Consider the following 72,089-nt stretch of genomic DNA (forward strand, 5'->3'; position numbering starts at 1 on the left):
CCCAGTTAAGTGATATTCAAAAAATGTTGCATAAGATGGCACGCTAAATTTTATGAAACTCCGATACACTTTTAAGCATAGGAACAATAGTATCTGAAATTGTAATACAAGATTTAAGTATTTGTTATTGCTTCCATGGAATAATTCCCAAAAATGGCACACAGAGGATTTTGAAACTCCAATACGCTTTTAAGGAAAATGGCATGCTGCAATTTCTGAAATTCTGGAACTATAATTATTGATATCCAAAATGATAATGGGACCTAACTGAACTCCCAAAATAGCACGCTCATTTTTCTGAAACTCTGATACGCTTTTAAGCACTTGAACTATTTGGCACAAGATTTAAGCCTATGTTTATGTTTCCTAATTGAAATGTGGAGATGGAGCAAAATGGCACGCTAAATCTTCTCAAACTCCGATACACTTTAGTTGTTAGATTTGTCGGTACTCTTTATCGTCAGTTTGGTGCCCGTTGATAATGAAAGTTATGTACCTACTTTCGATTATCAACCATTTGGAGTACAACCTTCGATTTTAAACAAATTTCCAAATAGAATTACCAAATTGGAGGAACATAAATTCAATTGGCACACTGATTTTCTGAAAGTGTGATAGATATTTAAGCATGTCCTGCTTATGTTTCTGTTTATGGCCTCATAACCATATTACAACTGTGCCGGCACAGTTTATGAAACTCTTTCAGAACCTATAATAAGTCATCATGATAGACATTTTAGCAATGAGCACGACAAAAAGCAGAAAAGGAAGCCAATCATCTGAACATAATCAACATAATCATATTATCTATTATTTTATTACACAAAAAATAAAAATGCACATATTTACGTTCATCTTTTACAACACATTAGTCTAAGATCTATTTCTACTTGACATCAGTCCAAACATTGATCAAAACTTATCAAATACAAATGCACTCATCTTATATTTATGTGCTGTATGCATATGTTCTTGTTTCCCTCGCTATTGTACCCTTCTGAAAATTGCATAAGATTTAAAACAAATGTTTCAAGACTGTTATTTTACTCCAGAACACAATTATATTAACCGTGCACACAGTAAATTCTACTCTGCACACAATTTAATTGTTTTGGCATACAGATAAATTGTCTGCACATACAGTTAAATTAACACGGTACACAATAAGGTGTTATGTCGACATTGATGTACAAGGTTTGAGGTGAGGTACTAAAACGTCGTACACACTAAATTCCTAATATGGAGCAAAAACGGAGCAAAAAAGGTTTGAGATAAGGTACTAACTGTGATACAAGATTTAAGTATATGTTATTGTTTTCTAACTGAATTTCCAAGATGGAGAAAAATAGCACGCAGAGATAGTTTTACTGTGTGCACTATGTTCAAGCTTACTAACTTAATTGCAATAGTGAGTTAACTTTATTTTTCTTTATTTTTTTATTTTTTTATTTTATTTTTTTATTTTTCTTTTCTTTTCTTCTATTTGTTTCCTTTTCTTTTTTTTTCTTTTTTCTTCTCTTCTTCCCAAAGCTTCTTCTTCTTTCTTCCTTCTCCTCCTGCGAGGCCGGCAGCGCCAAAAGAATGTCGGATCATTATTTATTTATTTTGTTATTTATTATTTATTATTTTATTTTATTGAAATATATTTATTTATTATTTTATTTATTTATTCGTTCATATACACACACACACTTATTTATGCATTTATTTATTTATTTTTCTTTCCTTTTCTTTTCTTTTCTTTTCTTTTCTTTTCTTTTTCTTTTCTTTTTTCTTCTCTTCTTCCCGATGCCCCTTCTTCTTTCTTCTTTCTTCTCCTCCCTCCTTCTCCTCCCGCGAGGCTGGCGGCGCCGGAAGAGTGCCGAGGCCGGCGGTGGCTCGGCGACATGGCCGGTGGAGCGGGGCCGAGACCCTTTCTTCTCCGGATCCTCTCGCGGGCGGCGACGGTGGGGAAGAAGCACAGGTGGAGGTCGAGGGCAAGGGAGGCGACGGCGGAGACAGCGACGGAGAGGGAGTCTCACTTGGCCTGGAGGCCGGAGCCGATAATGCGGAAGCGGAACGAGCACTTGCAGACCTTGTGGGATGGCTTGGAAGTTGGAAGGAATAAGATTCAGAACAGGGGAAATAAAAAAGAGAAAATGAAGATGAAGGGGGTGAAGGGCATTATGGTCTTTTCATGAAAATTTATTATGCACTGGAAATGGGTATGGACCGGTTGTTAAAGTTATGTTCAACAGGGATTAAACATTACAGTCCGGTCAAAAAATGGACCGGACATTAGTTTCCCCTAAATTTTATATAGATGAACTAACTCTATAACCCAACCAAAGAATGGTTAGAATGATGGAGTGAATTATGTAACATGTCCAGAAGGGACGCATGTAGGTTTCAAAAATTTTAGACAGGCATAAATGCGTCTTTCATATTTTAACGACAAATATGCAAGAAATTTTGGAGATATATATACACACACGTATGTATGTATGTATGTATGTATGTATGTATGTATGTATGTATGTATGTATGTATGTATGTATGTGTATGTATGTGCGCGCATGCAACATATCTAAAATAAAACTGAAGCTAAAATTTACAACAGGATGGTGGTGTTAAAAGTTATTAACAGTGAATGCATACCGGAGGAGAGTCATAAGAGGGAGAACACTCCTCTGGAAAAGATCAATGGATGGGTACCGTATCAAGCACTGGCAACAAATAGAGTGGAAACCTAATAAAAAGATGGATAATCGCATTCTCTAGAGCATTTTTTTTTCTTTTCTTGTTGGTAATCTATAGTATGGAATTACTAATTAGTAAGTATAATAGATGGAGGGTTGGGCCTGCTGGAAGAAACGTACTTGTATGTTATCGTATAACCTTACTAAAATACATACACTTCATTTTGGATCACTGTCAATTGCTACATAAAAAATTTGATACAAAATACCCGTCATCTTTGTCTTCTCGGCATGGCCCTGCTTGATCAGCACGCACCAGTTACAAGTTCAGAAAGTATTCTACAACTTTGAACTAAAGAGATCTTGAAAATTTCTGCAATCGATCAACTGACAGTGATCACCCATATTTTTGGCTCTGAGAGCTTCGATTTCAATTAGTTTTAGCATTTGACAACACAAAGCACCTCTAATGAATAATGCTCCTACAAACAACAGATGGAAATGAGATCCTCCGGGCTTCTAAGTTCTAGCAAAATCGCAACCATGGACGCTGGGAGCATCCTTCACATGAAAGAAGGATTGGGAGAAATAACTAGTTATGCTCGAAACTCTTCCCTTCAGGTTGGAACCTTGCCACATGACCACAACCTCATTTACCCATGTCAAGAGTTCAACCATCTCTAATTTGTTTCAGATCCTGTATTCTTCTTCAGAAAAAGAGCATGGATGCCTGGAAGCATAATATAGTGCACTCAGCTGTAAATGTATATGTTTCCAAGACCCCCAAAAGTTCAGCATGGTTGACCTTGGTTGCTCCTCTGGGCCTAATGCTTTGTGTATGGCTAGAGATATCATTGAGGCCATTGATGAGAAGTGCAGCAAATTGTCACAGCAGACACCAGAAATCTCAGTGTTCCTTAATGATCTTCCGATGAATGACTTCAATGCAATATTTGCCAACTTTCCAGAATTCTTTAATAAGCTTAAGACACATGACAACAGGGAAAGAGGTAGCCACCGATTCGTGTTCTTGGCTGGAGTTCCTGGGTCTTTCTACGGGAGGCTTTTCCCGAAAAATAGCCTACATTTACTCCTGCTTTACCTTGCACTGGCTCTCTCAGGTCAGATTTATTCTTTTTTCGCAGAAACAGATTATTATACCGCTGCACTAGCGAGTTGATGCTGCTTCTCCAATTACTCTTAGGTCATGTTTGATGATGGAAGATCTTGAGCATATCTTTAGAAAATTCATGGAAATCGCATTGGTCGAAAGAGATCGGGGTAGCCAGAGGGGACAACTAATACCTAGTTTTCAAGAATCATTAGTTCCTTTTCCAAGATTATTTGTCCCATCAAAATTAGGGATTGGTTGTTCCTACAGCTACATGATCTCTTTCGACCTCACCGATGCCCCAACGAAAATCTTATTAGATCTTGCACCATCCAAACAGGCCATTACATATGCATCAACCTGAACTGTTTGCATCCATTACGTGGATAGATTGTGTAAATTTATGCATGGGCACCCATATTTAGATTCTAAACAGAAATAATAACTCTGGTGGATGGAAAGATACACATGGGCACCCATATTTAGATTCTAATTTTTTTTTTTTCTGCAAGACAGAATTACTCCTAAAATACCCTTATGTAATTTCTATACTCTTATCGTTGCCAAAACTATTTTAATTTACTGACTTAACAAAACAAAACACGAAAACCTGGAAGTGTGACTTAGAAAAACTAAAACACAAGGGTTTGGGAATTTATTTGGCCAAGGATTTTTGGCATTCCCACTGTATTTCACAGGCGGAAGAAGGGTTGGGTTTTGGCTTTACCAGGGTCTTAGGATAAATGAAGTGGGACAGTCGGTATGGAAGGCTGGGTTTCATGGAACAAGAAACTGAACCATTATGATGCGGCGAAGGATAGGAAGCTGATAAAGTTTTGGATAATAGCTCTAGAACAGGATAAGTTAAATACTGTCTTGGGATAGATGCAGGAGAATGCTTCAGTCTAAGTTAGAAACTAATAGCCTGGTTTCTTAATCTTGGCCTGGGGGCTTGGAACTTGCCTCACGAATTCATAGAAAGTTCTATTTGGAAATTGATACTCATGATCAAGAGTCCACTAGTTAAGTTGTCACATCCCCACAGTATCATGAACTCTAATAAATCTATCAGGTTAGTGCCAAAGTGGAGAAATACATGAACAGAGAAGATTCTGCTAACCCTTTAAGGCATATGTGTGGACAGAAGAGTCAGTCGCTGTGAGAATTCTGTATGCTGATATATGTAGAAATTTTTAAAGGACTCCAAACTAATCTTTTCTTTGGTACACAGATATAATACTGTCAAACTTGCAGATATAATACCTTTTATCCTTTGAAGGCTTGCTAGTTCTACATATGCGTGGATACGAAATCATCTTCACTCTCTGTGGATAGATTTAGAACCTCAAATTTTGTGTATCTCACCAAACAAACTGGCATTTGTTGTAGCCTCTGCATGCAAATCTAGCATCCTTTAACTATCAATTTTGATAGATTCAGCTAGCCCATCTACTAGTTAATCTTTAATCGCAACAATATAGTCACAATATTCTATCTTTGCATCTTTTCCCATTCTCAGAAGACAATCTACGTTGAAATATATTATCATCTAATGAAAAGTTAACAAATATTAAATATGTTCTAAGGGACAATATGACCAATACTGTACCATTCCAACGTGAAAGTGCCACCATTACGTACAGATAGCGGTACCATATTTCTGATGGAAAAATTGTACGGGCATCTATACTGGTATTTAAAACCTTGGTTGTCATGATTTAATTTTCATAACTTATATTGATACCTACATCAATCCACAAGTAATGAATTGCTTTTCACCTGTGTAAAAATAAAACTTGCCCTATTACTTTATAGATCACCAAGTTGCACGAAATAGACACGCAGTTTCATCCAATGATGCTTAAGATTCTCTCAACTTTTTCAATCAAGATATGTTGTTTCGACACCAGGCCCCGTACCGATGCTGCCCTCTCACTATGTTGATATGCTCGGTACGAGCTAGTTCGACATATCAAATGTTGGTACACCCTCGTACCGTGTACCGGTACCGAACCGGTATTACACGGTACACACCGTATCATCTGGTTCGGTACAGTATGGCGTACCATGGTTTCAATCAATGTCTGCAAAACAATTACTAGTAACTGCACCAATATGTTATCGGTTTAATACCATATGATATGCACCACATATCAAGATAGGCCCTCAACATGTTTTTCTATCTCAGGATGGTACCACCCAAACCAAACAGCATGGTTGGTATTGAGCGATTATGGGGATTATTCTATTTAGTCTGGATTAGTATAAACCAATTTGGCTCATATACCGAATCGAACCTTGGTACTATACTAATGCCTTACTAGTACGATACAATCAGTATGGGTCAATATGATGGACCTTGGTTTTAATTGCTATTTCTTTCGACTATAATACCTTCTCAAATAGGTAGGAAAATGAAAAAAAGAAATTTCGCCTTCCTCTTCTGATTCCCATCTCTGAAGGTCAGTTGGAAAATTCCCATTCTCGTGGAAAGAAAAAAGTAGGCTATTCATTCGCATTCAAATTTGGTATTTCGATGATTGACGAGCTTGCATGAATTTAATTACCAAATCTTTTGCCTGATAGTTATTTTGTTAAAAGATGATATTTTCTAGGGCTCTACTAGAACCCATGCAAGCCAAAAAGTACGACTGCTAGAAATCCCTATACATCTATTATGCTCTTGTTGACCCCCAAAGTCAAGCGCTTATGTTATGTTAAAATATTGAAAAAGTGTACATCCAATGAACATTATTTGGAATTTAATTTCTTCGTTATTATCCAAAAGTGGACCTTAGCATAGAACAAGCAATTAAACTTGCCCACAAATACAACAAATTACAAACTCATTAGTTATCAGAACCTTAACAGAAAACAACCCATACAAGAACACTTGTTACATTCACATATGAACATATATAACAAAATCATACGAAGAAACTAACACCAGGGTCCTTTTTTGGAAAAAAAAATAAACTATATATTCAAGAATTAAGGCATGGATTTCTTATTCAGAACATACCACTGATTTTCTGTCTTCCTCGTGTAATTTCAATCTATTATCAATGCAAACCCAGGGTAAGAACGATTTCATGGAGGCAATCATAGCTGCAGTTATACAATGTATACTTCAAATTTTATCACTAAAATGAATTAAAAAGAAATATCTCAATGTTATTATTTTGTTTCCTTTTGATCCAGTATTAGTTTTATCAAAAATCTTAGTAAAACAAAGATAATTTGAATTACATGCAATAATCATATTGCTCCAAAACTAGTGCAAAAGTTTCAAAAACAGTTTTTGCTATATATGTGTGTGCATGTGTTAAGTAACTGACCTACCCCATTTAAAAGATAACCAATAGGGAATTTCAGTACTATAACCACTAGAATGTCAGCATTCATATATTTTTACTTGGATGTGCTAAAGTATATGTTAATAGTTGTATGAATGTGTCTGCATATGTTGGCTTCTAAATATGTATCCATCCAAGTTCTTATATATCTATTAAAATCCACAATTTTAATAATAGATTTTCTTGTAAACTTTTTTAACTGTGTAAAATCTTGATATCATGAGGCCTGCCTACTGTTTGAACTTTTGACAGCTCTTAACAAAGAATAATTATCATGTCATTATTATTTTTCAGCAATACATTTTCTCTAGTAAATGATTAATTAGGATATCCTGTAAGTATGATAAACATACTTACCTCGTAACACAACTAATGTGTAAAGCAACATAAACAATATCTGTTCTTATATAAAGAGGGCTTTAAAAGGAGTTTTAATATATAACCTTTCGTATTGTTTAGTGTGATAATTTTTGAGGATTATATCCTAACATTTTCAGTATGTCCATGTCTCTAAAATATTTTATGTGTTCCCCCAGGACTTTTCAACAATGAGAGAAAGCCAATTAATAAAGGGAAAATGTACATATCTCATACAAGTCCACCTGCAGTTGCAATAGCCTACTTCAATCAATTTCAGAAAGATTTTACCCTCTTCCTTAAGTCAAGATCAGCTTAGTTAGTTTGTGGAGGACAAATGGTTCTAGCCATGCTAGGAAGGAAATCTCAGGATCACAATGATAAAAGCACAATTTTCCTGTGGGAAGTTTTAGCCCAATCTTTTGCTCTTATGGTGTCACAGGTGAGTGTAACAACTACTTAACTTTATTTTTGAGCAACATATAGACACAGAAATTAAATTCCTTTCCTTGTCTTTACAATAATCACATTATATTGTATTATTTTTATATGGAAGAGACAAACCCAAGTCTGTCCAATACCAGACATGACAATTTACAAAATTGGAGTAATACTGAGTAAAATTAGACAAGCGAACAGTTTTATCTCTTTTTTTTCTTAAAAAAAGCATAGAGATGCATTTGGAACAAGTAATATGTGCATGCCTACAATACCCCAATTAATATACCTATAATGAATGAGATATTTGTATCTCAGAATGATACTAATAAATATAAATATTCAACAGATCTAATTTGATCACAAATGGCTCGAATTATAATTATTCTATATGGTAATATTGGTCAACTAATAATGATTATACTTGTGATGTCATACAGCTATACATATCCTTACTGTTAATAATCTCTTGATGCAAATATTGATATTTAAGGGCCTGTTTAGACACTGGATCTGATACCTGTGCATAACATCCCTGTGTAAAGAAGTTAGTGAACGGAGGAGAGGAATTTAGCCATTGTGGGTGGCCATAAACACTAGAAAACCTGAAAAATCAGGATAGCACATTCAAGCAGAAAGGTGATTGCACATCCCCTAAGTATAAGGAAGAGATTTCAGACCTTCTTCAATCCCCCATTATTTTCATCTTCTTACCTTTTTTTCCCTTTTTCCTTTCATCTTCCCCACCTTGAGCAAAAGCTGCTACAGAGATATCTCCTTTCAATGCCAAAGAAGCCCTAAATGTAATTCAGAGGTTCGGAATGAAATGTACTAAAATGTCAAAAAACTAAGGGCCCATCTAACAAGGTCACCAATATTCCAGGATAAGAAAGTCAGAAAGAAGCCAATTATCTTTGTTTTGCTTCCTAACTTCAGAGAGCAAGAAAAATGTTATGTATCTACAACTGTTTCATATTTTCAGAAATAGGAAACCGAAAAAATATTCTGTAATTATGGCAGAAGGTGTGGAGGTAGTGGCGGAGGCAACAACATCGGTGATCGTGACAGCAGCGGCAATGATGGTGGCAACAGCATTGTTAACACAAAATGGAAAACAGAAACTTCGAAGCAGACTAGTTTGCTACCATTATCTTTAAAAATTAGAAATTATTTTTAATAAAAGAAAATAAAAATGGTTAACTATATGTTTTCAGGCCCCCAGTTACCTTTCTTTTTGCTCTGATATCAGAAAAGCGAACAACAGAATGACCAAACCTTAAGTTTAACATTTAAGTGAACTTAAGGATGGTAACAATGTCTTCTTACTAATATACTAAAGAATCTATCTTCAATTGTAATGAAAATATTAAATCACAGCCAAAATTATATTTCACTTTCTATAAACCGTATTTCTCTCATGAGTCCCCCTATTTCACCTCTCAACAATGCTCCCTTATTGTTTATGCATAGAAAATAGTGAAAGAAGAGAAGGTGGATACATATAATGTTCCATTTTATGCTCCATCCATGAAGAAAATTGAAGACGAAGTACACAAGGAAGGATCTTTTATAATTGATCGTATACAAACTTATGAATTTAACACAACCAGCGGAGATGCCACAAAGGATGGACAGATCACGTCATTGGCCATTAGAGCTATTCAAGAAGCAATGATTTGCTACCATTTCGGAGGAGAGATTATCGATACCTTATTCAAAACTTATGGTAGATTGCTCAGTGAATCAATGGAAAAAGAAGAAATAAAAGGTGTTCACTTAGTAGTGGTTCTAAGAAAGTCTGGTTGATTATACCCAAAAAAAGAAAGTAATCAAACACTGTCATATAAGTATTTTGCATATTAGATACCCTGCTTGTGAGAATTCATCCAAAGTGCACATCACCATACGTACAATAACATGATAATATTTTAAGTCATTTGAGCTACCGTAAGGAGCACTATATTGTCTAAGAGAATTTCATGTCCACCATATATATCTGCAAAACATAAGAAAATTGATTTCACATCAATTAGGAATTAGGATCTTCATATGGTAACTCAATATTGAGGTAACCATGTTGGAAAACTATGCTTGAAACTGAAACTCAATATGTAGCTCTAGACTTTAGTATTCAATTTTAATTACCACTAATATGTAAATCATGTTGTTCGATCAATACGTCAAAGCCAACACTAAGAGCGTTAGAAAGAAAAGTAGACAACGGACCACCATTAAGGTTAGCCGAACTGGTGCCGATCAGTGCTGGTTCGGTACGGAGGAGCCAGATGGTTCACCCCAGTTCAATAAACCATAATTCAAGTTTTTGAGATATTGAAAGAGGAGTAGCCGAACCCGTTTGCACCGGTTCACGCTATTTTTTGAAAAATGGCGCCGAACCATGCCGGTTCCTCGCCGGTTTGGTTTGGTACAGGGTGAACCAGGTAGTTTAGTCCGCCTCGGCAAACGATGACCACCGATTCTCAAGCTAGCATGTACAACCTATCTCTGCAATACTAAGTTCTCACAAGAATTATATATTTAATGAGAAAACATATGCTTAGTGCATGTATGATCATGGATAATAACATGTGGGATCAATGGATTAAGCATGCAGAGACTGTTTATATTAATTTCATGATATACAAGTTGCTAGATAGCCAACCTCAAAAATAGTTCAAACAAGGGTGGATGGTTGTGGTTATGGTACATGAGTTGTTGAACATGGCCAAGCTTATTATCCCTTCTATGGTTACCAAACTATTCCATCTAATGGATGATGCACAAAGTTAAGATAGGAATGAGAGATTAAGTTAAACTATGCATTTGTTATCCATTTTTAAACTCCCAAGGATGCGAATTCATAGCAATTAAAAATTTGACAACCAAAATAAAGGAGTATACGATGGTGATAGAAGAATGTAGGAGAATGCAAGATAAGCAAAAAGAATGGAAAAGCTGTCTCCATACCCAAAGGTTGTTAACTATTTCTAAAAATTTTAGGAGATAATAAGATAGGTTCCTTTATCTATGACAAGTGCAAAGCCTCCAACAGCCAATTATTAAGTGAAAAAAATGTAGGACAAAGCAAGGTTGTTTTCTATGGAGCTCAATACATGAAAAAGCACTTGAACAGCAATATTCAGAAAATTTTGGCAAAGATCACATCACTTTCAGTGCTATGATCTATGATATATGGGCAGATATGAGTCCAAGTGTCTTCCAGAACAGAGCCCTTCAGCAACAAAAGTTCCAAAATTAATCTCAAGGGAAAAGAATCTGGGCCAGCTTTCAGAACAATATGTATATCAACCTCCTAGAGTTCAACGACATATCATATAGACTAATATAGATGCAAACCTTCACTTCTAGTGAATCAATCCTTTATGTGACTCAGGCATGAGTTTAGTATCAAACAGGTTACTGAAAAATTAAGTCAAAGTAGAACCTTCAAATTTCTAACAATTTGAAAAGTTATAACCGCTTGCACATACAGAGGAAAAGGGAACCAAGTAACTGAATTTTGCCTCAACTTCTAGATATAGCCCTATTAAATTGGAGCTACTCTAAAATTTTCAGTACAATGTTCTTTCAGCCAAACCATGTATAATGCTGTAGATGTTTAAGGACGACTTAATATAGATTAGAAAACTATGTCATTTGGATAAAGGAACAATTAAAAGTTAAAACCTTCGGAAGCCTATTGCCCACCTTTATGTACATGCAGTGATGATTCCCATCTAGGAGATTTCAACCACTACTCTTCCAGACCCTTAAGTTTTCTATGATTTCTTTATTTTGTTATGATGTTAGCAGAACTCTGGAAGATACATGGAGGCAGGAATTTATTAGGATGATACGACCTTCCAAGCCTACATTACTCTGTTAAACTACTACCAATGAGATAAATTTCCTAATTGAAAATTAAGAAAAACTTGGTCTGAGATCTATTATTTCTCTCACCTGTACAAAAAGGAAAAAAATAATCTTTTCCTACTGAAGCAGAAGTTCGGAGAAAGAAATGAATCTAAAACTGATATACAAACTCAAAAGTTCGTTGGGAATAAGACATAAGATCAGGAATAGATGTGGTTCAATTCTATTCTAGAAGTAATTTTCCCAATCTCAAGAAATATCTAAATACATCCTCTTTGACAATGGACTGGCATCTGAAATGAAAAGCAACTGTAAGCAAATCAGTTATAGGAAATTTTCCAGGGGAACCACCATAGCAACAGTTCGTAATAAAATTGTCACGTCCTGTGACTTCTGATGTGATATCATATGCTGGCATCATCCAGCTAGAACTCTCAAAGCAAAGGGAGAAAACTCCAAGACACCAGCAGTATCTATATCAGCAGATAAGCTACTTCAAATTCTTCCCTATAGAGTTCCTTGCAGATCAAAGGAGATAGCAATGGGCAAGAGCATGAATTATTTAGGACTCTTTATTTTCTCTTTTGGAGTGCAAAGGAGGGCCTAAGCCCTAGAGCTCCCTATTTTCAATTAAAAGGACACATTCGAGAAAGTTCTCCTAACCGATACATTCAGAAGACTGAAAGCAATGCTCAGCATGACAAACTTCAAGTTTGACAGAGCATGCCAGGATTAATAGCGTCAAACCTACAATTGTACAGAAACTTCATTGCAGTTGGCTTCAAGTTGAAACAGGTACAGAGTTGAAGATGGTAACCTAAAATAAGTTTTAGTTCTGACTAGTTGGAGTTGAACATTACTATGGAGTTGAAGAAATGAGGGAAAAACTTTCTTCGAGTCTAAACAAAAAGCAAAAACAGGCATAAACCTAAAATATTTCATACTCTCAGGGTTTCAAGTTTATAATGAAAGTTGTAACAGCCCCCTATAGAGCTCATGACAGTCCATTTCCGCGGTCCGAAAAAAAAGGAGAGGCTGCCAAACTATGCGACAGGCAGTAAAATGTCACAGTGCAAGAAGAAAAATAGAGTTTGAAGGGTGATAAATAACCATGTACTACGATAACCACTACAAATCGAAGAGAAATCCTCTAGCGTCGACACCAGAGAAAATCGCCTAAAAACTTCTTCTTCTTTTTGGCACGTACCTTCTGACACCTAAATGCAAAGACAGAAGGCAAAGGACTCCTAGTATACGTCCCATTACTTCCAGCAGACAAAATCAAAGTCCGCTTCCTGTGCTACCACAACCACCATTACAAGGACAAGTCTACAACAAGAACAAAATCACCGAGCATTTTATGTCATATCTCTTACCCATAGTGTCTGCTTTTGTACCAAAAAAACATAGAATCTGTTTCAAGTTTTCAACAAATAAACCAAGCCACAGCTATTATAACAGGTAGCATGTTCACTATTACCATTGAAACAACTTATATTCACAAGTCTATCTCAGAAGTGCAGCCTATTAGAACATATCATTTATTTCAGATCTAAAAGCGCACACAGATTACAAGAACATATTCACAACTGACCTCAAGCAACCGAGGACATCAGACTCAGAACAGTACAAGAACACAACTTCCAACAGCAAGACAACAACCACCATATAGCAATAAGTAGCCCAAACACTGAAGCATCTGGATCAATTGCCCCTCCCCATGTCCTTGTTGATGGCATCAGCAGCAGCAGCCAGGTCCTCATCCAGGAAGATGTCCCACTTCCCATCCCACCTGATGAAGAACTCGGTGTCCTCCAAGTACTTGACCCTGTGCACATCCCCGGCCGGGGTGAACAGAAAATCCCCATCCTCGAGCCCGTAGCTCTCTTTCTTGGTCAGATTCCAGACCTTCTTCTTTCCCTTGATGACGACCAGGTCGTGGCCGAAGGTGTGGTGGTGGGCCGGCTCCACGCTCCCGGCCTTGAACCGGACGTAGGCCGAGGTGGGGCTCTCCCTCACGATCCTCATCTCCCCTCCTGGCATGATCCCCACCGGCTCGAACTCCATGCCCTTCCTCAGGACGCAGATCGGGCAGCCCTCATCGGGGGCGGGGATGGCGGCCATCTCGGTTACGGACTGGTCGAAAAAGGACTGGATGTCCTCCGGCCAGGGGGCGTCGCCGGAGGCCGGGCAGGGGGACTTGAAGGGGGTGCGAAGCCAGGCGTCGAGGATCTTGACGGCGTCGGTGGGGGCGGTGAACATGCCGGAGACGGAGAGGACGTTGCAGGCGTTGATGGAGCGGGTGTTGACGGCGTCGCCGACGGAGGAGCAGGTGCTGGCGTACACGCGGGGGAACTTGTTGGCGAAGATGGACACGCCCACGCCGGTGCCGCAGGCCAGGAGGCCGCGGGTCTCCGGCTGGTCGCCGCCAGCGGCGGCAGCTGAGCTGACTTGGCGGCCGATGCGCTCGGCGATGGAGTAGTACTTGTCGGTGCCGAGGTCGATGAGGTCGATGCCGGGTAAGGAGCGGAGGTGGGCCACAAGGGCGTCCTTGAGCGCGCACCCAAAGGAGTCGGCGCCGGCGTAGATCCTCAGAGAGGGGGCCGGCGAGGCGGTGCCGTTCTCCGCCGCCGCTGTCAGATTATCGCCCGACGACATCGCTGATGTCTGATCTCCTGGCTGGAGTTCGTCTCGGCTGCTCTAGGGCTTCCTCCGCCCACCAATTGGCTTTAAATTGACGCGCAGAAGATAAGAAAAAAGAAACAAAAATAACGCAGATTGCCATCACTCGCCCCCCGTTGGATCCTGTCCGTATGCAGATTTTTCGTGGAGATGTGCACGTGGCAACTGCCTTTCCACAGGTGGCACCTAGCACCGGCCACTAGTATTTTAAATTTTTCCCTCAATTCCAGAGAAAACGTCCAGATTCATTTTGAGTAATATTTTAAACTTTATTTTTGTCGCAACATTTATTAAATTATATTCTCCTACTGAAAATATTTTTTTTTAACCTAATACATCATATACCTCCAAAAAAAAAAAAAAAAAAAAAAAAAAGGAAAAGAAATGGTGGTGGAGGGGAAGTTTAAGTTATATAGCCATTACATCTCCGGGCACCAAAGTATTGTACAACAAACGATGCAACAACTCCGTTCACCTCGCAATATATATGGATGACTTGAGTAGCCACACATTCCCTCAACAAATTGTGGATATCTTGCAATAATGGGTGCTCATTGCCAGACCTAGCATGGCTCTGAATCTACCTAATCATCATCGCCGAGTCTCCTTCCAAGTGAACCTAGTTTGCCCTCAGAGTGAGCCATGCATAGGTAATGCTTCCCAAGCGGCTCAAAGCTTAGCTCCAAGAATGGAGGTGTCATAGAGCCGACAGCCTCCAGCAGCAAGTAATCTGCAGTCAACATCCGTGATCACAAAACCAACCCCTCCTCCCCTGCCATCATCAAACACGTTGCCATCAAAAATTACCTTGAGAAAGCTTGGGGGTGGAGCCTCTCAGGCGACGAATATCATCCGAGGCGCTCCAAGAGCTACATGGGAAGCCCAGATATCCCTCACAGTCTCAGGTCCTCCAAAAAACCATCCAACTAAGAACTCATCAATATAGAGGAGTGCCCTGTCGGCCACCGCCCTACTATCCTAATGCTGCCCCTCAAAAATTTTGGCATTTCCGTCAGCCATATATGATAAGCAGTATAAACAGACTTGACACCCCTGCTATCAGTGGAGGTTCTCATCAATGAACCTTTTAGATACTCCAGAAATGCTGCCACCGAGCTCAATGACTACCGGAAGTACCAGTCAAAACCAGCCTGCTGCCACACCTGAACTGCTTTCGGGCATTAGAAAAAGATATGCTTTATAGAGACCATCCTATCCGAACATACATCACAATAGGGGTGGAGTCTCACTTCCAATCTACTCAAGCCCCCCTGGTTGGGAGGTAGCCCTACGCCACCTTCCACATGAACAAAGCAACTCAAGAGTGAACATAAAGCTTCCACAGCCGACCGCTATCCATCGATCGGGAAGCCTTAGCTCTATAGAGCTCACCTAATCAGCAGCCCACACCTTGGCTCTGCAAGTCGTACTTTAGGTTCTTCTGTCAAGTCCTCTTTCCTGGGAACTGACACAGTTAAAATTCTCTCCACCAACTGAGGCCCAAAAAGCTGCATGATCTTTGTAGTATCCCATCTTCATTTTTCAGAAATGAAAAGATTGTACACCATAAGGCCGAAGGTCTCCAAACTAACCATAGTGGGCCACAATCGAAGAGGGAGATCTGACACCCAAGCGTCCTCTAGAACATTAATCAACTAGCCATCTCCAACTATCCACCTAATCCGAGAGATCACCTCCAAAGCCCGATTGCACATCTCACGCCAGATAAACGAACTGTGTCGACCAACCTAAAAGTTTGATACCGAGGTTTGGTTGCCATACTTAGCCCTTATCAAGGTGCTCCATAAGCAATCCAGTTCAAGTAGGAACTAGGCTACATGCTTGGCTGTCATAGTCTCCCTTCTTATCAGTAGGGAACAGATACCTAGATCCTCTCTACCCCTCAGTTGGCAAACCGCCTCCCAGGCCACAAAATGAAGATCGCGCCTGCCATCCTGCATCCCCAGATGAAATTCCTGAACAACTACTCCACCTTTATCAGTGGACCCTTCGATAGAACGGTGTGGGATAGTAGATAGGCCGAGGCAGAACTAAGAACCGATCTCACCAAAGTAACTCTCTCCACCATAGAAAGAGCTTTTGCCTGCCAGCTCTCTAGCTTTCATCTGATACCCTGCTCAATCTCACTGCAATCTACTACCCGCAGCCCCCAGGTGCCTCCAACTACCAATCTGTTTACCGATCTTCAGGATCTTTCAGATATCAATTCTGAGTGCCGGCTTGATCTTCGGACCGAAGAAGACAATTGATTTGGCCAGAATTGGCACACTAACCGGAAGCAGAACAATAGTCCTCTACGATTCTCCTAATCTCCCATGCACTCCTGATAGCCTGGGTAGGGAGAATTGAATCCTGATATATTGATGCTTTCCATTTTTTAAAGAATTTTAATGGAAGGTTGTAGTGACTATTTTTTAATACTCACTTTCAAGATAATTTCCTAAATTTGTATGTAGTTCTCAATAAATATGTGCTAAATCAAAACAATTCTTTCGAACCTTGTACTGCCAATTCCGTTCCAACTTTTTATGATTACTTTCCAAAGTTTATAATATTCTACTTAAATTCGAAGGGAGAGCAAAGTGGTTTCCTACCATTATCAACAACTACATGTTAATACGCAAACGACAGAAGAAAAAAAAAAGATGGATAACCATAAGTATGTGGATCCAAGGCACTTTCAATTTTAAAAAACCGATAATTTATATTTTTTTATTTGTTTTGTTTTACTAAAGATTTATCCTTCTTATAATTTTCGTATAAGTTAAATTCTAAATTGAACAATTTTCTAATGGCCAAAACCCTTCTCTCCTTGGGAAAGCTTACGTGCGTGTGCTTTATTTGTGCATGCTCATGATAACCCGACGCGCACAGGTTAAAATTACCGGACAAATTGTAAATTTTCTCAAACTCGAAACTATTTTTAACCTATGAAATTAAGTCAAAAATGAAAAGAGTTTTTTTTTTATATATACAATTTTGGATTCGCTAACGTCAGCCTTACAGTAGGCAATTGAAGCGGCCATTCTCCTGTCCTACCAGCAATTGCCAAAATAGATCCGGATTCTAATATTTTATAAACCACAGACTGGACCTGGATCTAATTGTTAACAGCTGGTTTCATGGCCTGTAATAGATGATTGCCCAATAGAGGTGAGAAAGAATCTACCGGATGACAAACTCCAGTGAATTTGGGCAGCTTCCACCTTTTGCATGGTATCAGATGCTAGACAACCAGTAAAATATTTAGAGATGGCAATTTTATGACCTAACCCATCAATTCAATCCGTAATAAGCCGATTTTAAATAGATTTTGGCTTGGTATAAATAAATTTTAATCATAAACGGATTAATTCACCTAAATCTATTTATTAAATAGATTGAGTTTAGATTTTGACCTTTGACTTGTTTAACTCATTTTACCATATTTAATAGTTCATTTAATTATTAGATCAGGTCATGACCCTGTGTGTTTAACCTGTTCAAACCTACTTAGCCCATTTCAAACCTATTTAACTCTCACTTAACTCGCTTAACATGTTCAAACTCATTTACCTTATTAAAAATCCACTTAACCTTTTTAACATGCTTTGACCTATTTAGTAAATGGGTTATGCAGGTCAAGTTACCTGCTTAATAAAAAAATCAAGTTCAGACCTGAATTTTGACTTGCTTAATTAACAAGTGAAATTCAGGCTATTAACATTTTAAACCTAATTCTAACTGTATCTGACCCAACTGCCCCCCACCCCTCCCTCTCTCTCTCTCTGTTAGATTCATGTACTAGCATGGGTGTATAGGTTCTAAAGCCAACAAAGAGTGCACAAAATACTGTGATCATATTTGATTCCACTAGATTATTCACATCTGAATACAACACAAAGGCGCACAATCTTTTTATACATGCATTATATCGTAGCTATCAAAGTCAATAGATACACACATTGCAAACCTCTTTCATTATAAAGAGCATGAATAGCAGAGTGGTAATGGCCAAACCAATTCATGATGGTACCAAGCTTTAGAAGCAGAATTTTTTCTTCTGCAGCCAGATACAAAAAAACGTGTCTTTAGAAAATTATATCTATTTTATGCTAAGACATGAATTATGAAGTGCCTACTTTCCTACCCCACCTTGACATAAGTCGAAGGCGGTACCCCTTATTGAAGAAACTTACCCGGAACTTGGTCTCCTTTTGCTGGTCAATGTATGCAAGCAGTTCGTCTTGCCTCATTAGAGCTCCATGTAAAGCCTAAAAAGCAAGACCGTAAAATGATGAGTTCTAAAAAGGCATTCTCATACTCTGCATAATCACAGAAAGAGGCGAGGAGATTTGTATAAAAATATAATACGAAAAAAGGGCATGATCCCATAGCTAAAGGATGTTTATATTTAAGAGGGTTTGGTGTATGAACCAGAAAATGGGACCAACTTGGAAAGACCATGTGGTCCATGTCAATGTGCACTTGTGCACCCCTTCAGCTTAGACCGTAAGACACCTTGAAGTAGTGGTGGAGCCAGGATTTTGTACAAGCAGGAGCAGACAATGTCCAATGAAGAAAAGCATATTTTCAAATTGCAAACAAAATGACAATACTTGGAAAAATCAATCATTTATATCTGGTGTTGAGGAAAATTAATCCATTATTTTACACATTATATAACTATTCTTTTTTTTTTTTTACTTAACAAGCATTATAAGTAGTGTCATTAGTTAAATGTTTTCTGAAATACAGGATTTTGCAAATAATTCCTTCAAAAAATGCACAGAAAAACAGGAAAACTAAGAGACTACATTTTGGAAGGATTAAAGAAAAATTAAAAAAAAAAGGTGTAGGATTTGCATAAACAATAAGAGGTTACTTACCTCCGCGATGACAAAATCAAATGTTAAACAATTTTAATGTGTTTACAGATGTTCTCTTTGTGCTTCAGGTTTCTTTTCAGTGTAACTTCCAACCTCATCTTCCTTTTTATTATTCCCTTTCTCTTCCACTGCCTTCTTTTCTTTTTCTTCTTCTTGAAATTCCAAGCCCCAAGTGAATAGAAAAATAATCCTCTTCTCATAAGTAGTCCCTATCTGATTAGAATGGTGACAGGCAACCCAAGACATGATCCCTATGTGAACACAGGAAGCAGAAGGAACCCAAAAAATGCTTCCCACATCTAATTAGATTGGAGGGTCATTACAATTTGCGGAGAGCAATACATTGAGTTCAATTAGATTGCAGAGAATTACTAATTTCGATAGAGAGAGGAGTTCCAAATACTAAGATAGAAGACCTAAATTAGTTGGAAACACAAACCTTCCTTCCTAATCTAAACAGTAAACAGATAATCATAAAGAGTTTTGTATGGTGGCACAGCTAATGGGTTGCCTAAGAGGTAAGGTCCTGCAAAAATAACTAAACATTCATTGGCCAGATAAAAAGGTCACACATGTAAAATGGGATTTTAGAAGATTAGGGTGGGCAATTAAGATTGTACAGAGATATTGGTATGGGATCTTAGAAAGTCTGCACACGGGGTGTTAATTATGCACTATGACTCCGCCTGTTCCTTAAAGGTATTCACATGAATTTTGCTTCATGACCTTTGTGAATTGATCCCACTCATTCCTATACTACATCAGTTGAAAACTCTCTATAATTTATGAAGAACAATCATATGTTTGCTTACGCCTTGAATAGATACAGTTACATGGACAGCGTATTTAACGTACATGCTGTTGCAAGCTAATACATCAGAGTGGAACTATAAATGCATTTGAAAGAAAAAAATATTTAATACATAACTCAGATCCCATTGGCACACTTCGCATCCAATTAAATCTAGATAACAGCAACAAAATCAAATATTATTATGTTCAAAATTACTGTGTACACCCATCATAATGGCATTGAAAATGTCAAGTTGAGATTAGAGGCAAGGGAGTTGAGTACCTTGAACTCTACAAAGAACATTTAAAAATGTTAATACATTATTGAAAATTTTAAAAAGTGTATATGATTAGTTCAAGATGATATCATATCTAATGAATATGAAAGGATTTTTACAAATCAAACAATTTGTAACCTTTCCAAATCAAGGTTCGCAGTACTAGTGCATGCTGCCCCATACCGAGCATACCATACCATATCGGTACTAAACCGATACTCAATATCCGGGGCGTACCGAATATCGATACGCCAATCTGACTCCCATACCGGTTGTACCAACATGCCACCTATACAAGGTCCAGTACCGAGATTATAAAACTAGCATCAAATAATAGGCCTATTAAGGGAAAAAGGAAGCTTGTGATGTGCATGTATTTGCCCAAAGTGGATAAAAAATGCAACCAGCTTCTCAAAAAATTTAAACATTTATACTTAGCTTATTATCTTGCATGCCTAATGGAGTTATACATTTATTAAAGTCAAATGTTACTTAGGACAACTAAATGATAAATCTAGCATTTGAAGGTGTTTCATCACCTTGATTCTGAATTTCACTGAAATAGACTACAAAAGAACACAAGGAACACAGGGAAGCAAAAGCATGGAACTAGGCAAAGAACTCATAAATCAGCAAAACAATAAGATCCAAGGAGATCAAAGTATAAAATGGAACAAAAAAGTTGTAGTTACACATCCACATAGGCTATATTAAGGTCCTGGAATCAATGATTGTACATCAATTTCAAGCATAATCCAGAATGCAACACTCTCATGTTTTTAATCAGAGGAACAGAGGCATGCAAAATCATCATGAATCCATTTTTCCATGCATATATTTCAGAACATATAGGAACACCAATAATGAGACATATGAAATCCCTGAACCATCAATTTAGTTTCATTTATATTAAAATTAAGAACTACTCCATGAATTAAAGAGAGTCCAGAAGCATACCTTCTTAGTAGCGATAAGCTCAGCTTCTAATGCATCCACACGGTGAACAGCAGCATTAAGCAACTCTTCCTTCTCATAAGGCAATTCAGATGGTTTTGCTTGAAGAATGTCAACTTTTCCCTCCAGCTCTCCCAGCCTTTTTAGAACAGATGAAAGGAGATCTACCTCTGTGTAACCAGGAGAAGGCGATGGAGGTCGAAATTCCTCTTTAGGACTAGAGTCTGATGCATATTCAGGGTAGCCGTTGTCAAGATCAAAAGTCTTTCTTTCTGGGAATTTCTTGGTCACATGGCTGGTGATTGAACGAAGCAGTGTGAAAAGGGTCATGATGATAGCTGTCAGCCATGTGACAATTTGAGCTCGAACTTCTTGATGATGCTTACACACATCAATCAAAGAAAATAAACCTGGAAAGAGAACACATATCAATCAAAGAAAATGAACTTGGAAATAGGACTCTAGTGTTTTAGCCACTTTCGTCAATTTTGGAAGAAGAGGATAGAAAGCAAGCAAGAAAAATGACAAAATAATTGCACAAAAGAAAAAACAGAAAAAGGGCAGGCCTTGGTGCAACAATTAGGTTGCTCCATTATAACCTAGATGTCACACGCCCAAAACATAGAAATAGCCTCTCCGCATGCAAGGGTAAGGCTGCGTAGATCTGACCATCTCTAGAACCTGCAGTGCGGGAGCCTCATGCATTTGATGCCCTTTTTTTGAACATAAAAAAAATAAGAAAACACCTACATCATTGCAACCCACACTAGGAAGCAGGTGAAAAGAACTACATGTGCCACAGAGCCGCCCCTAATGTGATCACATAAAGAGAAACATGTGGGGCCTGCAAAGTAGTGGGGAAGTTGGATATGACAACTGTCCATGTATTTTCCAACATGCAAATTTAAGTACCATATAAAAAAAAAGAACTTGCATGCTTCTGAAAACACCAAAAATTATTTATCCAAGAAAACGTTACCCATGTTGTTTTGAGATTGAACACAACCTCACTTTAGTAATATGCGGTTTATGGTAAGGAAAGAGCCTGATTTAACTTTAGTGATAGATCAAGTTGTTGAAGAGTGGCAATCAAAGATTTCATTGCATCTGTTACCTAACCATGCAAATGGGAAGAAAAAAAAAAGAGAAAAGATGTATATATTAAAAATTCTGATATTAGGGTCAGAGAAGTTAAATTTGATAAATCTGACCATAAAAGGCAGATTGCTAAAGGCTTAATGGCTTACCCACATTAATCGGGCTAATACACCACTTTATCATTGTGTAGTTAGAGCAACAAGTCGTAGCCTCTTATTAATATAAGTAGATTGATACAATTGGAACAATCAAAGACAGAAAGATGTATAGAATATATTCAGAACATTTCCCTTTGATTACTTAAAGGGCCAGTGCCCCTGCAGAAGCCCACTTCACCAGTTCCTTGTCCAATACTCTGTTGTCAATAGGATTTTCAGTGGGAACTCTAGTGGAGTAGTTTGGCTCCATTTTAGACAATTTGATGCAGATAAAGATGGTTTGAAGTGGCTCAAGCCTGGCTTCAGGTTTTGAATGTGGTTCTGGCAGAGGCAACTTGAAATAGTCGATCCTGCTAGAGCCCCTGTTATGAGTGGTTTAGAAAGACACACAGCCTAATTTTGTCACCTACTGGCCTAGAGGCTGGTGTATCAAAAGTTAAAAAAAGAAAAAAGGAAAAACAAATATCATTTCCTTTTATTACTACAGTGACTCTTCAAAACTAGTTTTAAATGCTGAAAGCAGAAAATTGTTCCGTCCAAAGAATACATAGAAGAGATCATCTAGCACAAGAATATGTTTTTGTGGTAGGGTGATGATAAGAAAAAATGATTTATGCATGAAAAATCAAATAGATACATTTGTAACACAGACAACCTAAATCAGCATACCTTTTGGGGCAAAATGAAATTGACTAGAAGCTTCTCTATTCCAACTTGAATCTATAGCCTTGTCGACCATGGGAACGCATTCCTGGAACTCAGGGGATCCAACAGAAAGGCTAGCATTCCCAACCATTTTTCCCTGCATGGTTTATTAAAGTGATGTGTAGAACACCTATAACCATTAGAGGTATCCAATAGTACGACCAATGATCACAAATATAATGTAAAAATTAATTTTATGATCTGCCAAAAGGAAAATTTAAATCAAGTATGAAGTAAATATGCAGCATGTTAGTTTTTAAGTTAAGATACGATGAATTCATCAATTATACTTCACTTGAATTTAACTATTGCGCCTGAAGGAGTTTAGATGTTAAGTTGATGCTGCAACAAATTGTTATAATAAGGCTCTTTTCCATTCTTGAATATTAGAGTCCTGATTGGACTAAGATTTTCATCTTGCCCAATATCTCAGCCAAGGTATCGATTTGTTGGTATCAGTCACCCACCATATAATACAGCATATATCTGTCCCTATTTATTAGGGGTGTGCAAAAAACCAGCCAAACCACGAACCCAACCCAAACCGATCTCTTCGGTTCAGTTTATATCGGTTTTTTTTTTTTTTAATTCGGTTTGGTTTCGATTGGGGAAAGTCTTGAACTGAAAAAATTTGGTTCGGTTGTTGTTTCAGTTACTAGAAAACCAATTCAAATCAACCCGACCAGACCCAACCTGACCCATGTGTATATATATAAATATATATATTCAAATCGACCCAACCAGACCCAACTTCCCTTATCCCATATATTAAATTTTAATTTTAAAATTTATTTCTTATATTTTTTTATATATATAAAATTAAATTTTTATGTTTAGACTTAGCCCAACCCATTTAGTTTAGTCCATTGGATATTAACCCTATATAAAATAAAAATTTTTATGTGTAGAATTAGCTTAGCCCATTTAGCCTACCCAATTGAATATCAACCCGATGAACTGAACCAAATCAGATTTTTTGGATTGGTTTCAAGCAGTTTTTGTAGATGATCGGTTCAGTTTCGATTTTGGTTTTGGTTTTAGAAACCGATCTAAATCGATTCAATTTCAGGTTTAGTTCCAAACCGACCCAACCCGACCTGTGCACATCCCTACTATTTATCTTGGCCAAGGTAACCCGATACTTCCTAAGTTCTCATCCAATAAGTTATTGAGATATTGCCCAAGCCTTCCTAAACAAGCTCACACAAAATCAAAATATTTTTTAAAGATATTAAATGTTTAAAATAATGTCATAAATGGGGATTAATCTCCAGTTTACCATATTTGCTGAGGTTTCCACATCATGGTTTTGCCTAAGATTTAAAATTCTTGAATTGGATCCAATTTGAAAAGGTTAGAATGGCTGGGTCATTAAATTAGGGGCTGTGTTAAAGCTTGATATGGATGTTTTCCCCATTCATCCGCTATTTCTTTCCTCTTTCTTCTCCTCTCTCTGTATATGAATCTCCTAAACTAGGTTAATCAGGTTAGAGTCAGGTCAGATTTAGGTCAGGTCAAAAAACTCTCAACCCAAAACCAACCCATTTCTAATTAAATTAAAAAAATAAACCCATAATTGAACCACATATTTTTGGACCCATACCAAACCATCCAACCTAAAAGAATATTGCTTTTCATTAAAATATCCCAACAGGTGAAAATGAAATAGGGTCCACTATAGTACAAGAGAGACGAGAAGATTAAAGTGGAGCAGAGAATGTAACAAATCCTAATCACACCTATGCCTTCTCTTTAGCATATTTTGTTCTTTTCTTAACCATGAATAACATGGCCTCCCTAAGAACCAGAATTAAACCCTTGTATAGACATGATCCACTGCACCGTTACTACTTTCCTGGGAACCAACAGCTAGGTTTTAAGAGGCTGTCCAACCCATGGTGACTCAGAGTGTTTGGGTTTGGACCCATTTATAATTATATAAATCATCAACTAAACCAGATAATTTTACAGGGTCAGCAGGCAGAATCAAAAGTTGCAACTCCCACTGCTTATTTTGTTACCTTCAACTACGTTTCACATTAATTGCTGGAACTACCGCACTGTATGCGGATTGGAAAAGAAATTGGAACTAATGAGAAAAAGAAAAAAACACACCAGCATTGAATCAACAGGAACTATAGAAGTCCCTCTTATGTATATGAGAAACAATGTTGTTTCCATCTAAACCCTAAATGCTTACTAAAATTATTAAAATTCTGCAGCTTTAAATATCCGAGCACAAAAACCTGAAACCTTGATCACAGTCCCATCTTAAGATTTTTACCATAGATCTCTGTAACAATTTAGTCTTAGAACATATCCTCTATCTCTATGCTCATACTATCACCCTTATAAGTTTTGGAGAGCTATAATCCAGGGCAAAGATGAGCATCAAAGAAAATTCGCTTCTGTGTTTTCCTTCATACTCCATAAAAAATGGATTGTTTAAATGTTTTAAACATGTTAGACTCAAGGACTAACTATCTATTTAGCGCGCTCACACATACTTGTAACTACTAAAGGTGTCAAGACCTAAATTCATGCATTCTAATCTAAAGATCATCAATACACCAACCATTTTCTTCTATTACCTATATTCAATTCTTGCTACCAACCATTTATGACTTTACTTGTATCTAATTATATGCTCTCTGTTTCTGCCTTTTGCCTTTTTCTTCTTTTTTTCCACCAATTCCTTGCTTCTTTTTTTTTTTTTTTTGAAGCTCTTGTTCATGATGTCTATTAGGTTGTTAAGCTATGTGGATGAGCAAAATATAAAATTCATTTATGTTGTTTGATTTATTTCGAGACAATTGGTTGAGGCTTCATCATAGGAGGCTCCCCTGTTTTAGCATGTAGTTAATACAGCACTGAGGTTTGCGCAAGCCAAAGACCTAATACCAAAAGCAGTTTTTTCTACAGTGAATTTGACAGAACAAAATACCAAGTCAGTCAGTTCCTTTGACTCCTCATTTCTACTTGTTACTCCTCAATATCATGTGAAGCGGCGATTTGGGATTATACAAGATACTTCATGGCAAATCACTATCTTACTCATAGTAATCTTGACTGGAGAGTTGCATCAAGCCTGGAGATCAACGTCTGTAAGGATTTAAACATGGATCATATTTTAATTGACAAAAAAAACCTCATCTGACTGGGATAAGACTAGTTGCTTAAGATTAAGTTATGCACGTGCAAGCTATATGCCAGCGCCATGGTCTATTGTAAGTTTGTAACTGTAGTTGCTTTAATCATGCTGAACTTCCAACATGTTCCCTGTCCTGACATCTAATAGCACAACAAGAATTGAAGAAAAAAAAGGAAAAGAAAATTAAAATAATAGCCATATGGAACCTACTTTAGGTTCTAACTATGGCTAACTTAATTCAAAACAGCACTTTTTTCGTGCATACAGAATCATCATCACAGAGACTACAAGACATCAAAACCTTATTAGATTCTTTAGAAGTAAAGGATACTCTTCAACACTCTATAAGATCCTTCAAGGAAATTTAAATGTACCTCTTCAAGAACAGGGGTCAACTGGGGATTAGAGCTATAGTTCCCTGGTGCCTTTGGAGAAGCAATGTCTTCGGCTTCTGACCCAGACTCTGCAGTAGATGTGTCCCCTCCTTTTATCTGGTCCAGTAAGACGGCAGAAAAGGGTTTTAATATAAAACAGAACACATCTTGTTAAAAATGAAACATAAAAAGTATAAGATCTTACAGTTGGGTATTGTGGCTTAGCAAAAGAAATGACCTTCCCTTCACTGTTTGAAACAGTAACAATTTGCCTAGCACATTGTGCTTCCCCACTAAGGACCATCTGAGCACCAGTACAACCCATCAAAAAGGTATCAACTAGGTGTGTGTGCGTGTGTGTGTACGAGAGAGAGAGAGAGAGAGGCAGAGAAGGGGAAGGGGGGAGAGAGAGACCGTCGATATGTTAGGGTCCTTCCATGGGCCTCGATCAGATTTAAGACATCCTCCATGCTCGGCACAGGTGCAAGTACCACCAAGAAATTCTGGCAGCTCACTAAAGAATGCAAGGCAGAAAGTTGGAGATAAGTGGGAGACTTAGAGGATGAGAATGCTTCCATAATAAGTACATGCAAACTGAAGTGGAAAGACAAAAAAAAAATAACCTGGCATCAATTACTTCAAGCAGCTTATTTTGGTACTTGGTTCCTAAAACCTGATAAAATTTGATCAAATTCATAGTGCAGTTACCTAATATCTAGGTGAAAGGGTCACCATTCATCAATAAGGATTACTAAGGACCAGAATCATTGCTTACATGAATCTTGGAAGTAGTTCTAGGGTCAAGAAAAGATTTCACAGTGTTCCATAGCAGCCGAAAACCTGGGCCAGCATTAATAATAAACATTTGGCATAATGTCTGCACAAATATTTAGAAATTATAAGAGATCCTTATCAAGTGAATTGCAGATTCCAATGTGGAGCCATCAATAATTAAAAATAGTTCTGTTAGGATTATAATATATCAGCAAAGAAGCTTCAAGATGGTAAACCAAACAGTGAATACAAATTATATACCTCTGGGTAGTTGTCATTGTCAATTTTCTGCAACCGCACAATAAGTTCTCGTGCGGACTTGGTGAAGTTTTTTAAACCCTTCCAAAAGGAGAGGAGTCATCAAACAAGGCATATTTTCTACAAGCATTTGACAATTAAATAATTAGACAAGTTTGCAAAGTAATACATACCACACCTTGAACATCTAGAATTGTTGTACTTGAGTCAATATGCTTCTTTGCAGCTATCGAGCAAGCTGGAAACTTAATTGCAAAGCACCTCTCAAACTCCTTCACATGGTATTTAAGATATCGATCTATAGTTGTCACTTGCATTAGCTTGTTGGGATCTATTTTTCCAAGCCTTTCAATGTAAACAGGTCTTCCCTCCTTATCCACGCCATGATAACCATGTGGGTAGTACTGTAGAACTTCATTTAACTCTGTATACTCAAAATCCTGATGATAACATCAATGTTAGTTCATTGACAACAGCTTCAATGTAAATGAATCACAAAATCAATGTTTCATTTCTGAGCCACAAGCTAAGAGTAGAGTGATTCATATCTCTATGAAGGATATGCATTCAATCTATTGTCTGGACCTTAATTTCTATCTCTTGTTACAGTGTAAATTGATTACTGCTTGTAACTATCACATCCAATCTATAATTCATACCTTCAATTTTAAAGAAGGAAAAAGAAGTAATGAGCACGAGTTACAAACTATCTCAAATTGAAATAAGGTTGTTTTGGAAGGTCAATTACACATTTAAAACTGGAAAGCCTATTCAACTATATATCGGATTGCACCGAGGCATATGCTTATGCATCATTACAGGCCGATGCACAGCAATGTGAGCCAGCACGGAATGCATGAATGTACAGTATCCTTGGAGTAATTATAGTAAATATGGTACAGTATACATTGGAGATCTTGTCCTTCATCTTGGATGGATGCAAAATATAAGATGACAAATTGTGGACAACGAAGGATATCTGCTAAGTGGCACTACAACTTAAGTAAAAGCTTAAGCGACAAGAGAGTATTTGCAAAGAACCTCTTGAAGCTTTTTGATTCACCACATGAACACCTCAAGGACTTCCAAACAGGTAAGTGCCTAAGAAACCACCAAATGAGAGAAAAGACAGCCCCACAAATAAGGTGTCTAGGATGCGGTGAATGAGGAAATATACCCAATTGTTGTCCTGCTCCATGTTTGACTGCAATTGTGGGAGTAGGGAGAAATATGAAGAAAAAGAGAAACATACAGAAGAGAAGGTGAATAAACACACTCACCTGGATAGAGATGTGATTAGGAAGACACTTTTTCTGTTCAGTCCCATCCCATAATACAGCACAGATAATAAGGACTGTAACGTAGTTTTGGTCTCCACTCGATGCAATTTATTAGAAGTTAGAACCATCATTCAATTTTGCAATGAAAAGATTTATATGAACCTTGCCTCCATTTTTGTTTTTCAAAAGATGGGTTCTAAGAACTTCTTATCTTATGGAGAGCATCTTTGATACAATGAAGAGAAAGTTAGCATTCAATAGAACTTCTCACCAATTTATTGAAGTCAAATTCTTCCTAGCCAAGATGAGTGGACAAATTTAACTAGAAGATCACACTAATTTTGCTAGAGGAAGAGGATACGGTTGCAGGAGGATCATTATTTAAGAATAGTTGCTAGAACTATTAATGCTCAATTGGGATCAAATATGTAATGGTGAGGAACTTGTGTTAAATTTGGTGTCTTTTAAACAAGAGTTTGAAATTAAAGCTATTATCATAGTCAAGCATTTTAAGTTATTCTGATCCATGGTTCACCATACCGGCCTGAACTAGGCGGTAAGGGGCATACTGTACCGTATTGTTTCGATACTAGTACCTAGTACGGGGTAACCTGGTATGGGGCATACTGTGCCGAAACGATTCCGTACTGTACTATACCGACAAAATGCTAATGTGGCATTGGTACAGAGTGACTTTGTTCAGATCCTTATCAGAAATATTAATATACATTATGTTTTAAGTAATGAAGACCGCATGCACATTAGAGGACTCACACGAGTCATATGAGTGGCTAGCCACATAAGAACCTCACTCACTAGAGAAAGAAGAAAAGGGATATAAAGGTTTATTAAATTGTGTGAACAAGTGCAACTAGAAAAAGATTGGTTTTTGTTGCTTTCACACAGCAGGGAGCTGGTGGACCACAGAAAATTGTCGAGTCTTCAATTTCTCTCTTCCATTCCAACCACTGATCCACAAGCTTTTTTTGTCTGTCTCTTTTTATAAAAATTTTGGATAAGAAGACCTCTCCTAATAGGAAGCTTGGATGTGGAGATAGTGCATCATTTATATGGATTTTATATACCTAATGTATATTTAATGTATGAAGAGCAGCTTTTTATGTAACAATGATTTGTATTTCTTTTCTTTTCCTGCCTCAGTATTCTCTTAACCAAATTCCAATACTTCAGTGTAATGAATTGTAGGGCTGAAGAAAAGTCTCTTCCTTAAGTACTCAGGTGATCAAAACTGAAATTTCGCAAAATGAAATTTATCTTCAATTTTCTGTTCTTTTGAGCCAGAAATCTGCATTGAAATTAGAATTTGATCCAACGAAACTCAGATTTGCATGCACAGCAACTGGAGTAAGACCGTCAAAAGCACTTGTATGTCTGTGTCATTTAAATCCTAGAGGAGATTATAATGAGGATTCTGGATGAAACATGAGTTTTGGAAACTTTTAGCTCCCAACCAGCAACTTCACCTAGACAACTCAGTTTTCAGTAGTTTTTTAAGTGCAATCACCATCGAACACTTATACGCAACACAATGCAGTATCAATCCTTTTGCACTTTAAAGTTGAATCATGTTGCATTATCTCGATCCAAACTGTTCTCACTTAGCAATGTTTTTGAGACTGGTTACCTTAGAGACACTAGAACTCAGCCATTCAAAGTTCCAAAATATATTAACTGAATTATTTAAGTGTGACACCTTTTCTCATGTTTCTCTATTGAATCTGTGGCCATACTCTGCAAAAACACGTAATTGGTGTTTTCATTTTCAACTGATTAGTTATTTTGATTATTTCCAACAAAATGTGCCGCAAGGATGTAGAAATTAGAAGGTAAATGCTTAACCCTTGTTAGTTTTAGAAATGTTCTGTAGCTTGTGTGCAATCTTTTTAAATTCACTTTCACTTTTCTTTTATTTATTTTCTCTCCTAGACCATTCTCCATTGTGTCCTGTCTTCCATAGGGTAATCTACTGTCTCATCCATCCCATACTAGATGATGGGGTGGTACAAAGAACACAAGCATGCATTTTCCTCTTAAAGGTTAAGCACCATGGAAGAAAGGGAAAAGCTATATGCTAAATAATTATACTGGAACACAAGATAAATTAAGGTTATATTGTTTTTTCATCTAATGGTAAACCAAAAAAAAAAGTAATAGTCACCATAAAAATTATTCAGGACTGACTTTCTATGTCACAGCAGTATTGACAGCTTGGCAGATGTGTGACATCTAGCTGAAAGCCTGAAACTGAGTTTTATCTAATGTTAGAACATAAAGCTTGTGGTTTTGTAGATCTCCACATTCTAATCTTTTACAAAATAAAAAGCTAAAAATTAAAAATAGAGGGTTTTCCATCTTCTGCTTGTTTAACTGCTCATGTTAATAGCCAAATTCATTATAAGCATCCAATGGGTCCTCCAGGACGTAAGCTTGTTCATTACCTCTATAATAGAGTCAACACCAAACTCCTTCCTCCATTGAAGCATTTCTGACCACATTTGCTTTGCTTTCTCAACATCAAATTTTCGTGCTTTCAGAAATCTAAGGTAAACAAGATATTAGTATGGTAATTACAAAAAGGCCAACAGTATTCCTTTAAAAAAAACAGTACAATAACTAAACAGTAAGAGATCTACTTAACACAACAAGAAAAAGCAGATTGAGTTAAAAATAGAAAGTTTACTGAAGATAGTTTTATGACAAATACATAGCAAACTATAATGTAGTTTAAAGGAACAAAAGTAATCCAGCATACCCTATAGTGAACTGCAGACATTGTACAACAAATAGAATTTTATACAAAACCATTTATTGGGCCTTAGACAACCATTGAGAAATCAAAAAGTGTGCTAATAAGTACCTTCATATTAAATGACTAGGACAATTACATAGAAGTGATTACCTTTCAATCGTTAATGTGGATAATCAAGCTATTACTAATTTCATGTGTATCATTAATTCATGAATCTTAGTAAATACAATCATTATATGAATTATTAATATGCATCTTGCAAATGCATGTAGCCTATTGTGTTGATATCAAATTAACTGAGGAACATATATGATCATTTAGCTACACACACACAAACAAAAGTAAAATTTATGTTAAAATATTGATATACATGAACTAGAAGACTTGGATAGTACTTCAAGATACACATACAAATAAAAATTTTGCTCTTTTCTTGCTAAGGGACTGAATGAAGAAGTATGACTTAATGAACAAATTTGAAACAACGTGAACTCATTTTTCTTTCTAAGGATAGAAAAGTTAACTTCCACACTTCGATATGTCATAAAATGAGGAATTTGTATCACTAGCATGCCTTATCCAATGATTCTGCCTTCAATCCGCAGGAGGGGAATGTTTGCACTGTAAAAGAGGACAAAACTAGCACGAATAACTAAAATATCTGAAAAAGGGGGAACTTTTATGGTGCTTTCAGACCATGTTAGTTGGCATTGAATTGGCAAAAACCACAGACCAATATGCATGGAATGGAGGCATATATCACTGTAACATGCTGTACACAGTCGTCACTCTACCTATCTTATCGTAATAGTGCATAGTGGCACTTTATATGTTGATAAGAACATTTAGGTGGCAGATTACAAACCTACATCAATTAATCTATAGATTGCAAGGGAAATGCTTGTTTTCAATAGGTGGCAACTCATCTCCTAAGTTAACCCAAGATATTTGAAATTATAATCTCACTATGTTTAAGCGACTAAATATCCCTAAATTAATGAAATATACTATTTTGATAAGTAAATGAAAAGAATGTTTAGCAAAATGGCGGGAGAGACCACCACATGTTTCAACATGCAAGGAATGTGATACGAGGGTTTTAACATGGATTAGCATTGTCCCTTGACCAGTTGAAGGGAAGAAAAGGAAATTGAGACTGTTGTTCAAGAACTGCCTAGGATAGCCTACAAGCCTTGAAAAAGGAATCTCAAGTTACCAAAAGAAAGATAATAAGTTACCTCAGCATCATATGGTAATCATCAAGTTTTGAAGGTAGCAACTCATCCATGATTAATGACTGACGAAATTCATCAACAGCTTGTAGCTCTCCAATATCCCTGACATCCTTAATCGAAAGAACTCGATTCTCACTCTTCCTTCTACTCTTTTTCCTCAAAGAACGCCTGAATTTAGTTGATGCATTTATAGCCTTTTTCTTCAAAGATCCAATCCTCGTCCTCCTTTCATCTTCTGAATTCTCAAAATCTGATCTCCGCTCTTTTCTTTCATCATGACTAGACATCCCCTCAAAACCTGCAACACTTTGCACAGTCAGTCATGGTTCACTAACTAAGGGGAAAATTCAAAATAACACTTGAACAAAGAACTTCCTGAGAGAAACAAAATTTGGCACAATATTTTTAAAAAATGAAGAATAACATAATTTATACATGCAAAATTGTTTAAGTAGAAATGTTAGATTATTTTCCCAAAGTACAGACAAACATATAGTATGGGTTTTAGCACAAGAGTAGCAAATAATTCAAAAGTGATAATTTTTCCAAGGATAGAAATCAGATGTAGGCAATACAGAGCTTGACAAATTGCACCTAACCTTAAGATGAAGATAGGTCGACCCACTATTACCCAGTTACAGCAATTATTGGCTACACCAAATCAAACTGAGCACAATTTTCCAAGCAGATGCCAAATAACTACGATGCTAAACAAGAATATGAACAATAATTGTATGCCATCAATCAAAAGATCAATATAGAGATAAATTTGGAGTCATAAGTGCAATTTTTACGATCAGGGTTTGGTTCGGCAAAAAAAAGCAAATAAAATCACTATTTATACTTGCTAAATTCCGAATATATATTCCACATATTTGCGTACATGTAAACTGCATCTCAAGGTGGATAATCATTTACAGAAATGCACAAAGCAGATATCTCACACATGAATGCAGTGAAACCTCATGTAAGGTATAGTTAGTTCAGGACCCCCAATATCACAGTACTGTGTTCTAAGTTTTTCTTGTACTAGAAAGAATCTCATATAGTTGGGGGAATGAGGCAGGTTGGTCTGATAGCTTATTACCCAGTCTCTAGGTTATCTTACGACAAAAATCATTTCTTGATTAGAAAGAGATAAATAAAGGGAGAATAACAAAGTGCTGGCCTGGAAAAAATGTAAAAGGAGTACTGGACTTTTTTGGGGGGAATCATACTAATGTCATAAATAGTTTCCAATTCAATCTAATCGGATATATATTGACAAAAATAGTATTCAGGAAGCAGATATCACAATCCATAAAGGCTAATCATCCAATGAGCTTCAATTGAGTCAAGATGGCATGTATAGGGTAAGAGAAAGCTATACTTCAAACACATAACTCAGGCAACATATAAACCTTGCTACTAATGTTTTGCTAGTGCATTTACTATAAAACCATCAAATCAGTTTGAATGATGCAGACTTTTCATTATTTCTCTAAGAGAAATTTAAGAAAGTGGGTAATTTTGATTAAGGGTATAAAATCTCTCCACAAACCATAGATTCACTTCTTGGTTTTCCAAGAAATATATATAAACCTTGATGGATTCTAGGTATTAGACATCAATCCATGATGGTAGCCTCCAACTGAATCTTTACGAGTTTAAGGCACATGCCACTTCAAGATAATTCAGTACTTGTAGGATTTGAATCATATTGAACGCCAAAGAGATGAAGCCCTACAACTAAACCATATATTTGCTGCATCATGTTTATCTACGCAGACCAGATCTTTTTTCCCTTTTATTTCATCATCCAGCACGAAAGCCAAATTATCAACTTTGATATAGTTAACAAATATAAACTAGCAAAATTTATTACATGTACCGCGGAAAAAGAAAACGGAAAAGAAAGAAAAGTCAGACACTTAAAATTGCACAAAAATACTAGGGCAATTCAACTAGCAAAGGATTCTGAAACCCAAGACTGAAATATAATCCCCGAGATGGATTTTTATACTAATTACATAATTAAAATTTCAGACTAATATCTGACACACAATTAAGGAAAAGAAAGAAAAGCCAAACACTTGAAATTGCACGAAAATACTCGGCCAGTTTCAATTAGCAAAGGATTCCGAAACCCTACACAGAAATATAATCCCCCAGATGGATTCTTATACTAATTACATAATCAAAATTTTATGCTAATATCTGGCCCACAATTACGCGGGGATTTTAAAAAAAAATTTCTCGTCAACTCAAGCAATTACAGATTCTCCAGAGTTTGTAGAAAATAAGAAATTGAAGGACAACTCACAGGGCCTGGCAAATCGGTCAAGCGGTCCAGACATATCCGAGAGCTATTTGATAGCTATAATCACGGACTTGAGCGTTCAATCTATAATAAAATCATATATACTAAGGTCAAAAACCCCTGGGGGAAGGAAAAAGAAGCTGAATTCCCATTGGAAACGCCAGGAGTAAATCAAGAAAACCCAAAAAAACCCTTGGGAAGGGGAAGAGGCATCTCAAAGCCCTACCAGAGACGTGAATGACCGCTGTAAAGGAGGGGAGGGAGGCGATGGGGCGGGAAGGGATTCTCGTGTGATCGGACGGTCCGTGTGGCTTCGGACGGTGGATAGGAGGGGGGGCTCAGCTGGCGGAGAAGGCGCGAGCGAGGAAAGAAAGCTGAGGGAGACGGTTGGGCAGCGTGCTGCGGGGGAGAGAGAACGAAACGCAGCTTTGTGGGACCCACCAATAGCATCCTGCCACGTGGAATAGCGCACGTCCTTCCTAGCCGCTATTCTCACGCGTTTGGAGATCGCTTTTCGCCAATGAGATGGTAGCTCCATGAGCTTTGATTCTATTAAAATAGCCTAGGTTCGAAATGGACGGGTTAAATATGAGAACCAGATGCCCTCCATTCAGCTCATTTGATGGAGTCACTATATAGTGTGCCAGTATTGAGATGGCGTTATAGTGACGTACTCATACATGAGTATTGATTTCAGTGGAAGAAGCCCATAGATGGGTCGGAGAGTATACGCAAAAACTTGCGACCTGCATTGAATATTTTTTTTGAGCCAAAAAAAAATCGATTTTTTCCAACGCAATGGTAATGTATACACCAATTAGTAGAAAGGATGGTTTATCAAGAAACTGGCAAATTGAACCCTGACATTGAATATTTTTGTGGGTGGGTGGTAAACGTAAAAGATAGTGTCATAATTGTTGACCTAATAAACTTCTTGGTCTCTTGGAGTTGTGCAAAATATGATAAGCATAAAGATGCTGCTTTCATATATGGTGGTTAAGCTCTCACCATCTAAATTATTTACCTGCTTGAAAACCATTTATTTATATCCAACTTTGTCGAATACTCTAATGTGATTTGGTGTTAGGAGGATTAGATTACAGTAATTAACATCCCCATGGTTCCATCAGCCAACATTAAACTATTTAATTAGTATAGAGATCTAATCATTTCCATGAAGGAATAAATGAAGCTAAGAACGAACAATTAAATCCTTATCAGTCTAGCCCGTGTTGCCCAAACATCCACAAGCTCGCATTCACCCCAAAGCACAGTTAAGTTACTTTCTAAGAGTCCTATTGAAGATAAGCTCCTAATTAGTCAAGCCAGGGTTTCAGTAGCATTGCTATCATGCTATATTGGGCTAGACAATCATTAGTTTTATTTCTCATTATAGAAATAGATTTGCCCACTTGCAGCCTTTGACTTGATTGCTTTTATTTTTGATATTGTTGAACTCGATTTCTTTACATAAAAAGGGGCATTAGGCTGGCTACTCTTAGCAATTATGATAGAAAATAAATATACAAATAATAATGCCAAGCAGAATTATATCCTTGTTTGGCACCTCTCTTTGGCGTATGCTTTGGAAAGAGAGCTTTTAGATTCAAATCTAAAAGTTGGTATTAATACCAATTTATTGATCATCGATAATGATATATTCCACCAGATAATGCAAGCATCTTTTTAAACTGCACATGCTACATGTATCCATGCCAGTCCCGAAACACTTTTTCTTTTTTTTTCTTTTTTTTTTTTTTGGTAAAAGCGGTTACTCATTTCATATAGCTCTAACGTGAGTACAACCTGCTAAATCGCGGAAAAGTAAAAGATGCAAATAAGGGTGAACGTCAGAAGCAGACGTCCAAGTAAAATCCCCAGAATGCCGAGCAATATAAGAGGCGACCCAGTCTGCAGCCCTGTTCGCCTCCCTGAACACATGTCATATCTGAACATCACCCAACAGCCGCGCCACCCTACGGATCTCCCGAAACACTTTCTATGGTCACGGCAAAGTGACTAAAAAGGAGCCCTACTCCTTTCTTCTTCTTTTTTTCTTTTTCTTTTTCTTTTTTTTTTGCTAAATGGAAGGAGAAGGGGAGAGGAAGGGCCGAGCCCACCCCCGCGTAGCAGCCCCCACTGAGCCCCCACCCCGCTAGGAGAATATTCGATACGGACAGAAATGACCGTATGTTGGGCACTCCGGCCTCCCTATCCGTGGGCCTGGCTCAAATACTCCTCTGGGCTCCGGCATGAACCATCCGCATGAGTACGTCACGCCTAGCACCACCGAGGCTATTAACGGACCAGTAGCCCTTCCAAACCCCGTGTCCGAGCAGGGAGCATCCGGTTTCCACAATTTAATCGACGTCCGTATGTTTCGAACTCGGAACCACTTGGTTGGAAGTAAAGCTCCGTTCCACTAAGCTACCACCTCAGTGTTACCCTACTTATTTTTTCTCTGTCATAGGAAAGAAAATACTCATTTTCATTGAAATTGATTGTCGAATTGTCTATAATACCTTATCATGACATTTTGCCGAAATAGATTATGCAAAATATGATGAAAGAACGGTGCAATTTGATTGTCATGAATGCCACATTTGGGCCTTGTGGTTAAGAACTTTAATATATATCAGCCCGAGTAATCACATGCTAAGTGACTTGTATGTTTTAACTTGCCATCTTCCACGCAATCGGCAGGAGAGAGGTGCAAAATGTTGTTCAGCACATTTGTCCTCCTCTTAAGTAGGTTGGAATGACAAAAACATGGCAAGCTGACAAATATCACGAGTAGGTTGAGTCTTTAAAAAAATGAAGAAATTCGTAGAAAGAGACAGATGATCGGCAAGTTGGAGAAAAAATTGTTATTGTCATGATTGATGGGTCTTTTCAATTGAATAATTGTGCCCAGCATGAATTTTTTATCAAATTTTTAGCCTAACCTAACATTCACGTACACCGACATGTACATAGATAGGCTAATGAATGAGGTGGAGATCGACACGAGCTTGAACCAGATTTGGTTCTTGAACCTAAAGACAATCCATTAACAAGTCCGGCACGCCCATGGAGAAGTTTCTAAGCATAATGTGCCATTCCACTTAGGTTTAGTTCCTGTATACATCCAGGCTAATGTCAGCGTTATGCATAAAACTAAATTTTTTTTTACATTTATATTCTTCTAAATATTAAAATTTACATAAATATTGTTCTAAAATTGATATTTGCATGTATATCCTTATAAAATACTTATTTTGCATGTATATCCATTTTTTTTCTTGCATATATGCCCATCCTATCTAATGATGTTAAAAAATTAGTGGCTTAAAATTAAAAATAACTAAAATACCCTTAATAGGTAGATATGCAAATTTATGTCAAAAGTATTCATACAAAAATAGTGTTTTGTGCGTGCATGCAAGTAAATATCAATTTGGAGGACATTCGTGCAAATTTTAATATTTAAAAGAATATTTATGCAAAAATCTTTTTTTTTTTTTTTGCATGTATACCATCCTAAATATATGAAAGTGCATGAATATCCTTTAAAATTGCTATTTTCATGTATACCTTTATAATAATTTCTTTTTGTATGTTTACCCATTAATGATAATTTAGTTATTTTAATTTTAAATGGCTAACTTCTTAACAGCGTTAGATGACATAGGTATACATACAAAACAAATATTTGATAAATGTATACATGCAAATATCAATTTTGAAAGATTATTTATGCAAATTCTAATATATAAAAAAACTCTAAAAACTAATTTTGGATTTATTTCCCGCGTTCCAAAATCGAAATTTGTATTCACAAAGTAGGATGCAAAAAAAAATCCAACCCGAATCTAACCCAATTTAAGCAACAAATTAATAAGTACAATATGGTCGGACCTACTAAACTTCTTATAACACTTGCTAGGCATTCAAGACTAGACAGGAACCCAGCTTAGAATTGTTTCAGCCTGACTGCACGACCCAAATCCTGGTTAGAATTGTTTCGCACCCAAATTAGACAACCTGCAGGCCAAGTCAGGTTAAAAATTATAAAACCCAAACCCGAACCAGAGTCCATACCCCAGAGATCTCCTGAAACAGGTGAACTATCTCACGTCATGGATTTAAAACACCCAACACTTAACTTGGATTGAACTATAATATATAGGGTGCAAAGAGAACTTTACGCCCCAGTATAAAATTGAACGGTTCTGAGTTGCAAAAAAAAATAAAAAAAAATATCCAAAGATTTTGAACATTGCTTACCTATACATCAAGTCCTCCCAGATATTTATCCAATAGCGTACTAAATATGGACTGACTTGATGCATAGGTCTCCGAAGCATACAGGCTCGAGATAGTGTATTCTGACCATTTGAAGCCTCAAACCACACCAGCTAGCAGCACTTGAAAACCAGCAAAAGCAAATTAAAAGAACGGGGAGATAAACAAGTATATAATCTGAGGATTAGTTCTATACTCCAATACTTACATAACGCCACATGCCATTTTATATGCCACCATGGCATAAGCAACTATACATGTATACACAATCGTGGTGGCTAAGTACTAGATACATTATATACCATGGATGTCAGGCTTGCACTTGCTTCCAAACGCTGGCTTCATGTACGGCCGTAGACACTGCAGCAAAGGAAGCAGTCTGTTGTGAGAAGCCTCTGAGATTTCTAGTTTCAGACAGTGCCATAAAACAGATAGGGCGCAGGGAATGGATCAGAAACCTGTCAAGTCCAGTTCTTTCTCTTGGACCGCAGCTGAAAAAGCTTGTCCCTCCATTGAGCTGACACAAAATAATAAGAATTGTAATAGTATCAAATTGAAACATTGCGAGAGTGCAAATCAATCGGATCCATATTTCCAAAGAAGTCCATTGATTTGTTGTTTTGTTTAGCTTTGGGGGAACGATCTCATTAGAACGGAAAAGAGAATGCACCCCCCATTAGCATGATCCAAAAACATACAGAAACTATCTTGTTTATGCTTTAAAAGATAGAGATGGAGAGAGAGAGAGAGAGCGATTCAGAGTCTTCAGAGCAAAACTATTGCAGGCAGCAGGTAAGAGCGTGATATCTTACCAGCATCTTTGTATCTTTCCTCAACGGCAGCAATCAGCATGTTACGGATCAAATCAAACTCCTTGCTTTCCAAGCAAGGCTGACCATCAGGCCTGTTAACATTACTTCAGTCAGAGTAACATTAAAGCACTACAAATTTGCACCATACTTCTGACCAACTAAATATAAAGTACTTTAGTCTTTTATAAATAATAAAGTCCATGTAACGCACAAGAAACCACAACTGTTATGACAGGAGAAGATACTGAGTAAACCTCAAACAGATGACAACGACCGCTTCTCCAAAAAATCTCCCAAAACTGATAAGTAGATAGATAGAGATAGAGATAGAGATAGAAAGAGAAGGGGGGGGGGGGTGTGGTTTGTAAAACTCCATTGTCGGTTATCAGTTGATAAATGTTAAACTTTGTGCAATCTTTATTAAACCTGATGTTGATCATCACCTGCATTTCATCCAAACAATTCTTTCCCTGAACAGAAAATAAATTGGGACGACTCATCTAATAAACTCACACGAGATGAAAAAGTTGAAAATCTCTTGAATGTTTCTTCATTTGAACTTTGAAGCACCTGTTTCAACATAAAAATAGTAAACAAAATGTGTTGAAAACATTCATAAGGTTACCTGTCAAGTTCTGTGAATAACATTCCATCTGTGTGAGAAGCCTGCACTGCCAACTTAGTGGGTTCAATCACTCGCATCCCATCACTGTGTGCAAGATGTCTATTGACTTGTATAGGCACCTTTGTGGATCAAAAACATAAAACAGAGGCAAAAATAAGTAGTAGTCAACACCAATTAGGGCTACAAACAGATGCCAACTTTTACTTGAATTAGAACAAAAGAGCCGTATTAAAATCTTCAATATGCATAGTGAAACTTGATCATCTCTTGCAAAGATCTGCTGCTCTCAAAGATATAATACAATCTGATTTAGGAAGAGATCTGGAATTTGAAGTATTACCTCTATGACTTTTTCTAAGAGCATTTTCCAACCTACATGGTTCTTGAATCTCATCCAAAGAGGAAATCAGAAAAGGGATTGAAACAGATAAAGGAGAAGAAAGAACCTATGACGTTTGAAGTTTCTTGAATTAAAGCAGAAGCAACCTCCCTATAAACCCTAACAAGTAACAATAAAAAAGGACTAACAAATGTGTTTATGGATGTCAAACCGCTGGAGTGGTCCCTCGCCATACATACTTTTGATAACATTCCAAGCCATCCTCTTTTCCTCAAAACAGCCATCCATATCCCCAGATTATCATTTTTAAGATTTTCAAATGCCTCTTTCATCCCTTCCATAAATCCGATGGACAAAAACTTCTAAAACCAGTTCAACTGACAAAGTATGAGGCTTGGTTCATTATTATCGAGAAATAATAGCTCCAGCAGATAACTAACAAAGAAATCAAACCTCCCCTCCCTCAAATCAAAATAAACATTTCCTATAAACTGGCAGTGTTAAACCCAAAACTTCCTAAATAACTATCACTACAGCAACCCTCATAAGTAGTTCTTGCACTAGACTGCACTGCTATTTACACTTACACCTCATTCTTTTACTTTTATGTGGATCATCCTTTTATAAGATGCAGGAAATAATGACACGTTCATTTAAAACCATAAGACAAGAAAATTACCAGCCAATAAACAACCTCTAGGTAGTCCTTAGCATAGCCAACTTTTGTGATAGCTTGCTGAACATCTAGTGACTATTAGAATCATAAAACAAGTTGCGATTTTTAAGGTCTGAGAAGTAAGATGATGAGATCCCAAGTTGGAATCAATCAAAAGAGTCTTTAAATATGACAAGGAATGAAACAGACGAAATAAATTCTGAAAGAAATAAAGTTCTCACTCCTCTTTGATCAAGATATTTGTGGACAGAAGGCAGTATAACATTATTAGTAAACATGAATACAATAGGCCCAAAAAAACTAAGTAAACATTTTCAATTTTCTTTTCAATTCCATGTGCTTTCTCCCAAAGTATGATCATAGACTATCTATGACAATAAAAGAACAAATTATCAAAGGGAGCTCCAACACATGAAAAAACATCTTCTACCGTTATCATTTATTACGTGTCCTGAAGCCATATCCTATATTTTCATTATCTACACTAGAGTTTCCAACTAAATAAACTCTTCATATTACCTTCTATAGCTTCATTCCCCAACTTCTCTCACACTGATATTAGAAGATGATATAATAGTTACACAGCAAGGTGATGTGGTTTGATAAAGATGGTATTATTTCACAAGGATAACTTCAATGATATTCCGCGCATGAATATTGGAAAATGAAAACTTGCTGAACTTTCTGAAAAATTATTAAGAAAATAGCAAGAGCAGGGATAATGCAAAAGGTGATTCTACAATGACCTATAATGTTATAAAAGCTTAACTACAATGAGAAAACTGCAACTTTAGGCTCATAACTTCAGAAATAAATTGTCTATAAAATGAAATGGGCTACTGGGAGGCCCATGCTTAAATGAATAAAAAATGACGTCCAATATTAAAGAAGCAAAACTACAATAAGAAAGAAGAAAAAATTGTGAGGCCCTCATAGTAAAGTAGACGGATGTGCTAAAAAAATGTCAAAATTAATTACAATTATAATTTAGTTGAGCTTGTAACTGTAATAACATAGTTGTTTATGCAAGCATTAAATGCTATCTAGCTTTTTGTTTCCCTAAACTTGTTCTGAAGAACATGAACTGTGGTTCTGAGATATAACTACCCCCAAGTTCCCACAAGTTTTGCAAACCATGGTTGGAAGAAATAATCATTATGTAAAGCTTCGTTCCTGAAAAAGAAAATTAAGTAAAATTAAACAAAACCAAGATTGTAACATGAAGCGATCTAATTTGTAGGAGACGCCTGTATAGTGATTCCAATAATGAAGTGTTGCTTCTGTTAAAATTAATGTCTGTCCCATTAAGGAGATTGCAAAAAAGACATTTAAAACCAACTACCAAGTTACACTTAGCATGGCCGAAAATATATAATTACTAATCAAAATGGTTTCTACATAATCATGTTAGTGCAATACACTGGAACTACATTGGCCAGCGGCTAGTGTTAATTTGAATAATAGAGCATACCTTGCACCGCACAGCCATATTAATGGCATCTGAAGGTCGAAGATCAAAGCTGATGCTCTCTTTTTCATTCCCCACCTGCATGAACACATGACATAGTTCAGGATTTACATTCACAAGGATACAGCTAACATTAACAAAAAGCAATTTGAAAAGATTGGGATTTGCCTTTGCAAGGTACAACTGAGCAAAGTAGGCCTCATTCACTCTTTTGGTGACTCGAACAAGTTGTACCTGAAAAATGAGATTATTGTTTGATAACCGGAAATGGTTCTAAAACAAAAAAAAACAGCCTTGATCAAATTTCAATAGAAAAGACTTAACAGTCCATCAACATCACCTTAACGACTCAGTAGGCCACTCACATATGTTATAGTCAAAGTAAGATGCATATATACCAAATGTTACTAACAAACCCAGTGAGCATTAGGACAATTGACTGATGAACTTACACAAATCCAACACAGAGAAATAGAGTTATTCAACCAAATGGGGGCATGCAAAAGGACAAAAAAGAGTGTTTTGCATGCAGGACTAATCTATTAAACTTACCACATATCCCATCTTTTCAATCATCTCTTTCACTACTTGATATATAGTTGGCCTAGCCTGAGAAATGCATATTGGTTACTCTTCTTTTAGAAGAAAATAAAATATTAGTAATTATCCACTTAAAAAAAATAGCTTGATACTTCACATTTGAGAATAAAGGAGCCTTACAATATGAACATTCCGAACCGCAGCCATTAACAACACACTTGGCATCTCCACTGTAAAGGAAAAGGAGGGTTGAAGATCATTTGTTGGAATAAAAAACTTCCCCTCAATAAAATATCCTAACCCTAGGCAAAAGTATACATACAGACAATAATAGGAAGAAGAAGACCACTTCCATCTTCCATCTTTAGTACGATGGCTGGATGAGGAGCATAGTCCGGAAGGCTTCCTCCTTGAGGGTTATTGTGAACGCATCTCAAATGTGTACCATCACGCATCTTTATCATGAAACCATCTGATCCACTCCTGACCTCAACTGCATGAAAGAACAAATTACTGCAACTAGGACTTGAAATCCATAAGCAACAGAAGCAGCTCAATTCTCCATTTTTTAAAAAAATGAAACAACTTGTACATATTGCTAGAAGCAAAAAAAGTTTTGCACTCTAAGGATTAAACTGCACATGACCAGACATTTATATATATTAGACACTTTGATTGTGACCAATTATGTAAACCTGGTGATACCAAACCTACTAGGAGACAGTCTTGGCCTGTAACTCAGACAGTTAAAAAATGGCAAATATTAGAAACAATGATGTTGTAATTTTAAATTCCAATCTAATTTCCACAAAATATGGGAAGCAATGTCGGCGGAACCATCCCAGGGCGGTTCCAGTCGTACCGAGCCATGTCGGCGGTTGACCGACACGGAAACGAAATCCATTGCCAGAGGGAAACAAAGAGAAGGAAAGAGAGAAAAAGAAAGAACAAGGGAGGGAGGGAGGGAGGGAGAGGGAAAGAAGAAGGTGGAGGCTGCCCGACAGAGGGCCTGCGGAGGCCGGCCAGCTGTGCAGAGGACACGCTCCTCCGGCTTCGTGGCTCCACGGCTGGAAAATAGGGTGGATCTCCTGTTTTGAACAAAGCGGGAGACCCGCCCCGCTTTCCGGCCACGGAGGTTTCCTTTGCCTCCTGCTCGAGTCGCCGGCCTTCGACGGCCCTCCGCGGGCCTCCGGCGGCCCTCGTTCCCTCTATCTCCCTTCTCTCTCTCCTCCGCCTCCTCTATTGTGTCGTTACGGGCCCGGCATGGCATGGCACGGCACAACGCAGGTCCATACCGACTTGTCTCGCCAAGCAATCGGTACGGTGTTCGGTATCGATTCCACCGACATTGATAGAAAGAAAACAACCAAAGGGATAGCCCTGCAGATTAACTCAGAACCGCTATATTACCAACCGATTGTTTGCTGAGAAAAGATGGTCTGCAACATGGTTTTATTGCACGTATCAAGCTAGGAATAAAAACACTGCCACTATGACAGTCCCATCATGAAGCATGTTGATCAATCAAAAAAGTGAACTTCAACTCAATGTGTTGGTTCTGCAACAACTTTTGCTTGCTCAATCTCACTGATGACAACCCAGTAATGCTTTAGACCGCAAGCCAATTTCTGCTCTTAAAAGCAGGAGCATCCAAAGCAACACCAGAAACATGTCCTGAAGTTCATATCAGAGAAGACTCTAGCCCTCCTACCGCCGGATTTCTAAGTGACTAGAGTAGAAACTTCTACATAATAGACAAAATTTAGAATTGAAAGTTCCAGTCTGCATGCAATATTCTCAGACATAAAGAAAAGAGAAGGGAAAATCAAAGGACCTGAAAATAAAGCACTCAAATAGAATAAGATGGTACCCCCTTCCACTCAAAAAAAAAAAGAAAAGAAAAGAAAAGAAAAGAAAAGAAAGAAAAGAGATGATTCAAAATTTCAAATAGAATACCTGCTTCAGTCACACTGGAATTCACATATTCTTCATCATTTTCACTGAAGTTCCCAGCCATGCTGCCATTACCATCAGAAGACGAACTGAAACTACAATGAACAGGCCAGCCTTTCCTTTCACAAGGTTGAATAGAAAGAGTACCAACTCTAGTTATACTTCTGCATCTAGCTTGAGACCCCCAAAATCCACTTCTAAGATGCCTAGTCTTTATTAATGAACTGTTAATTATAGGAGCAGAAACTCTTGCTTGCTTAACATGTTGGACAGCAGGACGACAAATAACTGGTCCCTCTATAATTGCCATCTTACTTCCTCTTGTACAGAACAATGGAGAAACGTAAGTACGTTTCAAGAAACCACAAGATAAAAAAAGGAAGGGAATCTGATGATTGTAGAATAATGATTAGAGATAAATAAGAATAATACTCAATTATTTTAATTTTAATAGAGGAAAGAAAGACTGCATGAGAATAATAACATCTGATAATTTTTCCTTAAGTTTAGCTCTAGCATAAAATAAATATCACCATGGATAAACAGAAAGTCCACAGAACAGTTGAGAATGAAACATGTAGTGTTTGTAGCATTGTGATACAATGAAATAGCTATCTGTTCCCATCATCCTGCCACACATTATTTAATATATATGCCAAAATATATTCCTGAGGATACAAATATATAGCTGGTATTGATAATATAGTTGCAGAACTGAAGTGAGATCTCCAAGAAACAATTGTTAAATTACATTCAGCAACACTATATACGACTATACAACTTCTAGTCCAATGTATGTATGCAATATACAATAACATCTACATGATTCAACTTGTGTAACATGGAAATTACTATTCCTTTTTTTTTTTCTGAAAACCATGTATAGCTAGAATAGATAATTATTTGGTTTTATATTTACCTATTCGAGACAGAACCTTATGACAAGGAAGGCAACATGCTAAATTGCCTCGTGATGGAACAGGTCACAGTTTCTCATAGGCTGAACTGAATGCCATGTCTCATGTGGGCCATGGTGATACATGGCTCTTTGCATAGGAGCCCCCTGTTTATCTTGTACAAAATCAAACGCATCAGCGCAAGGGAAACCGTGTGTCATTTCCAACACAAAGCAACCTAACATGTGCTGGATGAAGAAACATTAAAAGTGAGTCAGATATCATAGCTGGAAATAGGAAGTTAAACGTTTGTCTAGCACTAGATTTTAGTTGCCAATCAGAGTGGGCATGGGAGCAGGTGTAGGTGTGGGCAAGAGAAAGTGAACACTTTAAGATCTCCTGAAGGAAGCAGGTGCAGCTCTGAGATTCCATAGAATTTCAGGAGTGGATTCATTACCTCTGGTAGAAGGTTCTTACAAATAAGAAATAGAGACTAAAAATTTTCTACTACTTGAAGGCAATCAATGCGCTGAGAGCTGAAGGTTTGGCATTTAATGGCTCCACAAAAGGATAAAAATTTCAAACTATAATCTGGACTTAAATTGATTTTAGATGATTTATGATCATGAAATTCATCTTAAATTGATTTTCAAACAATTTCATTCATCTTATCATCTTGGGAGCATTCTAAGGAAATAGCTCCTTGAAGCTACTGTCTTCCCTTAATATTGCAATAATTTAAAATTATGCCCGAAAAAAGAAAAACAAAAAGCAGGCGCTCTTAGTTGTTCTGATCGGAACATCGTATAGTATATAAGTTTGGGAACAAATCAAAATATTATAACTGCTTCAGATCCAAAGTTGCACTCTTTACCTCTCTCAGATTTCCTAAAATAACAAAAAATGCATAATATCAGACGTACACCATCTATATTTGTAAAATCTGTAAATATTATATCACAAAATTAGCATCTTGATCGTAACTCCAATCGGAGACATCGCAATCCAACAAGCAACAGCAGATACCAAAGAGATTCTCGAATTTCACAGAGATCTGAATCCCCCCCCCCTCCCTTCAGTACAATACATTAGATCAACTCAAAACCCATTATTTATACACAACAATGATCGAATGCACTAAAAATACAAGGAATCCGCTTACCTGCAGGCCTGTACAAGATTTTTCCACTCGAACAATCAGATAAGGGAATACCCTGAACAACGATCAACACCACCAATATCAATCCTCCAAAATTATCATTCAACAAAAAAAAAAAAAAAGAAACCCTAAGCTCCTCGCTTCCCACGAACAAATCTTACCACGGCCTCAATGATCTGCTCCAATAAACATAAAGAAAGAAGTAACAGCGACAAAAGGAGGGGGGTGGAGAGGGAGGAAGGGAGAGGGAGGAAAGCTTGGAGCCCAAGGGAGAGAGGTGGTGTTTGAACACTTGAACAGGGAGAGAGTCTTATAGGACGATAACGAAGCGGTGAGGTGGATGAGGATTGAGGTGGTCCCCTTAAAATTACCTTTATACCCCTGAATGCCAACTGACGAAACTACCCCTGAGCGCGCGAGTCTTTCACACGTATGTAGTCTCGTGTGGTGAAACGGCGCGAGGAAAGGATTGGGTCTGAACGAGGAGGACATTTTAATTAACGTTTCCTTGGATAAAATATATCTGATGATGAAAATATTGATTTCACAAATTGTATCATCTTAATAATCAACTATGGTCTTGTCTTCTTTTTTTCTTTTTTTTTTTGATACAACGGCAGCTCATATATTACAAATATAAATGCATGAAACAGTGGGAAAAAAAAACACTGACATAAGACCCGAATAAAGCCCCAAGAACTATGGCCGTGTTTGACAATAACTTTCACAATTTAAACCACCAATTTTTTTTAGCATGGCTCAGCAAAAAGCTTCATGTACATGGAGTTTTGTTTTAAAATACTCTATCGTAAACTATGTTAACACAACTAATTTATAAAATAATTAATTTATCTTTGAAAGCCAAGGCTTAGATGTGTCGTCTGGAACTGATTTTTTTGAGGAAAAAAAAAAAACGCTTTTACTTCCGCCTTAAGTATCTTGCGAGGGTAGGGAGGGTATTTCGGTCAGGAGGAGAGATTTTTCGCCCTGGGAACCGGCGGCAATGGCCGGCCGTTTTTAGCAAAGGCCGCGGGCGCAACCGAAGAAGTCGCCGGTTAACAAATCGGAATTAGAATTAATATCTGGGACTATAGAGGTAGTGACACGTGTATCCTGGGAAAGGCCGGATAAGGCTATGTTTAATCCTTTTCTTATTTCAACAGTTCCATTTGTTTCTATCCACTTGAAAAATATCTTATTGGGTCGTCCCATGGCTCTACTGTGGGCGGCAGAGTACGACCATTGCGACGAACAAACATCAAATGGGTTGGACGATAGGTGGGGAATTACCGAGCGGGTTTTTTTTATTTTTTTACCATATTTTTTAATGTAGAAATTTAAAAATCAGAGATATTTCTACTAAAAAAAATTTGTTAATTTCATACTTAAAAAATTAGAGAACAAAATAATATCACACACGTCATTCTTTTTTATTATTATTATTTTCAAAATATGGTATACACTACATGATCAGATAATATATACTAATCAAATTAGCTATATAGCAAGCTAATACATACCCCTAAATACATAGTTTTCAAAGATATGATGTTCAGTTGTACACAGTTTTTGATCGAATGATACACATTTAGTAAATTAGTCAATCTATCAACCTCATACATACCTTCAAACAAATTAATATGCACTTTTCAGAATATCATATCCAGCAGTACGCCCTATATAGCCAACGTGATATACATTCATTGACTTCTATATATACCGCAAACTTCTTTAACACACGTCCGATAGTTATCCAATGTGTTCCTCCAGGTAAATCAATATATAGTTTTCAAATATATTTATTTACAAATACACACTACATGGTTAGATGATATGTACCAAATAAATTAGTCATTTAGCCAGCTAAAATACATTTTTAGATAAATCGATTCATAGTTTCTAAAATATGGTGATCATCAACATCAGTATATAGTACACATTTTTTTAGCTTTGTCTGTTATAAAAAATCATATACATACCATTTTTTAGATTTTATGGACTCTTAGATGCAAAGATCCAAAAAAAAAAAAGAGAGAGATTTAGAGGAGATGAAAAGAACTGGAAAAAAAGAAACAAGTCCTCATGGATAAGAGAGACGGCTTGACGTGAAAAATGATGGATGGAGAAGCTTGATGAGGAAGAAAAAGGATGTTGCACGTAATTTTCTTTCCTCCTTTGAATTTTTATTTTAAGCACAAGAGTGACGACTCCACCGTTAGGAGAATTTCTGACTTTTGAGCTTCTTCAAGAAAAGTATTTTTTGCCTCTCATGCCCGAGCCGTATGATTTTTGTTCCAATGTGACCGAGATAGAATTTTAGTTCTCAGGTGGGCCCCACAAAGTATGGTGGTTGATGGCAAAACCACCAAGTTAGTCTTCCACTAGAATGGCCAATTATTGTGTCAGATTTATTAATTCTTCTGTTAGGATTTGTTGCTGGAAATTGGACCTGGGGGCGACCGTCGGCTGAGGAGGTGGAGCTCCGGCGAACACTGGCGGGTGGCGATCCGTCGGCGAGCGGCGTCCTCCGTGGGAGGCCTGCAAAAGAAAATCGGTGGCCGGGGTTTCCGGCGCCGGCCCTCCGATGCTTAAGTCAGAGGGGGGGCTTAATTTTGGAGAAGGAGAGAGAAGAAAGATATATTATGCTAGGCCTTTTTCTGAGTCCAATCCCCCACTGAGGGGGAGGGGTTCCTTTTTATAGAGGGGTCGGATTACCTGTGATGTGATAGGGCGAGGTTGCCGTACGACTCAGCACGTGGCTTGAGTTGGCGCGCGACCAGGTGAATTAATGTCTTGACGTCGGAGGCAAGGCCGGGATCATAGAGTTGTCACGGCTGACCGAACGCTGCCGAGCTGATTTGCCGTGGAGGTCTAACGATCCGTAGATAACCGGAGCCACGCACATTAATTGTTGAGTGAATCGGAGATATGCATTAATTGTTGAGTGAGTAGGGGGCTTGCAGAGATCGTGCGCATTAAATGCTGGAGGCGGTGGCAGGGCATGGCCCCTGACCGGACTTCAGAAGGGCACAACCGCGGTAGGTGGGCGACGAGGTCGGACTTCCGAGGTCAGGCGTTCTGAAGTCGGGCATCAAGTTCGGCCGCCCGGGGTCGGCCGTCATCCGGCTCCATACCGGCAAGGTTCTCATGTACTCGGGGGGGACTTGCATTCCCTCAACACTACCCCCCGACTTCCGAGTTCGAGCTGCTCGCGAGCTCGGACGTGGGAAGTAGTAGTCTTTATTATGGTGGCAAGGATCGAGGAGAGTTGAACTATGCTGGCGCCCTCACGCGTCCCGAAGCGTCTATAACGGAAGGGAGGCGGGGGGTTGCGCCTCTCGACCCTTTGTTGCCATCTCGTATGGTGAGCTCATGATGGAGTCCTGGGACCTGGTGGGGCGGCGCCTTGATTTCGTATTTGAGGCGTCCTTCTTGAATAAGTACGCTGTCTCGATCCTCGAGGCGAACACGTGGTGTGATCTAGACGGGGGGTGGAAACTAGCCCTGCCGATCTGGGCCGTTAGAAAGGTCTATATAAACCCCTCAATCTGGCCCGTTAGAAAGGTCTATATAAACCCCTCAATCTGGCCCTAGGAGAAGTCTTACTTAGTTGCTCTCTTCTTTCCGCCGTTTCTATCCTCGTCTTCTTTTTCAGTTACAACAGAACCTCCCCGGCGGTGCCCGGAGCGATTTCCGGCGACTCTTCCCGTAGGTTTTCTCCTTGTGCTGGCTAGGGGGTCCTCCTTTTTCCTCCCTTTCCCCGTCTCCTTCGTCTTTCGGTCATTATTCTTTCCTCTAAAATGGGTCTTGGTCCGGATGAGGCTAGATCTAGTTTGCCGGCGGAGGAACTGGAGTTGGTCCGTACCCGGTTCTTTTTCCGGCCTGGGTTTCGTCTCGAAACTGCGGGGCGGGAGGACAGGGTAACGCGGCCGCCCCCAGGTCGGATGGGGATTCATCTCGAGTCGCTCTGGGCCGGTTTGCGGTTCCCCCTTCACGAGTTCGTGAACAGCTTGCTGGTGGAGTACCAACTCGTCCCGGCACAGCTCGCCCCGAACTCGTGGAGGACCATAGTCGGATTTTTGTCCCTTTGCCTTGCGCACGGGATTCCGACTTCGGTGAGAGTTTTCCGCCGGTGTTTCTTGTTGAAGACGAACCCCGGCGGATGGAGAGTGGCTATACTTCGCCTTTCGGGGCGGTATGTCACTTTTCCAAGGTGCCCCTTCTTCTATCCATGAGTAGAAGGGGAAATTCTTCTTTCTTGCGTCCGAGGTGCCATGGGGATTCGACCCGAGGTGGGGGCACCCCCGGCTGAAGGGCCTTAACAGGCTCTCCGAGCCCTCGGCGAGCGATCAGAGGGTCCTTGACGCTCTACGGGGCCTCGGGAAGGGTTTTAACCTGACCGACCTCCTAAAAGAGGATGCCTTGACGAGCGTTGGCCTGAGTTCGGCGCGTCCCGAGGGTAAGAGCAGTCACATTGTTTTGTCTTCGCCTTATTCGTTTGTTTATCTCGTTCTTTTGATGTTGGTCTAACACTCAAAAGGATTTCTTTGTTTCAGACATTCCTCACATGCCGACCAGCAACACATCCCTCTTCTCTCGGTTGAAGAGGCGAGAGGCCGAGGCCGGCGGGGCTATTCCTCAGCCTCGGAAGAAGTCCAAGTCGGCCGCCACTTCTACCCCTGCCGAGATAAGAGGTCCGGAGGCGGGGACCTCGGCAGCCGTTCGAGGGCGAGCGTCGGCCGCTGGGGACGCGGGCTCGAGCTCCGCGAGGGCATCCGACTCGGCGGCCCCGCCCTGCCCTGCCCCTGTCTTCCAGCGGGAGGGGCGGACGACCATCCAGCTGCAGCGCTCGGAGCCCGAGCCGAGCAGGGGCCCCGAGGATCTAAGTTCGGGCGGGCCGAGCTCTTCGCGGGGCCCAAGGGGAGAGTCGGCCGAGCCAGGGTCCCCACTCCTCGAGGGGAGCTCGGCCTTTCATGACGCCGACGTTGCGCGCGCGGTGTTTCGGCGCGCCATGCTTTCGGCGGACCGGGTCGAGTTCCGGAACTTGTCACTAGAAGAAATTGTCGACAGTATTTACTGCAATACTGTTCGGATAAGCCATTCTCTTAATTTTCCTTCGGCTACTAGTGTATATATATCCTTTACTTATGATTGCTTTCTCTCTCTCTCCTTTTTTTTTTGCAGCATGTTCACGAGGTCGACACCCTGGTATTCATTGCCCAAGGATGTCAGGAAGAGACCCGACGACTCAGCCGGCAATTGGAGCCGATCAAGAAAAGGGTCGCCGAGCTGGAGGCCGTGCTAGCGGAGGCCGAAGCGCAGAGGGAGGCAACGGAGGCCGGGCGACTGGCCGTTGTCGAGGAGCTTGAGGAGGAGAGGGCTGCTCACTCCTTGACCAAGTCGGCCCTGCGCGCTTCGGAGGCGCGTCTGATGGAGGTCCGATCTGAAGCCACGGGCCTGAAATACGAAGGCAGGGTCTTGCGGTTGAAGATCGAGCAACTTGAGGCCCGGGAGAGAAGGGCGCTCGAGCGAGCCGAGCATGCCGTGGACTTCTTCAAAGATTCGGAAGAATTCTGCGACATGCTGGAGGAGGAGACCGTGGATGGGTTTCTCCGTGGCTTCGACAATTTTCGGAGGCAGATGGCTCGGTTCTGCCCCCAGCTCGATCTCTCAACGATCCGTCCGAGGATGGGGTTGAGCGCCGACTCCGACGACGACGTTCCTGCAGCCCTTGCGTCCGAGGAGGAGTTTGCCGAGGCCGAGGCAGACGTAGCCGCGCCGGCGGTGATGGAGGCTCCCCGTGGTGGAATCACCGAAGACGCTCCCGAGGCGCCCGCCGAGGTCCCTGTTGCAGACCCCGAGCCCGCATCCGCTGAAGGCCCTCAGGTCATCGCCATAGATGACCCCGAGGGTGACGCTGGCGCGACTGCCGCCCTTAGGACTTAGATTTTTTTCTCTTCTTCATTCGTTTTCTTTAGTTGTAAGCGAGGTCGGTGCTTCAACTTATTGTTCTACCGACCCTAAAATTTGTATCCTAGCCTTTGGGCTGCTTATTAATGAAACATGTTTTTTTGGCTATGTATTTTGCTTTTCTTTCCTCCAACTTGTTCAAGTATTCGAGTTCCGGTCAGCTGATTAGGGGGACTCCGAGCTCGGACCCTAGGAAGATTCACAAGTCTTGGAGCTCGGATTTGAAGCTCGCAGGGGTCGCGGGTTTGGCTTCTGGACTTCCAAGGCACAGGCTCGGGCTCGGACCCAAAAGGGGTATTGTTAGACCCGCATGGGTCTCTACTGGGGTATTCGGCCAAACTTTTGAGTTCGGCTTTTTCGAGCATAGGTCCATAAAAATGTTAGGGTTGATCTCAAAAGGGGAATATGAACTGTCATCGGGCTTTCATGGTTGTTGGCCTTGGGCTCAGCCGAGGTTCGGGCGAGCAGAGTCAGAACCTATAGAGAGTGCTTGGCCCTCTTGAGCTCGATCAACGCACACATGGTCGAGGTCGTTTCCGCGGGTTAACGCCGATATTCAACGTATGGGGGCAGAATCGAGCCCTTATGCAGAAAGGATTGTGTGAATTGTCATGGGAATTATCAGTAAGGAGGCATGCATGAGGTCGGTGGAACTTGGTCTTGGATAATTCGGAGGGGCGACCCGGCCTTGGCCGGGATAAGGTCCGATCTCGATCGGGATTTCGCGAGCAATACATAGGTAGATGAATATAACAAAGCGGGTGTCAAGTGGGATGCACCTCTTGCACCTCCGAGATGAGCGCTTCATAGTGGAGTAGGTCGTTTTGTCTCCTGGCCGGCTCCGGAGTCGCCCTTTAGCTTGGGGTCTGTTCCGAAAATATCAATCGAACCGGGAGGCATTGCTGTTGTCGAAGGTTTTCGCGAACATTTTTCCGTTGTCGTTGTCGAATGTTTGGAGGACCGTCAAGGCACTGTCCCGGTCTCCTTAGGTTAAGAAAGTTTAAGCTCGCATCGGCCCTGCGGTACTTTCCGAGGTCGAGGAAGTTTGGAACTCTACGGTCGACACACGGGGCATCCCGACCTTGGTCGAGGTATCGAGCGCGAAGTCGAGGGAGCTTGGGCTCGCTATCAACTTGGCGTCGCTTCCCGAGGTCGAGGAAGTTTAGATCTCTACAGTCGACACTCGGGGCATTCAACCTTGGTTGAGGGATCATACACGAGATCGAGGGGTCTAGGACCGCACTGTCGACCCGCGACACTTTTCGAGGTCGAGGAAGTTTGGGACTCTACGGTCGACTCTCGGGGCATCCCGATCTCAGCCGAGGGATCATGCGTGAGGTCGAGGGGTCTGGAAACGCACCGTCGTCCTGCGATGCTCCTGAGGTCGAGGGAGTTTGGAACTCTACGGTCGACTCTCGAGGCATCCCGACTTAGCCGAGGGATCATATGCGAGGTCGAGGGGTCTGGAAACGCACCATCGACCCGCGATGCTACCCGAGATCGAGAGAGTTTGGGACTCTAGGTCGACACACGGGGCATCCGAACTTAGTCGGGGTCTCGAGCATAAGGCCGAGGGAGCTTGGGCTCATCGTCGACCTAGTGGTGCTTCCGAGGTCAAGGAGTTTGGGACTCTACGGTGACACACGGGGCATCCCGAACTTAGTCGAGGTATCTGAGGATCACAAACATTCAATATTAGGAGTGTTTAAAATAACCATTGAGAGGAGGTAATCATTATAAGGAGGAGACAGGATTCATGTTTCTAATCACCAGGGACTCCTTAGGGTTTTATTGATAATACATCCGTAGATTCTCGGATTCCAGCTTCGTGAAATAGGGGTTCCTTCGAGAGACTCCAATTTGTATGCTCCGGGTCGTTGTACTCGGGCGATTCAGTACGGTCCTTCCAGTTTGGAGCGAGCTTTTCCTGCTCGGTGGGCTGAGAAGCTTTGGCTCTTCTGAGAACGAGGTCCTACTTGAAGAGCTTGGGCTTGACTTTGGAGTTGTAGTATTGGGCCATTTTCTGCTGGTACTTTGTCATGCGGATTCGGACGACCTCTCGTGTTTCTTCAACGAGGTCAAGTTATTCCTGAGCCGAGAAGAGTTGGAGTCGGCGTCGTAGTGCTCCACCCTCGAGGATGGGAGGCCGATTTCCAGCGGGATAACAGCCTCCGTCCCGTATGCCAGGTTGAAGGGGGTTCGCAGTGGGTAATGGAATGTAGTCCGGTAAGCTCAGAGGACGTTGTACAGATCTTCGACCCATTGTCCTTTGGACCGATCAAGCTAGCTTGAGCCCCTGCAAAATGGTACGATTTGTTACCTCAGTTTCTCCGTTTGTCTGGGGATGGGCGACCGAGGTGAAGCGGTGGTCAATGCCGAGTTCGGAGCAAAATTCTCTGAAGTGGATGTTGTCGAACTGACGGCGTTGTCAGATATAAGGATACGGGGGAGTTCAAATCTGCAGATTATGGATTTCTAAACCAAAGTCCCGCATCTTTTGCTCGGTGATCCGGGCCACAGGTTCGGCTTCGACCCATTTGGTAAAGTAGTCGATGGAGACGACCAGGAATCTTCTTTGCCTAGTGGCTAGGGAAAAGGGCCCCAGGATGTCAATCCCCATTGGGCGAACGGCAGGGGGCGATAATCGAGGTCAGCGGGGCCGAAGGTCGGCGCTGGATATTGGCATTCCGTTGACACCGATCACACTCCGGACGAAGTCCGTTGCATCTTCTGAAGTGTGGGCCAAAAATAATCTTGGCGCAGGATCTTATGCGCCAGTGCTCGGTCCAGGTGGTTTCCACAAATCCCTTCGTGGACCTCTCGTAGGGCATAGCCTGCTCCAAGGGGCGGAGACATTTAAGGAGGGGAGAAGTAAATGACCGACGATAGAGCCTATCCTCATATAGCACGTACCGGGGAGCTTGACGCCTGATCCGGCGAGCTCCAGCTCGTCGGTAGTTGATGAACTCGTCGATCCAGCTTGACTCGATGTCGATGCACATGGTCGGTTCAGGTTCCTCTGTGCTGGGTGTTCGGAGGTTTCGAGCGCGTTGCCTTGGAGAGCTCACTCATGCGGGAGGTCGCCAGTTTGACAGTTGGTCCCCTGAGGTTCTCCGTTCTGGGGATATGCTGGATGCTGAAGGAGCCTAGGGCGGATGTAAGTTCCGCCTTTTTGAAGATATTTCTGCATTGATGTCCTTTGCTTCGAAATCTGGATCTGGCTATATTAGTTGGGAGTCACTGAAGGCTTTAGTCTTCTACCTTCAGCTCCTTTGCCACTTGAGTCCGGCAATGAGCGCTCGTACTCTGCTCGTTGTTTGAGGCTGGAAACTCGATGCGTAGGGCTGCTCAGCCACCACCTCCGAGCTGGTGAGGATGAGTCCCGCTCCGCTACCCCCCGAGGTCGAGGAGCCGTCCATGTAAGACCATGGCAGCTCGGGTCTCTCTGTGGGTGTGAGTGGCAGCTCGGGGTCGTCTGGCGGGTGCACTCCATGATGAAATGGCGAGTACTTGAGCTTTAATGGCTGGCTGGGCCCGATATTCAAGGTCGAACTCCCCGAGCTCAACGCCATTTGGCAATCCTTCCGGCATGATCCGACCTTTGCAGTATTTGCTTCATAGGTTGGTCGGTCAGTATGGCTATGGTATTGCTTGAAAATAGGGCCGAAGTCTCCGAGCTGAATGATCAGGGCAAAAATTATCTTCTCAAGCTTAGAATATGGGTTTAGGATCCCTGAGGACCGGCTGGTATAGTAGACTGGCTTTGGAGCTTGTCTCTTTCCGGACTAGGACCGAGCTCACTGCGACCGGGAGACGGCCAGATAAAATAAAGAAGCTCGCCTGCGAGGCTTAGTGAGCAGCGGGGGAGGCCATGAGGCACTGAGCTCTTCAAAGACCGCGGGAATTCCTCCGACACAGGAAGTTCTTTGACGCTTTAGAATTGAAGAATGGAAGGCAGCTCGGCGACCTGGAGACAAACTCCCAAGGCTGCGACCGCCAGTGAGCCGCTGGACCTCCTTAACCGTCCTTGGAGGTGTCATCTCTTGCAGGCTCGAATCTTCTCAGGGTTGGCTTCAACTCCACGCTGGGTCACTATGAGCCCAGAAATTTACCGAGGTGACTCCGAACGCGCACTTCGTCGGGTTGAGCTTCATTTGGTATTTCTTGAGCTTCGAAAATATTTCATTGAGGTCAGCTACATGGTGCTCCGCCGCTCGGTCTTACCAGTATGTTATCCACGTAGACTTTCATATTTGGCCGATCTGACTCCAAAGATTTGCTGACCAGCCTTTGTATGTGGTCCTGATTTTTCAGCCCGAATGGCAATTACTTTGTAACAATAAGTGCCTTGTCCGGTGATGAAGGCCATCTTCTCCTCATCTTCAGGCCATTCGGATCTGATTGTATCCTGAGAAGGCGTCATCAAGGTCAGCAGTGGTGTCCTGAGGTGGAGTCGACGAGTTGGTCGATGCTGAGGAGAGGGAAATTATCCTTCGGGCAGGCCTTGTTCAGGTCGGTGTAGTCACACACATGCGCCATTTCCCGTTGGCCTTCTTTACGAGGACCACGTTGGCAAGCCAATCTGGGTAGGAGACCTCCGGATGAAGCCGGCTCAAGGAGCTTATCCACTTCCTCGGCTGCCGTGCTGCGTTCCGGGGTAGAGCCCGTTTTTTTTGTTTTACAGGCCTGCAGATCGGTTCACTGGAGTCGGTGGATCATGACTCAGGATCGATTTCCGGCATGTGGCGGGCGACAGGCGAAGACGTCAATGTTGGCCGGAGGAATTCAGTCTGGGCTTTCTTTCGTAGGGGCTTAGGTCGGAGCCGATCTGCACAGTTAGTCTGGGCAATTTTCTTGTAAAGGGATTTGATTAAGAAGCTCACCGGGCTTCCTTGCTTCTTTCAGAGGTCATCCTTGCGTCCAAGATTTCTATGGGCAGCGTGCGGCCCATCGCCTGAGTTGGCGCCTCGGCTGATGACTCTTGGACTCGACGTTCAGTTGGTTGCTTTGCTTTGCGGGTCGCCATGTAGCACTGTTTGGCATCAGTTGGTTCCCCGCGGACCTGCCTACTCCTTGGTTGGTGGAAAATCGCACGAGTAGGTGGTAGGTGAAACCACGGCTCAGAGGGCATTTAGCACTGGTCGTCCGAGGATAGTATTGTAGGCTGAGGGTAGGCGGACCACAAGAAAGTCCGTCCTCACAGTACTTTCTCGGGGGGCGAGGCCGACCGTAAAAGAAAGCTGACCTCGCCCTCGACCGGGACCGAGTCCCCGGTGAATCCGACAAGTGGGCATTAATTTTCGAAGTAGCTTCCCGTTGACCCCATTTTTTGGTAGGCGTGTAGTACAGAATATTGCTGAGCTTCCATTGTCAACTAAGACATGTTTTACATCAAATTTATTTACAATCATGAAGATGACCACAGCATCATCGTGAGGGGTCTCAACCCCTTCCAAATCCTCGTCTGAGAACGAGATGGCTTCAGAAGTGCGCGGGCGCTTTGGGGGAATTCCTTCTTAGGCTGAATCTCCAGCCGAGGTTCCTCCAATTACATTATGGTGCCGGCGATAGCCTGTTGTCATTCGGATTTTCGGTCGGTGTGGCGTTTTCCACTGGCCTTCTTTCCTCACGTCGGTTCTTACGAACCGATTGAGTACTCCGCGGGGCGAATAAGTACCTCAATCTCGTCTCGGAGCTGAAAACAGTCCTCCGTGTCGTGCCCGTGGTCTCGGTGGAAGCGGCAATACTTCTGGGATTGCGGGAACACCTGTATCCCGCATAGGGAGGCGGAGGTCGGAAAAAGTTCCGACCTTCAATCTCCATCAGAATCTCGGCCCGGGGTGCGTTGATAGGAGTGTAGTTTTCGTACCTCTCGGGCATCCGAGGTCGTAGTGGGGACTTTGGCTGAGGCAGGGACCTCTGTCGAAGCTGTCCCCGCTGTCGAGGCGAGCTTCTCAGCCGGGAAGGTTCTTCTCCCTGAAAGAGTAGATGCCCTATAAGCCAATCATTTGATGGGTTCTCTTTGTAATCCTCCAAAATCATGTACTTTGACACTCGATATATATCAATAAAGGCATTGTGTTTCATCATTTGCTGCTTATCTATTTTATTATTGGATGATGAACCCCATAAATTAGGACATTGGTTTTAGGGTTATGATGAGATCATACCAGTGAGACCTAAAATCCTAAAATCCTAATTTAGAATATTCCCAGTCAAATTGGTATATTGAGTCGGGGATCAATATTACCGGAAAGACTGGCACATCTTATGTATGCTCAATGTAGAGGGTGATTGATCTCACAATCACTTGTGTGAGACACTAATACAAAGATGTGGGTGCTCATTAGAGGAATGAGTTCACTGAAATGACCAGCCATGAGAACATCTTATGGATTCTTACTTAATTATCAAAAGATGGTTCTCATAGTGGGAGTTGTGCAAGTGATCCTTAGACCTGAGATCACCATGGTACCTTGTGCACTTGAAGCTATGTTTTGGTTTACCCTCATTCACGACATTGCGTTGTGTACGGGGTATTCTGGATATGGTGGATTTTGTACGAAGGTTGTGAGTAGGTCAACAAGGAATCAGTCACTTCTAGTAAGAGAAGGTAACATCCTACTTACTCTAATCTTATGATGATTCAAGAAGCCTTTGATCAAAGCAAAATGAATATTAGAAAGAGTTTCTAATGTTTCATTGTTTGAATTATCATATAAAAGATTGAGAGAGACATGAATAAGTGATTGAGTTTGATATTGATCCATACTCGAGCACTTATTCAGGATGTAGTATGACTGAGGGATTGAATTGCACAGTAACTTTGAAGGGTATGTTTGGATTTGTCCAATACATTCCTCATCTTCCGGGTAGACATGATACGTTGCTAGACGTCAATCATGTCTTGTGGGTTGATCGGATCAAAGAGTTTGATTAGATCAAAGCATCAGAAAGGTTCTGATTGCTAAGTCAGGTTTAGCACTAAATTGAACCTAAATTGGATTAGAGGTATTCTAATCAGGTTAGGTCAACTTGCACCTGCACCTACTGCTGGCTAAGATAAGGAACCCAATGGGTCACACACAAGGGAATTGATCAAGGGTCTAATTGGATTAGATCATGTTTGCAAGATGAACATGCTAGCACGTGTTGCAAACCCTAGCTCCTGATTCAAATTAAATTCGAATATGATTCTTAGATTAGGTTGATCTAATATGATTAGATCATGACCTAATATGGGTTAGCCAAGAGTTGAAACCCATTTGGCTTTAATTAGACCTGATTTGATTAGGTTTAATGTTTTCTTTAAGTTGGTTAAACCCAATTGGATTGGGTTTGATAGGGCCTTCACTTCTGGACCATTGGATCGCTTCCTGGATGAAGGATCTGGTCCACTGGTTGGCGCCTTCATCTGGACCATTGGATGGCTTCCTGGATGAAGGATCTGGTCCACTGGTTAGCGCCTGAATCTGGACCACTGGATGGCTCTCTGGATGAAAGATCTGGACCGTTGCTCAGCGCCTGAATCTGGACCACTGGATGGCTCTCTGGATGAAAGATCTGGACCGTTGCTCAGCGCCTGAATCTGGACCATCGGTGATGGCATCTTGCTTCTGGACCATTGGATGGCACCCTGGATGATGATGCTGATCTGGACCATTAGATGGCCTAGATCTGGACCATTGGCTTTGGTTCACTGCATTTGGGCCCTTGGATCATCAGGATTTAAGAGGGAGATGTGAGAAAGAAGTTGATACACCCTTCTCCTTAGCACCCCATCATGATGGGATGCATCTCTTGGCACATGCCTCATCATGATGAGGTGTGTGGATGGGATGCATCCCTTTATGATGCATCCCTCCATCTCTTATAAATAAGGAGGTGCCTTGGGGTTCTAAAGATCATCCAAGAAAAAGCCTCTCCTTCTCTCTCCCTTATCCCTTCTTTCTTACAAGCCTCTCTCTTTTGTCCTAACCCAAGACAAGAGGGTCTTCTTTAGGACAAAAAGGCTAGTGAATGTTTTAGAGGTAGAAAGGAAGAAGGAAGTGAAGGAAAATCAGCCAATTAAATCCTTTGGAAGGATTGAACAATTAGAATCAAGTTTTGGTGGAGCTAGAGTCTTGAACCCATTCCTGTGTGGATCAACATCGGAGGGTGAACATTTGGGCACCTTAGGACATCTTCAGATATATTGGATATAGCGTGATAGGTATTCTTCTATACCAAGATTATATTTTCTACATTATTTGGTTATACTATTAAGCGATCTTGGCTTATTAGGGTTTCATATAATGGGTTTTATACGAAAATTTTATAATCCCGTATCTTCCGCTGCGCCCTAGGGCACTGGGAAACCCTAACAGTGGTATCAGAGCCACCCTTAATCAGTTTAACCAAATGATAATACATGCTATTATCTTGATGCTATGAGATAGCTAGTTTTTCATGATTAGTTTATGCATGAGTATAATTGCTAGTGCTAAATTATAGAATGTGCAATGAGACCAATATAGTAGTATGAAAACTTTGGGCTGACCCATTCTGGAACAATCGACTCAGTTGGTGTCTAGGAAGGAAGCCACAGGTGGTTACTTAATTAGGACCTCACTCTCTGAGTGAGGGGTGCCTCCCACCTGCTTTCCTGGCCAATTATTTGATTGTCCTTTATGGTTGAGCTTAATGTTAGTAAGATACTACCATTTGAAAGCCCTCACTAAATTCATAATTAAGTCGTAGTGTTAAATGCTTTAAGCTGAGCCATTCTGAATCAATTGACTAAGTTGGTGTCTAGGAAAGAGGCTACAGGTGGTTATTTAATTAGGACCTTACTAAGTAAGGAGAGCCTCCCATCTGCTTACCTGGCCAACTATTTGATTGACCTCCATGGAAAAGCTAATTGCTGATATAACACTATAAAGGTCCTTCCTTCATGCTTAGATATTATTATGTCAATATCTACGCTAGCTTGTTGTGATTCCCACAAGGCTAGTATTAGGGATTGATATTGTAATATCTTGGTGCATATGATGCATATGGCATATTTTAATATGTTGCCTTGTTGTGATTCCCACAAGGGCAGCATTATTCAAATATGACTGTATAAAAATGAAGGGTTTGACTTAACTAGACACAATAGTTTGTTGTGATTCCCACAAGACTATATGTGTGCTAGAGGACAGAATAAAGTTGGGAATTGCATGGGATGCAATTGGAAAGAGTTTCCTACCTTTGAACTTATAAGGGCTTGTTGTGATTCCCACAAGGTCTTTTATAAGGAATTTGGATCTCAACCCCACTAAGAAAATTAGTATTTTCTCGTTCATCATACTTGAGGGTTATGATATTCGATAAAAATAGTGGGAGTAACAATTAGATAAAAGTCCTTGTCTGATTGAATACATGTCATCATGATTGGTCTGCTTATATTAGTGTTCTTTGTAATTATAGATTAATTCTGCAAAAATGGCATCTTCACTCTCACTTAGAGGTATCTTAGATACAAACAAATTGACTGGTCCCAACTATGTGGATTGGTTGAGAATTTAAAGATTGTTCTCACACAAGAAAAACTTTCCTACATTCTTGAAACCCCTGACCTAGGGTCAGCAGGGGAAGATGCAACTGAGGAGGAATTGGCCACATATCGTATGTGGAAAAATGATAGTTTGACTGTCAAATGTATCATGCTTGCTTCTATGAATAATGAATTGCAGAGGCAGCATGATAGCATGGATACTCACTCCATACTCCTTAACTTAAAGGAGTTATATGGTGAGCAGAGCAGAACTGCTAGATATGAGATATCTAAACAGTTGTTCCGTGCTAGAATGATCGAGGGATCGTCTGTGCAAGACCACTGTTTAAAGGTTATAGACTTAATCACTCGATTAAGTCAACTTGGTTTTGCTATGGACAGTGAGCTCAGTCAGGATTTGATCCTGCAATCACTACCCGACTCATTCTCGCAGTTTGTCGTGAATTATCACATGAACAAACTGAATTCCTCCCTGCCTGAGCTTCTAAATATGCTGAAAACAGCAGAGTCTCACATCAAGAAGGACAAGGGTCCGATCCTTCTTGTTGGTGAGAGCTCAAAGAAGAAGTCGGGCAACAAGGGTTCAAAGAAAAAACTAAACCCTAAGAGTCGCATCAAAAAGAAGAAGGGAAAGAAAATCTCTGGACCCGGTACCTGTTTCCACTGTGGCAAGACGGGGCATTGGAAAAGGAACTGCAAGAGCTTTCTTGCAAGTGTGAAGCCTGATGCAAGTGTTGCATCAAAAGGTATGTTTTTATTACATGCCAATATGACATTAAGTTCTTCTGATTCTAATTCATGGGTATTGGATACCGGTTGTGGTTCTCACATATGCAAATCTTTGCATGGACTGCAGAAAATTAGAAGACTGAAGAAAGGTGACTTCGAGCTATATGGCGCTGGAGGAGAATCCATCCAGGCTGAAGCTGTTGGCACCTACATACTGGAGCTACCCTCCGGAAAGTTCTTGAAGCTAGAAGACTGTTATTTTATGCCAAAATCATTAGAAATGTAATTTCAATTCCTTTGGTGCTTAAGAAAGGATTCGAAATAATGGAAGAGCAATGGTTTGCTCTATTTCTTTATCTAATGAGTATTATTGTCATGGCACTATGGAAAATGGTCTTTTAGTATTATGTCTTAATAATGTTATGTTTCATATTGGCAAAGATAATAAAAGAAAAAGAGAAATATTAATAATACCCTCCTCTGGCATTACCGATTAGGTCATATTAGTGAGACAAGGTTACATAAGTTGTATAAAGATAAATTCTTTGACCCTTATGATTTTGAATCATTAGGAACTGTGAATCTTGTCTTATGGGTAAAATGACCAAGTCTCCATTCTCGGGACATGGAGAAAGGGCAAGTGAGTTGTTAGAACTCGTACACCACTGATGTGTGCGGTCCTATGTCAACTCAAGCTAGAGATGGATACTCTTACTTCATCACATTTACTGATGACTTATCAAGGTTCGGTTTTGTGTATCTAATGAAACATAAATCCGAAGCCTTTGATAAATTTAAAGAGTATCAAAGTATGGTCGAAAAACAAACTGGAAAGTGTATTAAAATCTTCGATCTGATCGAGGAGGGAGAATACCTTTCTAGTGAATTTTTAGACTATCTTAAATTAAAGGGTATACTCTCTGAATGGACACCTCCATATACGCCAACATTAAATGGTGTAGCTGAAAGAAGGAATCGTACCTTATTAGATATGGTACGGTCCATGATGTGCTTCACAAATCTTCCAATTTCCTTCTGGGGACATGCCCTAGAACTGCTGCATTAGTATTAAATAGAGTACCATCTAAGTCTGTATCTAGCACTCCATATGAGATATGGAAAGGAAAGAAACCTAATCTTAAGTATCTTAAGATATGGGGTTGTCATGCTTATGTCAAAAAAATTTTGGACATAAGCTAAGTGCTAGATCGGACAAATGTATATTTGTAGGTTATCCTAAAGACAGTTTAGGATATATCTTCTATAATCTAGCCGAACAAAAGGTATTTGTTGCTAGGCATGCCACTTTCCTTGGAAAAAGAGTTTATTTTTAGAAAAGGGCAAGGATAGAAGAATTGAACTTGATGAAGTTCAAGACCTACAAGGTGAGACACATAATAATCCTCAACCAGATGTACCCATGGAAGAGGTACAGCCACTACACACTACTCCTTTTGAAGGTCAGAAAGAGTGCGAAATGCACCTGAGAGGTATGGATTTATTATTGAGAATGATGAAGCCCACATCGTTGATAACGATGACCCTCTGACCTATTCGGAAGCTGTCAAGAGTAGGGACTCTGACAAATGGTTGGACGCCATGAAATCCGAGATAGATTCTATGTATACAAACCAAGTGTGGACTTTGGTTGATGCACCTGAGGGAGTGATTCCAATAGGGTGCAAATGGGTATACAAGAAGAAGATAGGAGCTGATGGCCAAGTAGAAACCTACAAGGCAGGCTAGTGGCAAAAGGTTTCAGGCAAAAACAAGGCATTGATTATGATGAAACTTTTTCGCCAGTAGCTATGCTCAAATCTATTCGGATTATGCTTGCTATAGCTGCATACTATGATTATGAGATCTGGCAGATGGATGTCAAAACCGCCTTCCTTAATGGTCACCTTGAGGAAGAGGTCTATATGACACAGCCAGAGGGATTTGTCTCAAGAGGGAGAGCAAATCAAGTATGTAGGCTTAAGAAATCCATTTATGGATTAAAGCAGGCATCTAGAAGTTGGAACATCCATTTTGACATGATAGTCAAAGAGTTTGGCTTCATTAAAAATATAGATGAACCTTGTGTGTACAAGAAGACTAGTGGGAGTGCTATTGTCTTCTTGATATTATATGTGGACGATATATTGGTCATTGGAAATGATGTTCCAATGATGCAATCGGTCAAGACTTGGCTATCAAAGAAATTTTCCATGAAAGACTTGGGTGAAGCATCCTATATACTTGGTATAAGGATCTATAGAGATAGATCTAAAAGGATGCTAGGTTTGTCCCAGTCTAGGTACATAGATAATGTGCTGAAGAGGTTCAGCATGGATGGAAGTAAGAAAGGTTTCTTACCCATAGGACATGGCATACAACTCTCTAGGAAGATGTCTCCTAAGACATCTGAAGAGAGGAATAGAATGAGTTCTATTCCTATGCTTCAGCAGTAGGGTCGATCATGTATGCTATGTTATGTACCAGGCCTGATGTAGCTTATGCCTTAGGTATGGTAAGTAGATTTCAGGCAGATCCCGGGGAGGATCATTGGAAAAATTGTGAAAAGCATTCTCAAATACTTGAGAAGGACTAGAGATGTTTTTCTGATTTATGGAGGATCAGAATTGAAACTAGAAGGCTATTCAGATTCTAGCTTTCAATCTGATCCAGATGATAGCAAGTCAATCTCTGGATATATCTTCACTTTGAATGGTGGAGCTGTGAGTTGGAAAAGTTCCAAACAGCAAACTGTAGCTGACTCCAACTACTGAGGCAGAATACATAGCTGTTAGTGAAGCTGCTAAGGAAGCAGTCTGGATGAAGAAGTTCATCACAGAGCTGGGTGTAGTTCCTGAGATTGCCGGACCAGTCCCAGTTTATTGCGATAACACTGGAGCAGTTGCACAGGCTAAGGAACCAAGGTCTCATCATAGGATCCAAGCACATTTTGAGACGCTTCCACCTTGTTCGAGAGATAATCGAAAGACAAGACGTCAAGATTGAACGAGTAGAACAAAGAACAATATAGCAGACCATTTACTAAAGCTCTACCACAGCAGCATTCAATCGTCACCTCGATTGTATGGGGTTAAAATATAAGGGCGATTGGCTTTAGTGCAAGTGGGAGATTGAAAGAGTAGATGCCCTATAAGCCAATCATTTGATGGGTTTCTTTGTAATCCTCCAAATCATGTACTTTGACACTCGATATATATCAATAAAGGCATTGTGTTTCATCATTTGCTGCTTATCTATTTTATTATTGGATGATGAACCCATAAATTAGGACATTGGTTTTAGGGTTATGATGAGATCATACTAGTGAGACCTAAAATCTAAAATCCTAATTTAGAATATTTCAGTCAAATTGGTATATTGAGTCGGGGATCAATATTACCGGAAAGACTGGCACTCTTATGTATGCTCAATGTAGAGGGTGATTGATCTCACAATCACTTGTGTGAGACACTAATACAAAGATGTGGGTGCTCATTAGAGGATGAGTTCACTGAAATGACCAGCCATGAGAACATCTTATGGATTCTTACTTAATTATCAAAAGATGGTTCTCATAGTGGGAGTTGTGCAAGTGATCCTTAGACCTGAGATCACCATGGTACTTTGTGCACTTGAAGCTATGTTTTGGTTTACCCTCATTCACGACATTGCGTTGTGTACGGGATATTCTGGATATGGTGGATTTTGTACGAAGGTTGTGAGTAGGTCAACAAGGAATCAGTCACTTCTAGTAAGAGAAGGTAACATCCTTCTTACTCTAATCTTATGATGATCAAGAAGCCTTTGATCAAAGCAAAATAATATTAGAAAGAGTTTCTAATATTTCATTGTTTGAATTATCATATAAAAGATTGAGAGAGACATGAATAAGTGATTGAGTTTGATATTGATCCATACTCGAGCACTTATTCAGGATGTAGTATGACTGAGGGATTGAATTGCACAGTAACTTTCCACTGAAGGGTATGTTTGAATTTGTCCAATACATTCCTCATCTCCGGGGTAGACATGATACGTTGCTAGACGTCAATCATGTTTTGTGGTTGATCGGATCAAAGAGTTTGATTAGATCAAAGCATCAGAAAGGTTCTGATTGCTAAGTCAGGTTTAGCACTAAATTGAACCTAAATTGGATTAGAGGTATTCTAATCAGGTTAGGTCAACTTGCACCTGCACCTACTGCTGGCTAAGATAAGGAACCCAATGGGTCACACACAAGGGAATTGATCAAGGGTCTAATTGGATTAGATCATGTTTGCAAGATGAACATGCTAGCACGTGTTGCAAACCCTAGCTCCTGATTCAAATTAAATTCGAATATGATTCTTAGATTAGGTTGATCTAATATGATTAGATCATGACCTAATATGGGTTAGCCAAGAGTTGAAACCCATTTGGCTTTAATTAGACCTGATTTGATTAGGTTTAATTTTCTTTAAGTTGGTTAAACCCAATTGGATTGGGTTTGATAGGGCCTTCACTTCTGGACCATTGGATCGCTTCCTGGATGAAGGATCTGGTCCACTGGTTGGCGCCTTCATCTGGACCATTGGATGGCTTCCTGGATGAAGGATCTGGTCCACTGGTTAGCGCCTGAATCTGGACCACTGGATGGCTCTCTGGATGAAAGATCTGGACCGTTGCTCAGCGCCTGAATCTGGACCACTGGATGGCTCTCTGGATGAAAGATCTGGACCGTTGCTCAGCGCCTGAATCTGGACCATCGGTGATGGCATCTTGCTTCTGGACCATTGGATGGCACCCTGGATGATGATGCCTGATCTGGACCATTAGATGGCGCCTAGATCTGGACCATTGGCTTTGGTTCACTGCATTTGGGCCCTTGGATCATCAGGATTTAAGAGGGATGTGAGAAAGAAGTTGATACACCCTTCTCCTTAGCACCCCATCATGATGGGATGCATCTCTTGGCACATGCCTCATCATGATGAGGTGTGTGGATGGGATGCATCCCTTTATGATGCATCCCTCCATCTCTTATAAATAAGGAGGTGCCTTGGGGTTCTAAAGATTCCAAGAAAAAGCCTCTCCTTCTCTCTCCCTTATCCCTTCTTTCTTACAAGCCTCTCTCTTTTGTCCTAACCCAAGACAAGAGGGTCTTCTTTAGGACAAAAAGGCTAGTGAATGTTTTAGAGGTAGAAAGGAAGAAGGAATGAAGGAAAATCAGCCAATTAAATCCTTTGGAAGGATTGAACAATTAGAATCAAGTTTTGGTGGAGCTAGAGTCTTGAACCCATTCCTGTGTGGATCAACATCGGAGGGTAACATTTGGGCACCTTAGGACATCTTCAATATATTGGATATAGCGTGATAGGTATTCTTCTATACCAAGATTATATTTTCTACATTATTTGGATATACTATTAACGATCTTGGCTTATTAGGGTTTCATATAATGGTTTTATAAGAAAATTTTATAATCCCGTATCTTCCGCTGCGCCCTAGGCACTGGAAAACCCTAACAGTGCATCAGAGCCACCCTTAATCAGTTTAACCCAAATGATAATACATGCTATATCTTTATGCTATGAGATAGTGTTATATTCATGTTGTAGCATAGTATAATTGCTAGTGCTAAATTATAGAATGTGCAATGAGACCAATTAGTAGTATGAAAACTTTGGGCTGACCCATTCTGGAACAATCGACTCAGTTGGTGTCTAGGAAGGAAGCCACAGGTTATTACTTAATTAGGACCTCACTCTCTGAGTGAGGGTGCCTCCCACCTGCTTTCCTGGCCAATTATTTGATTGTCCTTTATGGTTGAGCTTAATATTAGTAAGATACTACTATTTGAAAGCCCTCACTAAATTCATAATTAAGTCGTAATGTTAATTGCTTTAAGCTGAGCCATTCTGAATCAATTGACTAAGTTGGTGTCTAGGAAAGAGGCTATAGGTGGTTATTTAATTAGAACCTTACTAAGTAGGAGAGCCTCCCATCTGCTTACCTGGCCAACTATTTGATTGACCTCCATGGAAAAGCTAATTGCTGATATAACACTATAAAGGTCCTTCCTTCATGCTTAGATATTATTATGTCAATATCTACGCTAGCTTGTTGTGATTCCCACAAGGCTAGTATTAGGGATTGATATTGTAATATCTTGGTGCATATGATGCATATGGCATATTTTAATATGTTGCCTTGTTGTGATTCCCACAAGGGCAGCATTATTCAAATATGACTATATAAAAATGAAGGGTTTGACTTAACTAGACACAATAGTTTGTTGTGATTCCCACAAGACTATATGTGTGCTAGAGACAGAATAAAGTTGGGGATTGCATGGGATGCAATTGAAAAGAGTTTCCTACCTTTGAACTTATAAGGGCTTGTTGTGATTCCCACAAGGTCTTTTATAAGGAATTTGGATCTCAACTCCACTAAGAAAATTAGTATTTTCTCGTTCATCATACTTGAGGGTTATGATATTCGATAAAAGTAGTGGGAGTAACAATTAGATAAAAGTCCTTGTCTGATTGAATACATGTCATCATGATTGGTCTGCTTATATTAGTGTTCTTTGTAATTATAGATTAATTCTGCAAAAATGGCATCTTCACTCTCACTTAGAGGTATCTTAGATACAAACAAATTAACTGGTCCCAACTATGTGGATTGGTTGAGGAATTTAAAGATTGTTCTCACACAAGAAAAACTTTCCTACATTTTTGAAACCCCTGACCTAGGGTCAGCAGGGAAGATGCAACTGAGGAGGAATTGGCCACATATCGTATGTGGAAAAATGATAGTTTGACTGTCAAATGTATCATGCTTGCTTCTATGAATAATGAATTGCAGAGGCAGCATGATAGCATGGATACTCACTCCATTTGGAAGGATTGAACAATTAGAATCAAGTTTTGGTGGAGCTAGAGTCTTGAACCCATTCCTGTGTGGATCAACATCGGAGGGTAAACATTGGGCACCTTAGGACATCTTCAGATATATTGGATATAGCGTGATAGGTATTCTTCTATACCAAGATTATATTTTCTACATTATTTGGTTATACTATTAAGGCGATCTTGGCTTATTAGGGTTTCATATAATGGGTTTTATAAGAAAATTTTATAATTCCGTATCTTCCGCTGCGCCCTAGGGCACTGGGAAACCCTAACACTCCCGACGGGGGACCGGCTTCTTTTACGGCCGCGCTCCTCGCGGCGTTTCTTCTGCTTCTTTGAAGCTTGTTCGGTTGTACCCCTGGAGGCAATAGCCTCCTCGGCCTTAGCATACTTTCGAGCTAGGGCATCTCGGTGAAGTCGACGGGGAAGTTCTTCTCGATAGAGAAGAGGAATCTATAGGAACGAGCCCCAGTTTTTGTGCCGATATGGCTATCGACTGGTCAAGCTCGCGAATTTCCCACGTGGCGGCGGTGAAGCAGTCAAGATACTCCTTGAGAGATTCCCCCTCCTTTTGCTTGATATCTAGGAGGGAGTCCGATGTCCGCCGCTGGCGCCGGCTGGCAGCAAAGTTGGTGGCGAACTGCCTGCCGAGCTGCTCGAAAGAGGATACCGTGCTCGGATTTAGTCCAGAAAATCAAA

The 72,089-nt window shown here is 40.0% G+C and overlaps 3 protein-coding genes and 1 pseudogene across 7 annotated transcripts; 1 reads left to right on the forward strand and 3 right to left on the reverse strand.

The window, feature by feature from the left end:
* Nucleotides 1-3,070: 3,070 nt before the first annotated feature.
* Nucleotides 3,071-13,442, forward strand: LOC103722348 (annotated as a pseudogene).
* Nucleotides 13,264-14,548, reverse strand: LOC103722342 (DNA damage-repair/toleration protein DRT102). Its single transcript, XM_008812870.4, has one exon. The coding sequence runs from the start codon at nucleotides 14,469-14,471 to the stop codon at nucleotides 13,518-13,520; it is 954 nt and encodes a 317-aa protein (XP_008811092.1). The 5' UTR covers nucleotides 14,472-14,548; the 3' UTR covers nucleotides 13,264-13,517.
* Nucleotides 14,549-18,336: 3,788 nt separating this feature from the next.
* Nucleotides 18,337-35,895, reverse strand: LOC103722341 (phosphatidylinositol/phosphatidylcholine transfer protein SFH8-like). Its single transcript, XM_008812869.4, has 15 exons — nucleotides 35,737-35,895; nucleotides 35,514-35,594; nucleotides 33,215-33,509; nucleotides 31,666-31,765; nucleotides 28,100-28,366; nucleotides 27,930-28,007; nucleotides 27,670-27,771; nucleotides 27,518-27,567; nucleotides 27,309-27,408; nucleotides 27,100-27,198; nucleotides 26,895-27,011; nucleotides 23,334-23,466; nucleotides 21,412-21,818; nucleotides 18,695-18,769; nucleotides 18,337-18,558 (listed from the first exon to the last, which is right to left on the reverse strand). Exons 2-15 carry the CDS (start codon nucleotides 35,545-35,547, stop codon nucleotides 18,538-18,540), a joined length of 1,878 nt encoding a protein of 625 aa, XP_008811091.2. The 5' UTR covers nucleotides 35,548-35,594; nucleotides 35,737-35,895; the 3' UTR covers nucleotides 18,337-18,537.
* A 4,022-nt stretch (nucleotides 35,896-39,917) lies between these two features.
* Nucleotides 39,918-48,568, reverse strand: LOC103722339 (bifunctional nuclease 2-like). 5 transcript variants are annotated; one of them, XM_017846479.3, is made up of 13 exons: nucleotides 48,425-48,567; nucleotides 48,267-48,318; nucleotides 47,128-47,271; nucleotides 46,212-46,528; nucleotides 44,578-44,748; nucleotides 44,436-44,485; nucleotides 44,268-44,324; nucleotides 43,884-43,949; nucleotides 43,719-43,793; nucleotides 41,232-41,350; nucleotides 40,607-40,698; nucleotides 40,253-40,311; nucleotides 39,918-40,154 (listed from the first exon to the last, which is right to left on the reverse strand). In XM_017846479.3, exons 4-12 carry the CDS (start codon nucleotides 46,516-46,518, stop codon nucleotides 40,256-40,258), a joined length of 993 nt encoding a protein of 330 aa, XP_017701968.1. In that variant the 5' UTR covers nucleotides 46,519-46,528; nucleotides 47,128-47,271; nucleotides 48,267-48,318; nucleotides 48,425-48,567; the 3' UTR covers nucleotides 39,918-40,154; nucleotides 40,253-40,255. The 5 variants fall into 5 exon arrangements, with proteins under 5 accessions (XP_017701968.1, XP_008811085.1, XP_008811087.1 ...); XM_008812863.4 differs by having other exon boundaries at nucleotides 47,128-47,279; XM_008812865.4 differs by lacking the exon at nucleotides 47,128-47,271 and having other exon boundaries at nucleotides 46,212-46,522.
* Nucleotides 48,569-72,089: the final 23,521 nt, after the last annotated feature.

The sequence above is a fragment of the Phoenix dactylifera genome, chromosome 4 (genome assembly GCF_009389715.1).
Source record: "Phoenix dactylifera cultivar Barhee BC4 chromosome 4, palm_55x_up_171113_PBpolish2nd_filt_p, whole genome shotgun sequence".
Taxonomy (NCBI): domain Eukaryota; kingdom Viridiplantae; phylum Streptophyta; class Magnoliopsida; order Arecales; family Arecaceae; genus Phoenix; species Phoenix dactylifera.

Coding starts and splice junctions, on each gene's coding strand:
- LOC103722342 (XM_008812870.4), bottom strand. CDS start 14,471: ATGTCGTCGGGCGATAATCTGACAGCGGCGGCGGAGAACGGCACCGCC.
- LOC103722341 (XM_008812869.4), bottom strand. CDS start 35,547: ATGTCTGGACCGCTTGACCGATTTGCCAGGCCCT. Junction 28,008..28,099: donor TTCTAGATGTTCAAGGTGTG/GTATGTATTACT, acceptor TCCTTTTGGAAG/GGTTTAAAAAACTTCACCAA. Junction 18,770..21,411: donor AGCTTATCGCTACTAAGAAG/GTATGCTTCTGG, acceptor CTTGCTTTTTAG/GCTTTACATGGAGCTCTAAT.
- LOC103722339 (XM_008812865.4), bottom strand. CDS start 46,518: ATGGCAATTATAGAGGGACCAGTTATTTGTCGTCCTGCTGTCCAACAT. Junction 44,749..46,211: donor TTCCAGTGTGACTGAAGCAG/GTATTCTATTTG, acceptor TCTTTCATGCAG/TTGAGGTCAGGAGTGGATCA. Junction 43,794..43,883: donor CTCAGTTGTACCTTGCAAAG/GCAAATCCCAAT, acceptor GTGTTCATGCAG/GTGGGGAATGAAAAAGAGAG.